A 72089-nucleotide genomic window follows, 5' to 3' on the forward strand; every position below is an offset into this window, starting at 1 on the left:
CAGCCTCATTTGTGGAAGAGACATCTGTGTCCTAGTTCAATGGATTTGGGAGCCTTGTCAAAATTCAGTTGACCAAAATTCTGGGTGTCTATTTCTCATTTCAAGATTTTATTCCATTATCAGTATGTCTATCTTTGTACCACTTCCATGCTCTTTTGTTTTTAAATTCATTTAATTGAGATATATTTACATACCATGCAATCATACAAAACAAATTCTACATTCAATTGTTCAAGTACCATTACATAGTTGTGTATTCATCACCATAATCAATCACTGATATCTTCATTACCACACACACACAAATAACAAGAATAATAATTAAAGTGAAAAAGAGCAATTAAAGTGAAAAAGAACACTGGGTGCCTTTTTTTTTTTTTTTTTTTTTTTGCTTCCCCATTTTTCTACTCACCCATCCATAAACTAGACAAAGGGGAATGTGGTACATATGGCTTTCCCAATCACATTGTCGCCGCTTATAAGCTACGTTTTTATACAATCATCTTCAATATCCATGGGTTCTCAGATGTAGTTTGGTAGTTTCATGTATTCACTGCTAGCTCCTCCAATTCACTAGAATCTAAAAAGGGTTGTCTATATCGTGTGTCAGAGTGCCCACCAGAGTGAACTCTTATCTCCTTTTGGAATCTCTCGGCCACTATAGCTTATTTCATTTCCTTTCACATCCCCCTTTTGGTCAAGTAGATGCTCTCCAACCCAGGATGTAGGGTATACTTTCCTCCCCTGGAGTCATATTCCACATTGCCAGGCAGATTCACTCCCATGGGTGTCTGATCCCACATAGGAGGAGGAAGGTGATTTCACCTGCCAAGTTGGCTTAGCTAGAGAGAGAGGGCCACATATGAGCAACAAAGAGGTAATTGGGAGGAGGCTCTTAGGCACAATTATAGGGAAGCCTAGCCTGTCCTTTGCAGCAACAGTCTTCACAATGGCAAGTCCTGTGGTAGAGGGCTCAACCCATCAAACCACCAGCACCCTATGTCAGTGAGCACATTAGCAACCATCAAGGTGGGAAAGCCCAATACCCCTGCATTCTCCACAAGCTCCTCAAGGGGGCTCTACATACTTTTTCATTGTTTTCTTAATTAACTCTTTTTTGAAAATCAACTATATAAAAAATTTTAAAAAAATTAAAAATTAAAAAAAAACATACAATAAAAAACATTTCAAACAGACCATAACAAGGAAGTAAGAAAAAGACAACTACCCCAAGATAACTACTTTACTTGCAACATGTTCCTACTCTACCCCAAGAAAGTAACCTAATATAGCAACATTTCTGTGAACTTGTTCCTACTATACCCATCAGAAATTAACACACCATAGTAATGCCTGGGCATTCCCAGAACATTAAATTTACCCATGATAGCTTCTGTTCTTATTGAGTTAACTTTTCCCCTTCCTTAATTGTTCTATATCACTAGTTCCCCTACATTATACAATAAAACCACTTGTTTTACATTTCTAAATGTTCACATTAGTGGTAGCATATAATATTTCTCTTCTTGTGCCTGGCTTATTTTGCTCAGCATTATCTCTTCAAGATTCATCCATGTTGTCGAATGTTTCATGACATTATTTCTTCTTACTGCTGTGTAGTATTCCATCATGTGGATACACCACATTTTATTTACCCACTTATCTGTTGAAGGACATTTGGGTTGTTTCCATCTCTTGACAATTGTGAATAATGCTGCTGTGAACATCGACATGCAGACATTTGTTCATGTCACTGCTTTCAAATCTTCTGGGTATATACAAAGAAGTGCAATTGCCGGATCGAAAGGTAACTCTATATCTAGTTTTCTAGAGAACTGCCAGGCTGACTTCCAGAGTGGCTGAACCATTATACAGTCCCACCAACAAAGAATAAGAGTTCCAATTTCTCCACATCCTCTCCAGCATTTGTAGTTTCCTGTTTCTTTAACGGCATTCTAATTGGTGTGAGATGGTATCTCATTGTGGTCTTAATTTGCATCTCTCTAATAGCTGGTGAAGGTGAACATATTTTCATATGTTTTTTGGCCATTTGTATATGCTCTTCAGAAAACTGCCTTTTCATACCTTTTGCCCATTTTATATTTGGGCTGTCTGTACTATTGTTATTGGGTTGCAGGATTTCTTTATATATGCAAGATATCAGTCTTTTGTCAGATACATGGTTTCCAAAAATTTTTTCCCATTGAGTTGGCTGCCTCTTTACCTTTTTGACAAATTCCTTTGAGGTACAGAAACTTCTAAGCTGGAGGAGTTCCCATTTATCTATTTTTTCTTTTGTTGCTTGTGCTTTGGGTATAAAGTCTAAGAAGTGGCTGCCTAGTACAAGGTCTTGAAGATGTTTCCCTATATTATCTTCTAAGAGTTTTATGGTACTGTCTTTTATATCAAGATCTTTGATCCACTTTGAGTTAATTTTCATGTAGAGTGTGAGGTAGGGGTTCTCCTTCATTTTTTGGATATGGATATCCAACTCTCCCAGCCCCATTTGTTGAAAAGACTGTTATGTCCCAGTTCAGTGACTTTGGGGGCCTTATGAAAGAACAGCTGACCATAGATCTGGGGGTCTATCTCCAAGTTCTCAATTTAATTCCTTTGATCAATATGTCTATCTTTGTGCCAGTACCATACTGTTTTGACAACTGTGGCTTTGTAATAAGCTTCAAAGTCAGGGAGTGTAAGTCCTCCCACTACATTTTTCTTATTTAGAGTGTCTTTAGCAATTCGAGGCATCTTCCTTTTCCAAATAAATTTGATAACTAGCTTTTCCAAGTCTGCAAAGTAGGTTGTTGGAATTTTGATTGCAATTGTATTGAATCAATAGATGAGTTTGGGTAGAATTGACATCTTAATGACATTTAGCCTTTCTATCCATGAATGTGGAATAGTTTTCCAACTTTTAAGGTCCTCTTCTATTTCTTTTAGTAGAGTTATGTAGTTTTCTTTGTATAGGTCTTTTACATCTTTGGTCAAGTTTATTCCTTGGTACTTAGTTTTTTTTTAGTTGCTATTGAAAATGGTATCTTTTTCTTGAGTGTCTCTTCAGTTTGTTCATTTCTGGCAAATAGAAACATTACTGACTTATGTGCATTAATTTTGTATTCCACTACTTTGCTAAATTTGTTTATTAGCTCTAGTAGTTGTATTGTTGATTTCTCAGGGTTTTCCAGATATAAGATCATATCATCTGCAAACAATGACTGTTTTAGTTCTTCCTTTCCAATTTGGATGCCTTTTATTTCTTTGTCTTGCTAGATTGCCCTGGCTAGCACTTCCAGCACAATGTTGAATCACAGTGGTGACAGTGGGCATCCTTGTCTTGTTCCTGATCTTAGAGGGAAGGCTTTCAGCCTCTCATGATTGAATACTCTGCTGGCTGTGGGTTTTTCATATATGCTCTTTATCATATTGAAGAAGTTTTGTTCAATTCCTACCTTTTGAAGTGTTTTATCAAAAAGGGATGTTGGGTTTCTCAAATGCTTTTCAGCATCTATTGAGATGATCATTTGATTTTTTTACCTTTTCATTTGTTAATGTGTTGCAATACATTGATTTTCTTATGTTGAACCATCCTTGCATCCCTGTTATGAACTCCACTTAGTCATGGGGTATGATTTTTTTAATGTGTCTTTGGATTTGATTTGCAAGTATTTTCTTGAGAATTTTTGCAACTGTATTCATTGGGGAGACAGGACTGCAGTTTTCCTTTTCTGTAACATCTTTGCCTGGTTTTGGTATTAGATTGATGTTAGCTTCATAAAATGAGTTTGGTAGGGTTCCATTTTCTTCAATGTTTTGAAAGAGTTTAAGTAAGATTGTTGTCAATTCTTTTTGGAAAGTTTGATAGAATTCCCCTGTGAAGCCATCTGGCCCTGGGAATTTATTTGTGGGAAGCTTTGGATGACTGACTGGATATCTTTGCTTGTGATAGGTTGGTTGTGGTCTTCTGTTTCTTCTCTGGTCATTCTAGGTTGTTCATATGTTTCCAGGAAATGGTCCATTTCATCTGCATTATCCTGTTGTTGGCACATAGTTGTTCATAGTAGCCTCTTATTATTTTTTTAAATTTTCTTTGGGATCTGCAGTAATGTCACCTTTCTCATTCATTATTTTTTTATATGGGTCTTCTCTCTTTTTGATTTTTTCAGTCTAGCTAGGGCCTTGTCTATCTTGTTGATCTTCTCAGAGAAACAACTTTTGGTGTTATTTATCCTCTCTGTTGTTTTTTTGTTCTCTATGTCATTTATTTCTGCTTTAATCCTTGTTATTTCTTTTCTTCTACTTGGTTTAGGATTGGATTGTTCTTCATTTTCCAGCTTCTTCAGTTGATCCATTAGTTCTTTGATTTTGGCTCTTTCTTTCTTTTTAATATACACATTTAGTGCTATAAATTTCCACCTCAGTACTGCTTTTGCTGCATTCCATAGATTTTCATGTGTTGTGTTCTCATTTTCATTCATCTCTATATATTTAGCAATTTCTGTTGCTATTTCTTCTTTAACCCACTGATTGTTTAGGAGCATGTTGTTTAACCTCCAAGTATTTGTGAATTTTCTAAGTCTCTGATGGTTATTGATTTCTAATTGTATTCCACTGTGATCAGAGAATATGCTTTAAATAATATTATTTTTTTAAATTTATTGAGACTTGTTTTATGTCTCAGCATATATCTATTCTGGAGAAAGTTCCACCAGCACTAGAGAAGAATGTGTATTCTGGTGATTGGGGATGCAATGTTCTATATATGTCTGTTAAATTCAATTTATTTATTAGATTGTTTAGCTTCTCAACTTCCTTATTGGTCTTCTGTCTGGTTGATATCTCTATAGGAGAGAGTAAGGTGTTGAAGTCTCCCACAATTATTGTGGAAACATCAATTGTTTCCTTTAGTTTTGCTAGTGTTTCTTTCATGTATTTGTGGCACCTTGATTGGGTGCATAAACATTTATGGCTGTTCTTTCTTCCTGTTTAATTATCCCTTTTATTAGTATGTAGTGGCCTTCTTTGCCTCTCATAACATTCTTGCATTTAAAGTCTATTTTATCTGAGATTAATATTGCTAGTCCTGCTTTCTTTTGGCTGCAGCTTCCATGAAATATTTTTTCCATACTTTCAGTTTCAATTTCTTTGTGTCCCTGTGTCTAAGATGAGTCTCTTGTATGCAACATATTGATGGTTCATTTTTTTTGATCCATCCTGTGAATCTATATCTTTTAATTGGGGAATTAAATCCATTTACATTCAATGTTCTTAATGTGAAGGCATTTCTTGAATCAGCCATCTTATCCTTTGGTTTATGTTTGTCATATATATTTTTTTCCCTTTCTCTATTAATGTCCTTTAATGTATCCATACTGAACCTCTCTAGTACTGAACCTTTCTCCACATCTCTCTCTCCTTTCTTTGATTCTCTGCTGGTAGGGCTGCCTTTAGTATGTCAAATAGTGCAGGTCTCTTGTTAGCAAATTCTCTCAGCATTTGCCTATGAAAAATTTAAGGTCTCCCTTAAATTTGAAGGAAAGCTTCACTGGATAAAGAATTCTTGGTTGGTAATTTTTCTTTCTCAGAATTTTAAATATGTCAAGCCATTGCCTTCTCACCTCCATGGTGGCTGCTGTGTAGTCATTACTTAGTCTTATGCTGTTTCCTTTGTATGTGGTGAATTGCTTTTCTCTCGCTGCTTTCAGAACTTACTCCTCTTCTTCTGTATTTGACACTGTGATCAGAATATGTCTCAGAGTGTGTTTATTTGGATTTATTCTATTTGGAGTTCACTGGGCATTTATGATTTGTGTGTTTATGGTGTTTAGAAGATTTGGGAAGTTTTCCCCAACAATTTCTTTTAATACTCTTCCTAGAACTTTACCCTTCTCTTCCTCTTCTAGAACACCAATGAGTCATATTTAGACATACATTTTGTATTATCTACCATATCTCTGAGGTCCATTTCAATTTTTTTCAATTTTTCCCCATTCTTTCTTTTGTTCTTTCATTTTCCCTTTTGTCATCTTCCAAGTCACTGATTAATTGTTCAGCTCCCTCTAGTCTTATACTATGAGTATCCAGAATCTTTTTAATTTGGTCAACAGTTTCTTTAATTTCCATAAGATCATCTATTCTTTTACTTACTCTTGCAATGTCTTCTTCATGCTCTTCTAGGGTCTTCTTGATGTCCTTTATATCCTGTGTCATGCTCTTCTTCACATCTTTTATATCCTGTGCCATGCTTTCTTTGTTTGTCTTTAGTCCTTTGATTAATTGCTCCAATTACTGTGTCTCCTCTGATCTTTTGATTTGGGTACTTGGGCTTGGGTTATCCATATCATCTGGTTTTTTTACATGCTTTAAAATTTTCTGTTTTTGGCCTCTTGACATTTACTTAACTTAATAGGGTTGTTTTAGGATTTGTAGACCAATTAACATCCTTATCTCTAATTTGTCAGATCTACAGCTTCATGGAGTACACTTTAACTAACCAGTAGGTGGTGTCTGTGAGCCACCTATTCCCCTCAAGTGAGTTCTTCCATGCTTTATCTTTGTGGTGACTGGGGGTGTGAGTCTTGTTGGGTCCAATTGGTTTGCCAAGCTTGCATGTGCAGTTGGTGTTGCCCACCCTGTTTATGGGACATGTGTCTGGGTGGTTAGGGAGGGGGTGGCTCTAACAGTCAAATCTCCCTTGTGTTCCTGGAGATTTAAAGCTGCTGCAATCATCTATTCCTTCAGTTCATTCCTGCCACAGTTTTTCTCTACCACTGACCCACAAGTTTTTGGTATTGGTGTATGGCCACTGAAACTTGTGAGTGGGTCCCTCTTCCAGGCCATGCACTCCCAGGTCCTCTGTTGCAGGATGACTGTGTTGTGTCACAGGTGAGCACTGTCCCTCCAGGGTGGTTCTGGGCTGCAGGGCTGTGTAGGGACACTACCAGTCTGCTGAAAGGATGGTTGAATGGGGCATGTTAATTTACACTGCTCTGCCTTGCCAACTTGGGGACAAGCTGAGGGTGCAGGGAAGGCTTATGTCCATGCCCAATTTTGTGGTATGTAAGTGTGTTGTTGGAGACACTTTCCATCACACTGCATTGTCTGAGGAAGCTCTGCACTGTGTGCCTGGTGACTGGCAGAAGTGTTCCCTGCCAGTCACCAGAAGAGTGTTTCCTGTCAGTCACCAGTAGAATGAGTTTCCAATAAGGGCCACAACTGCAGTTCTCCCTCCTCATTCCCAGCACTGATGGCCCCTCCTCCATGGGACTGATCCTGGCAGGGAGGGGTGTGGGTCCCCTGGCTGCAAAATCTTTCATAGTTTGCTGGTCTCAGCTGTTCCACTTGTTCATGAGTGTTGTATGAATTGTGCCCAAAGTAAAATTGCTTTGCAGTTTCTGGTCCACACAGTTCCTGGCTTTCTACCTATTGCCCTGTAGGAGTAACTAAAACATGCACCTCACCACTCCATCTTGCCCCACCCTCTCTCCATGCTCTTTTGACTACTGTGGCTTTCAGTTCAGGAAATATAAGTCCTCCCACTTCATTCTTCTTTTTTATGTTTCTTTTTTGCAATTCAAGTTCCCTCTCTCTTCCAAATTAATTTGATAACTAGTTTTCCAAGTCTGCAAAGTAGGTTGTTTGAATTTTTATTGGATTGTGTTGAATCAGTAAATCAATTTGTGTGGAATTGACATCTTAATGATGTTTAGCCTTCCTATCCATGAACATGGGATACCTTCTCACCTATATAGGCCCTCTTTGATCTCTTTTAATAAAGTTTTGTAATTTTCTCTGTTAGGTTCTTCACATACTTGGTAAGTTTCTTCCCAGGTACTTGATTTTTCTGTGAATGGAATTTTTTTGTTGATTGTCTATTCAGTTAGATCATTACTAGTATAAAGGAACATTACTGATTTTTGCACATTAATCTTGTATCCCTCACATTTTGCTGAATTTATTAGCTCAAGTATCTATGCTGTCAATTTCTCAGAATTCTCTAAAAATACATCCATGTCATCTAAAATTAATGAAAGTTTTACTTCCTTCTCTCCAATTTGGATGCATTTATTTCTTTTACTTGCCGGATTGTTCTGGCTGGAACTTGTAGCACAATGTTGAATAGTAGTGGTGACATTGTGCATCCTTATCTCATTCCCAATCTTAAGGGAAAGATTTCATTCTCTCACCATTGAGGACCATGTTGCCTTTGGGTTTTTCACATATGCCCTTTATCATGTTGAAGAAATTTCCTTCAATTCTGACATGTTGAATAGTTTTTTATCAAAAAATGATGCTGAATTTTGTCAAATGCTTTTGCAGCATCTATCAACTTACCATTTGTTTTATCCCTTTCAGTTTGTTTATGTGTTGAATTTCTTTGACTGATTTTCTTATGTTGAACCACCTTTGTGTGCCTGGAATGAGCCCCACTTGGTTGTGGTGTATAATTCCTTTAATGTGCCTTTGGATTCAACTTGCAATATTTTGTTGAGAATTTTTACATCTATATTCATTAGGGAGCTTGGCCAGTAGTTTTCTTTTCTTGTAGTATCTTTATCTGGTTTTGGTGATAGAGTGATGTTAACTTCATAAAATTAATTAGGTACCAAACTTTCTTCAATATTTTGAAAGAATTTGAGCATGAATGGTGCCAGTCCTTTTTTGTGTGTTTTGTAAAATTCCCCTTTAAACACATCTGACCCTTGGTTTATATTTGTAAGAAGATGCTTGATGACTGATTGGATCTCTTGTGATTTGTTTATTGAGGTCTCCTATTTCTTCTCAGGTCAGTCTAGGTTTGTTTCCAGGAAATTGTCCATCTCTTCTAAGTTGTCTATATTGTGGGCATACAGTTGGTCATAGTACCCCCTTATGAATTTAAAAAAGTTCTTTGAGGTCCATAATAATGACTGCTCTCTCATTTATGATTTTGTTTATTTGGATCTTCTTTCTTTTGTCTTTGAGAGTCCTGTAAGTGTTTGTCAATCTTATTGATCTCAAAGAACCAGCTTTTAGTTTTATTTATTCCTTCTATTGTTTTTTGTTCTCCAGATCATTTATTTCTGCTTTATTATCTTTGTTATTTCTTTTCTTCTACTTGCATTAGTGTTAAGTTGCTCTTAATTCCCTAGTTTATTCATTTGTTCAGTTAGGCCTTTGGTTTTGGCTCCATATTCCTTTTTTATGTATGCATTTGGAGTTATAAATATCTCACTTGGGACCACCTTCACTGCATCCATAGGTTCCATATGTTGTGTTCTCATTTGCATTTTTCTAGTTATTTACTAATTTCTTTTTTTACCCACTGATTGTTCAAGAGTGTTTTGTTTAACCCCCAATATATATTTTTACTTGCAATTTTATTGAGCTATGATCACATATAATAATATCATCCAAAGTGTACAATCAATTGTTCACAGTATCATCATATAGTTGAGTATTCATCACCAGCATCAATTTTTGAACATTTTCCTTACTCCAAAAAATGGTAAAAATTAAAATTAATATAAGAATAAAAATAAAAGTAAAAAGGGCATCCAAAACAACCCATGACCCCCAGACTCCTCTATTATTCATTTACTTTTGGTTCCCATTTTTCTACTCATCTGTCCATACAATGTATAAAGGGAGTGTGAGCCACAAGGATTTCTACAATCACACAAACTATATAAGCTATAAAGTTAAACAATTTTCTTCAAGAAACAAGGCTACTGGGTTGTAGTTCAACAGTTTCAGGTATTTCCCTCCAGCTATTCTAACACACTAAAAACTATAAAGGCATATCTCTATAATGCATAAGAATAATCCCCAGTATGACCTCTTGACACCATTTGATATCTTTCAGCCCTGGAAACTATGTTGTTTCATTTATCTTCCCCTTTTAGGTCAAGAAAGCATTTTCAATCCCATGATCCCTCATATTTGAAGGATCTTGCCAGATATAGGATTCTTGCTTGGTAGCTTTTCTCTTTCAGTATATTAAATATATCACCCCACTTCCTTCTTGCATCCATGGTTTCTATTGAGAAATTCACACAGTCTTATCAAGCTTCTTTTGTATGTGATGTATCGCTTTTCTTTTAGTGTTCTCAGGATTCTTTCTTTGTCTTTGACATTTCATAATCTGATTATTAAGTGTCTTGACATAGGCCTATTCAGATCTATTCTGTTTGGGGTATGATGCCCTTCTTGGATCCATAATTTTATGTATTTCATCAGAGATGGGAAATTTTCATTATTTCCTGTATTATTGCTTCTGCTTCTCTTCCCTTTTCTTCTTCTGGGACACCCATGACATGTATATTCCTGCAGTTTTGTGTTGTCATTCAATTCCCAGAGATGTGGCTCATATTTTTCCATTATTTTCTCTGTCTCTTTTTTGGTGTGTAGGTTTTCAGGTCTCTGGTTCTCCAGTTCCTGAATGTTTTCTTCTGCCTCTTGAAATCTGCTTTTGTATGTCTCTATTGTGTCTTTCATCTCTTGTGTTGTGTCTGTCATTTCCATAGATTCTGCCAGTTGTTTTTTTGAACTTTCAATTTCTACCTTATGTATATCCAGTGTTTTCATTATATGCTTCATCTCTTTTGTCAGATCCAGACTTATCTCTAGGAGTCATGTCCCATGTTGCATGGGAGATTTACACCTTACCTCTATCTATTTTTGAAAGTTCTTGTTCTTTGGTGGTTATTGATTTCAAGCTGCATTCCATTATGGTAAAAGAATGTGGTTTGAATGATTTCAGTCATTTTAAATTGACAGAAATGTGCCCCAACTTTTGATCTTTCCTGGAGAACATTCCATGAGAACTAGAGAAAATGTATATACTGTTATTTTGAATGCAATCATATATTTCTTTATATATATACATATATATTAAGTGTAATTAATTTATCATATTGATTTTGAATTTAAAACCTATTTCATCTGATGTTTCTATGGGTACCCCTGTTTTTGTTTGTTACAGTGTCTGTGGAATATTTTTTCCATCCTTTCACTTTCAATCTCTTTGTGCCACTAGGTCTAGGATGAGTCTCTTGTAATCAGCACAGCAATGGATCATACTTTTTAATCCATTTAGTCAGTCTATATCTTTTAATTGGAGAGTTTAATCCATTCCCATTCAAATTCATTACTGTGAATGCAGTTCTTGAGCTTTACCCTTTTTTTTAGTTCTGTTTTTCCCTTCTCTCTCTTTTTTTTCCTTTAAGATATGTTTTCTAATACTCTTATGTTGTGTACCTTTCTCCAGATCTCTCTCTCCTGACTTTTTTCTCAGTAAGCGGAACTCCATTTAGTATTTCTTGCATGACAGATCTCTTGTCAACCTATTCTCTCAGCATGTATTTGTGAAAATTTTAAACTCTCCCTCACTTTTAAAGTACAGTTTTGCTAGATAATGCAGTCTTTGCTGGCAACTTTTGCTCTTTTAGCATTTTAAATATGTCATACCTCTGCCTTTTCACCTCCATGGTGCCTGTTCAGTAGCAGTACTTAGTTTTACATGGTTTCTCTTTTATGTGGTGAATCACTTCTGTCTTGCTTTCAGGACCTTCTCCTTCTCTTCAACATTTGACAATCTGATTAGTATATGCCTCAGAGTGGTTCTATTTGGATTTATTGTATTTGGAGATTGTTGGGCTTCTTCTTTGTATATTTATGTCTTTTGTAAGGTGGGAAGAGTTCCCAATTTTATCCTCAAATCCTCCTCCAAGCATTTTACTTTTCTCTTCTCCTTCTGGGACAACAATTATTGTATTTGTGGACTCCATTTCTGTCCAAGCATATTTTTCTGGGGTTAACCATATGTTACTGGGGTCATGGGGGCTTCTAAGGGTGGAGATCCTGGAGGAATGGTGTCAGGAATCTCAGGAAATGAGGTGACTGTGGTACTCAGCAAAGTCCCAGGGGTTACTCCAGAGGTGGCCTCTTCCATAGTGGTTGGAGTCAAGTCCCCAAGTGGATAATCACCTCCTGGGGAGGCAGAATCTATAGGAGAGTAAACCATCACAGTCAGTAACCTCCAAAGGGGTGTTTTTACTACTTGGTTTTGGCAAAGATTTTCACATATCTTTATGTCATCAGCAAGCTTGTCAAGGGTTGGAAACTTTGTGAAGTGCAGCAAGAGTGGGATATGTGTGACAGTAACCACCTTGTGATGAGAGCAATTTTCTGTTCTTTACTGTAATTTGTCAGACTCTTACTCCTGCTCTTCCCTGGATGGTGTACAGTATTTCTCTCATTTTTGGAGATTCAAAATAGCTGTTTCAGACAGGTTCTACTTGTATAATATTTGTTATGCTGGAAGAACTGAGTCTTAGTGCTTGCTCTTCTGCTTCTCACTACCCACTTTTCACATGCATCTATTTTTGATCCAGAAATTTATCTCTTACATGCTCAAGAAAAATGAGTGTCTAGGTCCACCAACTCAAGTATAGCAATTTTAAAGGAAATTTGTTTTTCACAATAGCTAAAACATGGTAATAAACACAATGTCAAATACTAGGGGATTGAATATCTACAATATGGGCAATAAATCTGGTGGAACACTCCTAGCAAAACAAATCACCCCCAGCCAAAAATTATATATATATATATATATATATATATATATATGTCAACTACAAAAGAATACATACTATATGATTCTATTTATATGGACATTGAGTAGTCATAATAGTCAGTGTCTGACATCAAAAATGGATATGTATGAAAGTATTAAACAAAGAAATATATATTCAGACAAACTAAAGCAGAGAAAGTTCATGGAAAACAGCTGGATGGTACAAAAATGTTAACAGATGGTTTGCAGGCTGAGGGAAATCATTCCAGATGGATACACTGGATGCAGCAAGGAATGAAGAACAAAGTGTAAATATGTGGGTTCAGGAAGTCAAGAAAATATAACTTACTAAAGTGAACACAACCCTTAAGTTGTAGATCCTGCCTAGAAACATAGGCTGTTTGGCTCTAGAGGCAGCCAGATTAACCACAATTATTTGCCATCCTCTGTATGGGGGTGCTGAGGGAAGGGAAGTCCTCTGTGGGAAAGTTTGAATAGAATGAAACAAAATTATTCTTAAGTACTCAGAACTGTGACAGTGACAGCAATCATGACATTTATTTTTATATAAATAATCTAAATGCATATTTAAAAACAATCACCCTTAAAATAAATCTAGGGCCACGTGGAACAAAATCTGGTTATTTATTTGGATAATTGTTCATATGAGTGATCTGTCAATTAATGATGGAAACAAGATAGAATGTAATAAGTTGAAGATCAATTTTGAAATCTCTAGGGTAATATCTAAAATTATTGAGATAAGATTTTATAACTGAAAATCTAATACAAGGTAAAAAAGGAAAAATACACTTTATCAACTCAATAGAAGAAATATTGAACACAGAAAAGGTGGGACAAATAGCAAACCAAAAGCATGAGAGTAGACAGAAATTCAACATGTGCCACTAATGACACTAAATTTAAATGAATGGAATGACCTAATTATAACACAAAATTTGTCAATTGGAATGAGAAAGTAAAATAAGGAACTGTAAGCTCTTGATAAGTAATAATACTTAAAATAAGCAGAAAAATATATATCAAAAATAAAATTTTAAAGAAGATGGCAAAATATATAATGTAAAACAAGCCACCCCCCAAAAACAGTCATTAAAGCAAATGGCTGAATTCTAGTAAAAAAATGTAGACCAGATGCAGGGAGTATATCTCCATAAAAAGAGATTTTTCTTCATGATAAGAAAGTTGATTTAATAGGAAGATTTAACAATAACAAATTTGTATGCACTTATGACATAACTGGAAATATACTGCAAGAAATGACATATCATGGAGGAGAATTCTTAAAATTCCAATATCATAGTTGGGGATATGAATAAAATCTAATTATTATACACAACACTTGAATAACACAATGGGATAATTTGTCTTAAATAGGACATACAGATTACTACTCTGTGAGTACAAAATTTTTTTCAAGTACATTTTTGGCATATATCCAAATAGTCCATTTACTAAGCCAAAAATCAACATGCTCCAGTTAAAATCATAATGACTATGTTGTCTGAGCATAGCTAAACTAAATTAGAAATCAATAACAGAAATGTAATTGGATTTCTAAGAATCATGGAAGATATTTGCTTTCCTAGAGCCATCTCAAGGGAATTAGCTATTTGAAATTACAACAGTGCTCTATTTTTATGCCAAGGTTTACATACCAAGGGTTTTTCTCTAGTGCCATTTCTTCCCTACATTGTAAACTAAAACTGAACAAAGATGGCCTGGTTATAAAACAGAATGATTACTGCTATGGTCTTAATCATCTCAGATTCCCACTTGCCCATGCCTGCACCTAAAACATCACTGGATCCTTACCAGAAACCCTGCCTTTCCTCTCCGGTGTAAGAGAAGACAGTATTAACTTGTGTTTGATGTTACTGTTTTCTTCTTTTCCTCCTCTTTACCCCCTCCATGAATCACTCCAACTGTCTCCTGCTCTGCTATTTTTTAATAAAATTGGAATAGAAAATACTGATAGGGATGTTACTTACACAATGAGACCAAGCCAATGTATTATTATATTATTCATTGAATTGAAATACTCAGTCTCAGCAGTTTTAAGCAGAATTGATAATTGTTAATGAAAGTTCAGAGTGATTGGATTACAGTACCTAGTGGAACTGATGTCAGCAAAACTGGGGGGCTCCTCTTGCTGCCCAAAGTTTCAATATGAAGAATACTAATTTAAATATTTAAATACATTTAATTTTGTTTGGCTCCATTTATCTTAAAAATTGCATATTTTATTGTCATTGCTATTTAATTAATAATACCACAAATATTTGCCTGTTATCTTCTCTTTGCTAACCTCTATGTTACATATTCAGGAAGTACAAAGTAAATAAGTGAATCCTTGTCATTAAAATAAGATATATACATAAGCCCCTTATACTTCAGGTGTAATTCTAGGGATTTCTCATAGCATGTTTTGAAAGAAAATATAAGCATTTTTCTGCAATTCATACACACAGCTTCTAGCCCATTCTGTGCATAATTCAACCCTAAATATTTTGAAATATTGCCTTAACTTTAAGCATACTGTTTTAAATGGATATGTGGATTAAAAACATAAATGGAAAATTATGCCAAAAATTCTTTATATTGAAAAATCATTCTTTACCTATGTATTAAAATAAATGATATTTTCTTTTATATTTTTGGGATGGGATCACCTGTGCAGTATTCTAGTTACCCCTGGAAAACTTTGCTGTGCAGAGATCCTCCTGCCACTTGGCAATCTGCAAGTAAAGAAATGATCTAAGTTTTAAAATCTGTATACAAATCATTTCAGAACACTTTATAATATCATAATCTTTTTAAAAGAAAATACCATTATCAAATGCAGTGCCCTGGATTTTCCTCTCACATCTTTTGTGTGTTTAAAAACAATAGTACTATGGGTTTAGGATGGAAGAAATTAAGTGCTGAAGGTATCACATAATTGCTTTTGTCTGTGATTGCTTTTTTCCTACAGATTTATTTTTCCTCAACAGACACCTGTGCCAATTTGAATTTATTACGTCCCCCCAAATGTCATTATCTTTGATGTAAACTTGTGTGGACAGACCTATCAGTGTTAATTAGGTTGTAATTCTTTGAGTGTTTCCATGGAGATGTGCCCCACCCATCTGTGGGTGATGACTGTGATTGGATAAATTTCATGGAGGTGTGGGCCTACCCATTCAGGGTGGGTGTGAATTAAATTACTGGAGCATGATTTAAGATCAGACAGAACGAGCAAGCTAGTACCACCAAGAGGGACACTGAAAAATGCACAGAAGCTGAGCAAGTAGCTGCAGATTAGAGACAATTTGAAGACAGCCATTGAAAGCAGACTTCTGCTCCAGAGAAGCTAAGAAGACAAACACCCCAGGTGCAACTGAGAGTGGTATTTTTGAGGAACTGCAGCCTAGAGAGGAACATCCTGGGAGAAAGCCATTTTGAAACCAGAACTTTGGAGCAGGTGCCAGTCACATGCCTTTCCAGCTAACAAGGTTTTCTGGGCACCATTGGCCATCCTCCAGTGAAGGTACCCGATTGTTGATGACTTACCTTGGACACTTTATGGCCTTAAGGCTGTAAGATTGTAACCAAATAAACCCCCATTAGAAAAGCCAATCCATTTCTGGTGTTTTGCATTCCAGCAGAATTAGCAAACTAGAACAGATTTTGGTACCAGGAGTAGGGTGCTGGTGCTGCTGTGTTTGAAAATACTAGACATGTTGGAACAGACTTTTAAATGGATAAGGGGAAGATTCTGGAAGAATTATGAGAAGCTTGATAGAAAAGGCCTAAATGGCTTTGAAGAGATTGTGGAAATATGGACTCTAAAGGCACTTCTGAGGAGGCCTTGAACAGAAACAATGAATGTGTTTTTGCAAACTGGAAGAAAGGTGTTTTAAAGTGGCAGAGAATTTGGCAAAATAGAGTGCTGGTGTCATATGGAAGGAATAATTTGAAAGCAACAACCTGGAACACTTAGCTGAGATCTCCAGACTGCATGTGGAGGACTGTACCCTGGCTTCTCCTTGCACCTTATAGTAAAATGCAAGTGGAGAGAGATAAACTTAGAACTGAACTCTTGGGTTCAAAGAAACCAGAAGCTGATGGCTTAGAAAATTACATGCCTCCAGGGGGTGGAATCCCAGAAGCTACAGCCCAATGTGAGGATGTAACCAAACATGGAATCCAGCCACCATTTAAGTACAAGCCAAGATTGGAGATGGAATTATCCAGAAAGGATTTGTGGAAAGTCCTATTGTCTGATGGCTTTGACCCTTGTGTGCTTCATGTGAAGCCAATAGAATTTTTGCAAGGTCTTTATAGACAGAGACATTGCTGGTCTGGACTGGAGGAGACAGACAAGGAACATATTGAAGGAAGAATTTCTTCAAAGTCAGAGCCATGGAGTTTGAGGTCTGGAGTCAAGAGATCTTGGGCTGGGATAGTGGAGTGGCCCACATGCATGGAAAGAGTGAGTTTGCCCTGGAGGTCAAGGGTGGGCATTCAGCCTCAATGCTCTGGAAGAGTTTTGTCACCCAGGTCCCAAAGAGGGTAGAGCACATTCCCAGGGAATTGGGGAGAGCCTGGCTGCCACCTGACTGTTCTGAAGGGGTGGAGTTTGTGCCCTGGAAATGGAAGGGTGTCTGAGTGCTGCCCTGATGTTTGAAGGTGGGGCCAAGAAGGTGGTCTCCCCAATGTGTGGATATGTTGAATGTGTGGATATTTGGAGAACCCACCCCAGCATTTGGAGAGGAAAGGGCTGTCAAAAGGCCCTTAGGAATCCCACTGTCTCAAACCCCAAGGATGCAACATTGTTCTGTTAATGATTCTTAGACTTTGAAATCCAATGGGGTTTGTCCTGGGGCTTTGGGAACTGTTTTGGTCCCTTAAACCCTGTTTTCCCTACTATTTCTCCTTATGGTAATGGGAACATTTATCCTATGAATGTCCCTCCTTTGTATATTGGGAGCACATAACTTGTTCTAAGTTCATAGATCCACAGCTGAAGGAGAATTAAGCCTTAGGACTGACCATGCCTATAATTGATTTTGTTGGTACCTTATTGTTAACTGAAATGATTTAAGTTTTTGTGATATTGCTGTGGGATGAATTATTTTGTGTATGGAAAGATAATGTAATTTTGGGGTCCAGGGGGTGGAATGTGCCTGTTTGAATGTACTATGTCCCCCAAAATGCCATTATCTTTGATGAAATCTTGTGTGGGCAGACCTATGGGTGTTAATTATATTGTAATTCTTTGAGTGTTTCCATGGAGATGTGCCCTACTCAACTGTGGGTGATGAATATAAATGGATAATTTCCATGGAGGTGTTGGCCTGCCAATTCAGGGTGGGTCTTAATTAAATTACTGAAGAACTATATAAGATCAGACATAAGTAGCAAGCTAGTACAGCCAAGAGGGACACTTTGAAGAATGCACAGAAGCTGAGAGAGTAGCTGCAGATGAGAGACAGTTTGAAGACAGCCATTGAAAGCAGATTCTTGCTCTAGAGAAGTTAAGACAGGACAAACACCCCAAAAGCAACTGAGAGTGACATTTTTGAGGAACTGCAGCCTAGAGAGGAACATCCTGGGAGGAAGCCATTTTGAAACCAGAACTTTGGAGCAGATGCCAGCCAAGTGCCTTACCAGCTAACAGAGGTTTTCCAGACACTTCCAGTGAAGGTACCTGATTGATGATGACTTACCTTGGACACTTCATGGCCTTAAGACTGTAACTTTGTAACCAAATAAATCCACTTTATAAGAGCCAATCCATTTCTGGTATTTGAATTCTGGCAGCATTGGTGAACCAGAACAGACCCCATGGCTGGGAAATGTCATTGGGCAAGTCATGCCCAGAACTGCCCAAACACCCATCATTTCAGCCCCCTTAGAAAGTGTCCCTTCATTGCCATTGCCTGACCCACCCCCCTGAAGATAATGGCATCACAGTTTTAATGCATGGCATGAGCAAATGCCTGATCAGGATTGTGGGGATTTTCCATTCCCATATCCCCAAATACCCCAGGACTTACAACCTTATTAATCTAAGATTTAATTTTACTTACATTTTAAGTTGAAAGACCAGTAAAAACATTTAAAAGGGAACATGTATTACCAGAAATGAATCCCAAGTTATCTGTTATTTATCTATGTTGTTTATTATTGCTCTGTACATACTTGTTAACAGTACATAAGAATTATGACAGATCATCTTTGGTTGTACATTTGTCAGTTAACATTTAAAGATATTTTGTGATTTAACCTAGTCATCATAATTATGTTTAGAGTTGTATCAAAAAATAGAAGTTGAAAATTAGAATTTTCAGCCAGTTTTTACCTCATAAATATGTGCATGTGCTAATCTGTTGAAAAGAACTCTGATTTCCCTGCCTACAACTCATTACAAAAGTCTGCATGCAGCAGTTCCAGACCACCTCACAGTCCTGCATTTTAATTTATTTTTCATTAATATGTCAAAAGGAAAAACTCTGAATTCATGTCTGAATTTTGTTGTAAAGCATTCTTGATAGTTATTTTTCCCATTCTGATATTCCTGGTATGAACTCTAGCTGAACACTTTTTCACCTTGATTTTAGTGTTGACATTTCCTCAGTATGAAAAATTTAACATTGATGGATAAATTGAAAACACCAAAGAATTTTCTTCATTCTATATCTACATAGAATGTATTATACAATGTGAAACTTCACATGTATTCTACACATTGCTTTGTAATTTCTCACATTTTTTCATTGAGTAGCCATGCCATCAAATATTATATCTTGTTCTCCTAGAATATTCTCCTCCTAGTAAGGATATTTTTGTCCATTTTTATGGTTTAGGGGTTATTCCTACTCTGAGCTATACTTGTATCCTGAAGGATGGAGCTAAGCTGAAATTTAATATAGGAAATCACAGACTTTGAGTTCATACTAAAATAGTAAAATCATGTTATTATTTGCATTTACACATTTATTACATTGAGAGATATTTATTAAACTCCTGTGTGAAATATTTTATTTTAAATGTTAGAGCTGTGGCTAAGGACTCTTCCATAAGCAAAACATATTTAATGAGTTCTCTGACGTCCAATAGCAGAATAATGTCTAAAGGTTTTCCTACTTAGATGGGAGAAATGTTTTCTCCCCAGTGTTAATTACCTTATGTCATCTGAGACAATCAGTGAAGCATTTCCCATATACTAGTTTCTTCTCACTGTGAGTTCATGTAACCTAAGTTTACCACATAAATGGAAGGGTTTCCCACATGTCAGCCTTATAGTTTCTCCCCAGTGTGAGTTCTCTCATGTTGCCTCAGTTTTCCATGTGGATGGAAGCATTTCCCACATGGATGGCCAACTTATGGTTTCTCCCCAGTGTGAGTTTTCTCATGTTGCCTAAGTTTATCATATACATAGAAGGATTTCCTGCATAGATGGTGGACATGTAGTTGCTCTGCAGTGTGAATTCTTTCATGTCGCCTAAGGCTACCACATTGACTGAAGGATTTACCACATAGATTGCAGACATTGGGTTTCTCCCCAGTGTGAATTCTTTCATGTCGCCTAAGGTTACCACCATGACTGAAGGATTTCCCACATATATTGCAGATATTGGGTTTCTCTCCAGTGTGAATTCTTTCATGTTGCCTAAGGGTACCACAACGACTGAAGGATTTCCCACATATATGGCAGATATTCGGTTTCTCTCCAGTGTGAATTCTTTCATGTTGTCTAAGGGTACCACAATGCCTGAAAGATTTCCCACATGTATTGCAGACATTGGGTTTCTCCCCAGTATGAATTCTTTCATGTTGCCTAAGGTTACCACAATGACTGAAGGATTTCCCACATATTTTGCAGATATTGGGATTCTCTCCAGTGTGAATTCTTTCATGTTCTCTAAGGGTACCACATTGACTGAAGAATTTTCCACACACACTGCAGACATATGGTTTCTCCCCAGTGTGAATTCTTTCATGTCGCCTAAGGTTACCACAACGATTGAAGGATTTCCCACATACATTGCAGATATTGGGTTTTTCCCCAGTGTGAATTCTTTCATGTTGTCTGAGGGTAGAACTACCAGTGGAGTCTTTCCCACGTAGATGGTAGCCATATGGCTCTTCTCCAGTGTGTATTTTCTCAAGTTTTCTAAGGCCAGAACTACTTTTGAAGACTTTTCCACATAGATGACAGTTATATGACTTACATCCAGTTTGAATTTTCTTACTTTGACCAGTGAATGAATGACAATTGAGAACTCTTTGAAATTGTTTGTTTACATTGGGTTTCTTTCCCATGTCAGTCATTGTGGAGTGAGTGAAATATTCTCCCAAATCATTACTTTCAAGGGGATCCTCTTCAGTGTGAAAAATCTGCTGGTATAAATGAAAAAAGACACTGTTAATGATGTGTCCACATATATTTATTAACATAATTCTCTAGTCTAATCATTCAGAGTCTCCAGCTATCCTTCATTATAATAGTTCCATGTACACAGGGTACTACATTCTTATATGCACAGATTTTCTCTTTTGTATCATCTCAACTGCAGAGATATCTAATTAATTTTGAAAACTTCATTATGTTTCAAAGAATAGGTATATGAACTATGTTTATGCAATTGTCCTTTTATAAGACTACAGGTTATGGTTTTTAGCTCAGGTTAATTTTTTGCTTAACTGAAACTATCCACAACTTTTTGATGGGAGAGTAAATAATACCATCTGTAATTACTCAGGTGATTGTGATGATCTCCTAAATTATTCAATCCTATCTCTCTAATTGGGAGACAAATGCTCACAATCATGAAACTTACCTTTGTCTGGTTGGTAGATGTGTTCTTCTTAGAGATATGATGCATGGTTATCATTTCTTCTTTTTTATGGCCATTTTCCCTGCCTGCAACAATTTTGAAAGCATTATAGAGTGGCATAAGCAGAATGAAATATTTGAAAACCCTCAATTATCATGTGATTATTTTTCAAATATTGTCATTTAGATTGGATAACAATGTAAAATTAAGGTGTACTTTAGGAGGTAGAAACACTTCTGGAAATTGACAAAAAATTTTCAGCATTAAAGTAAAGGAAAATAAGAAGATAAGAAGATGGGATATTCAGTGGTAAAGAGAGGGAAAATCCTCAAACAGGAGGACCAGAACACAGGCCATTATGTGAAAGTTTAACTCCTGTAAGTACACAAATATCCTTTCCCTAAGCAAAAAACAATCACAGATGGATTCTTGAATTGAAAAAATCACAAATTTGAGGAGATTTTCCCCCAAATTCATAGCATATATTTCAGAGATACAACTTCATTCAGGAAATCTTCTGTTGATACTTCTAAGGACCTGCTCATTCAGTGACAATGACCCTCCTCATAGTGAAGTACAGAGTCTTGGAGCTCACCTGGACTCTGTACTTGGAGATATCTTAATCCTTCTCTCCACAGTTCTCCTTGTTCTGACTGTGAAAACACTTCTGATATGCAGACCTGACACCCTATTTATGAGAAATAGAAGCATAGATTTTGAGATTTATAGTGATATAAGTTCATGATCATCAAGTCCAGGACAGACTATGAGGAACAGAAGGTAAGATCTTATGAACAGCACAAGGAAGTATAACTTAAATACAGTAGATTGAAAATCCTTTTCCTGCAAATGATGATTCTTGACCTTCAGTCAAAAACACTAAGGACATATTGATGCCCATGCCTAAATTCCTGGACTACAGTATCTTCAATATTTTCATACCAGGAGAAATTAGGATTACAAAATGGTTGAAGTATATTTTATAAAATCATCCAATAAACATAAGCTCAACCAAAACAATCTATGTTCTATGTGGAAAATAGTATGCCTTCCATGTGCCAGAACTTCACTACAGTCCCTAGTGGATAATAATTATCTAGAGAATACTTATTTTGTCCATAGAAATAAAATTATTGCATTCTATTAATGTTGGAGATTGAACAGCAAGAAAGACCTGAAATTTTAGAGTGGAAAATCACATGCCACTGGTGGGACACATAAGACATAGGGAATAAACAAAAACACCAAGTTTCTTTTAAGTACCCATAAGAGCTATGAAAGAATCACAGTAGAGATCAGTGTGGCACATGGGGCCATTGTTTAGATACTTGAACAACTTAATGCTAGATTAAATAGATGGATGGATGGATGAATAGATAGAAAGCTGTATATAGATAGAATATTTTGAGAAACTCACCCATGAACACCAGATGATTGATATTCTCCAGCATAACATCTCTGAACATCTTTCTCTGGTTCATGTCCAGCATGGCCCACTCTTCCTTGGTAAAGCTGATAGCTACATCACTGAAGGTCACTGATTCCTAAAATGACATAGGTATTTTGCTTCAGTCAATGCCATCCCTATCAATAACCAGAGTACATTGGGTGAAATGAGAGCCATGAAGAAGGGTAGTGGTTGTGTACAAAATGCTCAAACTGTGTTTGGGATTCCAGTTAGATCATTCTTACTGCTTACCCAGCATCTATCAGATACACTCACAGAGACATATACACTCTGAATACATAAAACTTCACCATAAGGCAATATTGCATAACAGGTGGAATGATATAACCTGAAAATTTGCCAAAAAATCTGAAAATAATAACTTCCAGATGGTGATCATAAAATTTTCTCTCAAGAATTCATAACTAAATCTCTTTCATCAAATACAAGTAAATCCACAGACTCATCATAAGGTATATTTTGTGTTATGCCTCAGAATCCCTTCTCATTTTGGCCAAGACACTTGCCTCAACACTAACCTTTGGGCTAGCTAAGAATTTTCCATCCTTGAAGACATAACTCCCCAGGTTTCAAACCTAAATCTTTGGGTCCCTTTTGCTCAGCTATGTGCTGCCCACACAGAACCTGGGCTGTTCATGTTTCTTACTGGCTTCACATGGCAACCCTCTCTCCCTAGGGTTTTGGAGAAATGAACTACTTTTTCATGTATTATTCTTGCACTCCCCGATTATGTAATATCTGATGTGCACTAAGATATAAATTTAAAATCCAACTCCACCAACTTGAGGCATCTACAATGACCTCAGTTTCTCTGTCTAGGAAATGGTTTAGCAAAATCCAACAAGTTTTGAAAAGTCCAATGAGCTGATAATACATATGTAACCAATACCTGTTAAGTAAAAGTGATAAATCTATTATTCATTAAAATGGAAGATATAACTGAAGAGCATACATAATTCTGCAGAATTGTACAGTCTTTATATAGAACTTCAGAACAGTATTATTCCTCTTTCAGTATTCCTTTTTCACCTCTAAAAACTCAGGATTTTATTATGAGATGTGAGGGTAAGCTGTTTAGTAGGAAAAACCAGGGCCCCCGGAGACTACTATTCTAAAGGACAGTCCTAGGGTGACTCTTCCTATGGTAGGAGTCCTCCCATACTCAATAATTACCTGGACCTCCAAACTGGAGCTTACATTGTGTCTCTTGTATACTCATCTTGATTCTATTCAGTGACAAACAGACTAGTTATTTGTTTTGTTCTCTTGATAGTTCTTCAAATATTTTCACTGGTCCTAAAATTTTACTATACATACAATACTCCTCCTGTGTGTACAGCTTAAAATAAGGAAACAATATTACCTGTCCATTGCTTCCACTTACAAAGTTGTACACGTTTTTTAAAAGAGAGAAAATGGTTAACTGGGGACAAGATGGTAATGAGAATTTCAAACATCTTTTCAAAATGTGAAAATATTCTCTCAAAACTGTAAGAAGTATTGGACAAAATAAATACATTCCTTTTCATTGTCTTTACTGTCCTCTTTCTTGTGCTTTCCTGAACATGGCATAGACCTGACCCCAGCATTCAAAACACTGGACTCACTGAGCTCACCTGATGAAACATCTGCCTCCCTATTGGACTAAGTTGTGCAATTTCTCATCTCTATCCCTTATGTTCACCAAAATCCTAAGCACAGCACTACCACTAAAATAGTGAATGAGTGAATTACTTCCACACTGAGGCCATAGGATGCATGAAGAAAATAAATCCTCTCATATCTCTTCTGTGAATATGCAGCTTTAATAGAGGCTGGACAAATTAGTGTAGATGGTGTAGAGAAGATTATTTCTTACCCACTCCCTCACCCACCATAATTATAGCAGAGTCCTGGGTATACACAAGTGGATCTCAAATATGTGAGTATCCCATGAGTGTACTTAGAATGTGACAGACCAGTACAGGAAATCTGCATATCTTAGAAAGAGTTAAATCTAAGTAGAAATAGTGATTCCCTACTCACCACTGGTTCCATTGTCAGTAGTTCTGTCACCAACTATCTTCCTTTGGGTTTTCACTCTCAGACAGTCCAAGCACTAAACATCCAAGCTGAGGACAGAGCAAGAATCCATGAGAATCAAAACTTGTCTTATCACATATACCCAGTCCTTCACCTGGAAATAACCCCTCCAGTTCAACAAGAGAAACATGAAGTCTACTCTAAGAGAAAGAGGGGAAGGCCCTCATCTCCTAAACTCACATATAAGAAGGCTATGGATTATGTTGCTAATAATGAAAATGTGACTATAGATATCTTATAAATAACATAAAAATCATTGTGTTTCATGTGTTATTTATCCCATGGTGCTCAAAGCCTTTCAATCTCTCCATGATTCAAAAATAGGTACCTCACTTGAAGAGTTAGGCTGCTTTGCATCTACCCAGCATCTAGAACCAATTACAGCTTCTTAACTCAGCTACAAATGAACTCCCTTAGGCATTTGGTAGCCATGCAGCCAGTAGTTCAAGACTAGGAATCCCTGAAGTGGGTAAAAGTGCAGACTGTCATCTGGAGGTGTAAGCATACATTTTGGAGGGAGAGTGCATCTCATTCTGGGCACTGGGAGGCACATTTAAGAAATCCCAAATGAAAATAGTGTCATCATGGCAGCTGCTGATGATTTGAAACTCATCAAACAGAAGCTGAAACACAAGACCAGAATGTTCCACCAACATGCACAAATACAAAGTGCTTGCTGGTCTGCAGGGGTTGAGAGCGGCTTGCAAGTTCCAAACTTTAATTTCCCCATCATAGGCCCTGCTGACAATCTTCTTGTTATCATAGTGGATGTAGTGGACCAATTCTTCATGTCCCTCTAGAACTCTTAAACAGGTGCCACATTCAATATCCCATAACCTAATGGTATTATCTGATGATCCACTAACAACTAGCTGATCCCTGTACAGGAGGTAGGCAATGCCTCACTTGTGCCCATTCAGAGTACAAATTTACAGGTACTCAAGCCTCACAGTTTGATGGTTCTGTCACCAGAGGAACACATGATTTACTTATCATTAAAGACTACCACATTGACAGTAGTGCAGTGGCCAACCAGGACATGGCATAAAGTGGTATCAGTGGCAGAAGCCATGTCCCACCTGGTGATGGAGTTGTCCTTGGAACAAGTCACCATGAGTCCATTGCTAAAGTGTAGCTGCAATACAGCCTCATTGTGGTGGGTCAGTGTATTCAGAACTTCACCTGTGTTCACATCCCAGATTCTTTAGAGACTGAAGAGCCAGTTACAATGACATGTTCATCATACTGGAGACAAAGGACAGTGTCACATTAACACTTTCAAACATTCCAAGCTGGTTTTATCCCAAATCTTAATAGAATTATCTCATAGGCCACTGATAATTTTTCATCACCATACTATAAACAGTAGACAGCTTTACTATTTTCAGAGTGGCACTGAATCCTCTGCAAGTTGTGCCATCCACACCACCAATTAGATTTTATAGTCTCTATATCCTGGGTAATCTTTGGGTATAATGACCTACAAAATGAATTGGTAGGGCCATCTGTGAGTCTGTTTTTAAACAGGTACTGATTCCACCTTCTTTTATTTGAAAGTCCCTTCCATAGAGGATCTGTGAATAAAATTCATTCAATCATCTTCTTCCAAAGCATTCCTTCTGAGATCACTCATTGCCATTCTTTACAAACAAGCTCTGCTGCACACAGAGACTTGGAATTTAGGTAGGAAAGAATGTTTTCTGCTATGTGATCTAAGCCCTGCTCTGGTAAAGCAGTAATAAAGTATTGCTGCAACATGGGCTTCAGGTAAGAGTTAATATGCCCATGCTGACAGTGACATATTCATGAATTAAAATGTTCCACAAATTCCACTTGATCTGATTCAGAGCACTGGTCAAAATTTTTAACAAACAAATCTCTTTTCTTTTTGATAGTTTCCATCTGATGACCTCTTTCTGGAGATGATCACAGATGATGTTCCATTAATTATCTGGAAAATATTTTGTACTTCAGATCCACTAATCCAGAATGAATGGGTATATTCCCTTTCAGACTAGTCTGAGAAAAGACAGCAGTCAAGCATCTTCCAAGATTCTGTTTATGGTATCCAGCTTTGTTCAACAAAATGCCAAAAATACACTTTGGCAACATGAGCTCAATTGTCTTGTCCTCATTCACTGAGTCAGGCTCAATGGTGCTCCCAGCAGCCCTGCCTCACTCTCCCCACACAGCAGTGAATGGCTCTGGTGGATGAGGTGATAGCAGAGGCAGCAGAGCCTAAAGTTTTCTTTAAAATCAATGAGGGAAAAAATGATAATCTGTAACAGAAAAATGGGGTAATGATATAAAAAAAGAATGGAAAAAATACAAATGGAAATAAATGTTTTATTAATGAAATAAATGCAAATTAAAATAGTAAAAAAATAGGTATCTAACGCATACTGCATGTGGATTTTGGTCTTCTCATGCACATAAATATTGTGCAAATTCTCAGATTTATGTATTTTTCATTTATGCTCTAGCATAGGTCCTCCAAGACCTATCCATGCCCTCTGGACCCTCACTCCATTCCTGTTCTATCCTTACCTGGCCTTTTGTATGCACTTGCTGTAAGTAACCTTGGTTCAACTCCTTGGGGTTCTGGAAAGACCACTCTCTCAACTCCCTTGACACTGATTTTCAGAGCTTTCCCTAGTGGCTTTGTATACTGTGCAAGATTGAAACTGTTTTGGACCCCAGAATAGCCACAGTCTTTAATCCAGTCTTGTTGGGTGAGATTTTTTATTGTTTTTTTTCCCCTGGAGGTGTGACCACATCCATTCAGGGTAGGTCTTAATTAGATCGCCAGAGTCCTTCAGATAGCTGAGATCCCACACAGACCCAGAAACTTGAGTTGTTCAAGAAGCAAATAAATGTGTATTTGAAGATGCTAAAATGAGAGATGAAGCATAGAGTTTGTACCAAAGATGCTACAATGGCTATGCAGTTGTAGACAGGGTAACTTGTGAAGTGAAAGAAGGTAGCCAATTGCCCAATAAGTGGTCAGCTCAAACTTGTGAGTTGTATGTACTAAATCAAGCCCTCAAATTATTAGAGGGAAAAGATGGTACAATCTACACCAACTCTAAGTATGCCTGTGGGGTAGTTCACAACTTTGGAAAGATCTGGGAAGACAGGGGATTAATCAACAGCAAAGGAAAAGAAATGGTTCATGGGGAGTTGGTGAAATAAGTATTAACCAATATACTCTTACCTATAGAAATGTCAGTGGTGCATATAAACAGACATTAGAAGGGCCCTACTTTTGAGGCAGAAGGCAATAGGTTAGCTGAAGAGAAGGCTAAGGAGGCCTCTTTCTGTCTCCCTTTAAAACTAATGGTCCTGATACCCTCTATCCCTGAAGAGTTTGGGGTCCCTACTTTCTCTGCCAAAGAAGCAAAAGAGCTGGAACAGTTAAGAGCAACCTTAAGTGATCAGGGGAAATGGTTCCTCCCAGATGGTAGGCAAATGTTGAATAAACAAATAATGAGGGAGGTATTAGCAGTCTTACACCAGGGGAGTCATTGCGGGGTACAAGCTATGTGTGATTTAGTACTTAGACAATTTGGATGTGTAGGCCTTCATACATTTGCTAAACAAATATGTGAATGGTGCATAATTTGTCAGAAGATTAATAAAAACATCTTGAGAAAACAGGTACACGAGGGAAGAGAGCTGGGCCTCTGACCATTCCAGAGAATTCATGTTGATTACACTGAAATGCCACAATACATCATTTAAAGTATATTTTGGTAATTGTAGACCACCTCATCAGATGGGTGGAAGCCTACCTTTTATCCTCAACTACAGAATTGGGAACTTCTAAAGTTATCCTTGAACAAATCATTCTCCATTATGGGTAAGAGTTACCCTGGATCAAGTGCTTACCTATAGCTCTACTAAGAATCAGGACTGACCCAAGAAAAGAACTGGGAATTTCCCCTTATGAAATGCTTTTTGGTTTGCCTTTCCACAGGACTGGAGAGCTCCCCTCCCTAGACATGAAGGATCATTTCCTTAAGAATTTTATACTGGCCTTGTCTTCTACTCTATCATCTCTCAGACACTGTGGATTGCTGGCTCAGACCCCACCTCTTGAATTTGCTGCCCATCAATGTCAGCCCAGCAGCTGGGTTCTGATCCAGTCATGGAGAGAATCCAAACCTCAACCAATCTGGGAGGGACTCTATCAAGACTTGCTGATGACTGAGATGGCAGTCCAAACAGCAGAAAGAGGCTGGACTCATTGAACATGAGTAAAGGGAACAGTGCCTAAACCAGATGATAAGTATCCGGCAACTCAACCCAAATCCTGGAGAGTGACTCCCACCTCAGATCCCCTAAGAATCACTCTAAAAAGACAATAGTTGAAAGAACATACTAGAAGGGAGGAAGGGCTGGATTAATCCTTGTGTTTTCATTGTGCTCTCTGTATAGTTTAATCATTGAATTGCTTGTACTGATCATAATGTTCCATATTCAAGGAGTAACAGGTTCTGCTAAAGTGGTTATAAGTATAGTCAAAGGCATAGAGTCCCAAACTGTACAATTTGACATCTGTCAAGTAATTAGCTGTAGAAATCTAAAACATCAGTGACAACTGATGGAGGAATGTAAGCATTTATGTAAGCAGACTGTTCAAATAGAGAGCAAGATTGTTGGGGGGGGGCACATTTGAGAGTATAATTTATGAGTCACCTGACCCCTGTTACTTTTGGAACACTATCTGGTGGACAACACAGTATAAGGGATGGGTCTCATCCAGGTTGGAGGGAAAACCATTAAGGGAAACTTGGCTGGAGTCTAACTCTCCAGTTCAAATTGGTCCCAAGATCATTAGAATACTTAAGGCCAGAGACTTAAAGCAGACCATAAAAATAGAGACAGGCTATGGAAATACAAATGCCTGCACAGAATGGGTCAAATATATCATCCAGAGTCCAAACAGAAGTTACTGTTATGCTTGTACAAGCAGCCAACCCACTGCTCAGATTGTGCCCTTACCCTTGGGGATGAAAAACCATGAAAAGGAGTTTAAATGTATAACACTCCTCTTTCAAAATGCTACTTCTGGTGAAAGTTGCAGCATGTTGCCCTCCCTTTTCCCTCCAGTCCAGAAGGGAAGTGTCAAGGCCATACCAGCTTCTCACCTTGGTCCCAGAAACCACTCTGCCTGTCTCTACAGATGGGAAGAAGGGCTCCAGGATCTTGGTATCATGGCTTTGTGTACACAAGTGTGGAATGTGAGCAAGGATAGTACTGGCAACTTCTCCAGCCTAACTACACCCTGAGCAAACCTCTGGTGGTACTGCAGGAAGGGTGTCCTCCAGCCAACACTACCTGAAAAGTGGGGAGGAACCTGTGCTCTGGTTCAACTGGCTGTCTCATTCACCCTGGCATATGAAAGTAAAGAAAAAGTACCAACCCAAGGCAAAGGAGAAAAGACAAATGTACAAAATATTTCGGGCTCCTTCAATGAAAGAACTTATGTAGATAGTATAGGGGTTCCCTGGGAAGTTCCTAATGAATTTAAAGCTAGAAATCAAGTAGCTGCAGGATTTGAATTGTTCTTATTCTGGTGAGTTATCATTAAAAAAAATGTGGATCAGCTAAGGTTTATCAACTATACCAGGGATGTCATTAAGGGAACAGCAGAACAGTTAAATGCCACAGCCAAATGGCATGGGAAAATAGAATGGCCCTAGACATGATGCTAGCTGAGAAAAAGAGGTGTCTGTGCTATAGTTGGGGGAAGTTGTTGCACATTCATCCCCAATAATACAGCAGCCAATGGAACTATCACCAAAGCTGTACAAGGCTTAACAGCCTTATTTCAGGAACTAGCAAAAAATTCTGGCATTAACAACCCACTCACAGAATGGTAGACAAATTGGTTCAGGAAATGGAAAGGAATTGCTATGTCTATTTTAACTTTCTGTATCATGTAAGCTGGAATATTTGCAGCAGCTGGTGCTACATCATCCTATGTGCCTAGAGGCTACTTCAGAGACACATCAAAAACACCCTAATCAAGAATATCAGCAGAATAATCTGTACCTCCCTTAAGAAGAAAGATTCCTATGATGAGGAATGTGAAAAAGCTCTTAGCAAATTTTAGAAACTAAAATGTGAAAATTAAAAAGGTTAAAAAAAAAAAATGAGGAGGGAATCTGCAAGAAAGGGTTAAGTTTAGTTTTTCACATAAAGGCAGCATGGAATAGGGGAAATGGTGGCAGAACCAGCTTAAACAGGCCTTGTGGTAAATGGAAGAGAGAGAGAGCCATGATATAAGCCTAGAATCTGCACCAACTCCTTATACGGAAAAATAACAAGGGTTTCTGGAATGTAAAGGGATTAGTTAATGAAGTCAATATGTCTAATATATAAATTAAGAGTAAACAAAAGGAAGTAAATCCTTGTCCCTTAAAATGAGGATGAAAAACCCCAACACTCAAAGACTTGAGAAAGTAAGCCTTATGATGGCTAATTCAACAGCAACAATATCTAAACTTTCTGACTTAAATGAGTATCTGTTTCTTGATGGATTACATATAATAAATGACCATGTGGTGACTCTCTTGGAAACCAACACGAAGGACACTCAGCATATAGATGAATTAACTACAGCCATGTTGATACTATCTTATACACAAAATTTCAGAATACCCTCCACAGAAGGGAGAATTGACTGAAGAATATTAAGTGGAACATGGATTAATGAAGGTCTTAATATTCCTCATCATGGCATGCAAATAGATAAGTGAATGTCATGCAACAATATATATGATATAAAGAAAACTTACACATCTCCAGTTAAAAGTATCTTGGAAATAGGGATTTTATCAAATAATTCTACCTAACAAAGTGTTCTATACTAACTGGCAAGTATTAAACACTGGACATTTAGTAAAAACAGGAACTCAGCTTACTTTAACAAAGACACATAAACTTTATAAACATGTTAGTCAATAATATTTTGAGTTACATTCTTTAGAGCCTAAAAGATGTGAACAAAGAGATAAGCTTATTTGTGAAGAAATTAATCCACATCAAACTTGTGGCAATAAAACTGGAAGAAAATGTCCAATAATTGGAAAAGCAGTTTCATCTCCTTACTTAGAATTTATTCCTTTAAAGAATGGCAGTTATGTAGTCCTGTCATATGCTGTAGACTGTAATATACCTCCATATCAATCCTCAATTTTCACTATCAATGATACAGTAACATGCTTTGAAAAAATATTAAAGAAACATTTGCCTAAAGAACAAACTGTTGTTTTGGGTAACTTTCATATACCAAAAATACAACTGAGGTTACCACACCTGGTTGGAATCTTAGCTAAGCTGAAGAAGATTGAAGTCAAAGCAAGTGATACATGGGCTAGCATTGAAGAGCAGACAGAAGATACAAAGTCTGACCTTCTCAGACTGGAAATACATAAAGGGGACACTCCAGAGTGTATCAGGCAATGAGGAGAAGCACTGGAGGATGTCTGGCCTGCTGCTGCCTCAGCTACTAAAACAATTGCCAACTTTGTGAGTTCTGCTACCAAAGGCTTCTTTGGTGGAATAATTGATGCATTAACTTATACTAAGCCCATAGTCATCCTAATAATTATTACCATACTTATAGTATTGATTTTCAAGATTCTGAAATGGCTTCCAAATTCTGAGAAAAAGAAGGAACAGTAAGTGACAATGGAGAGAGACAAGGCAAAACTGCTGTTTTACAGCATCTTCATAAAATCTTACTACAAGGCATTTGTAGTGAAGGTAAGTAGAAACTTCAATCTGCTCTATTAACTCTGTACACTCTCATACTGCTAGGAATGTAATGGATAATTTTGACATTATCTTTCTGTAGCTAAGACTAACAAACTTAGCCTGAAATATATGTGTAAAATATGTGCAGAAAAGTTCCTGTATAGAAAATACTAATTTTATGATACTGATCCAAATTCTGAGTGCTTTCTTCCAATAGAAACAGAATATAGCATCCATATTACAATTCAAGAGTTAATGTACACTTTGCCTTACCATCACCTTTTCCTTCTAGTAAGAGCCATAGGAGATAAAAGAACAGCCACCTTCTCTCTCCAGCTAAGCCAACTTGAAAGGTGAAATCACTGCCCTCCCCTCTATGTGGGATCAGACACCCAGGGAAGTGAATCTCCCTAGCAACATGGAATATGACTTCCAGGGAGGAATGTAGTCCCAGCATCGTGGGATGGAGAACATCTTCTTGACCAAAAGGGGGATGTGAAAGGAAATGAAATAAGCTTCAATGGCAGAGAGATTCCAAAAGGAGTCAAGAGGTCACTTCTGGTGGGCACTCTCACGCACAATATAGACAACCCTTTTTAGGTTCTAATGAATTGGGATAGCTGGTGGTAGATATCTGAAACTATCAAATTACAACCCAGAACCCATGAATCTTGAAGACAATTGTATAAAAATGTAGCTTATGAGGGGTGATAATGGGATTGGGAAAGCCATAAGAACCACACTCCCCTTTGTCTAGTTTATGGATGGATGAGTAGAAAAATGGGGGAAGGAAACAAACAAAAGCAGCCAGTGTTCTTTTTTACTTTAATTGCTCTTTTTCACTTTAATTATTATTCTTGCTATTTTTGTGCGTGTGGTAATGAAGGTGTCAGGGATTGTTTTTGCTGATGAATGTACAACTATGTAATGGCACTGTGAACAATTGAATGTATGATTTGTTTTGCATGACTGCGTGGTATGTGAATATATTTCAATAAAATGAATAGTAGAAAAATACATGTGGTTACTAAAGTAACTCAGGAAATACAGTATCAACAGGACCAAAAGATTTCAGTCCTGTCCTTTTAGAAGCTGTTACATTTCCCAGTGCATTCACAGTGCAACTATTTTGACTAAAGCCTCAAAAAAAATAAAAATAAAAATAAATAGTAATGATAAATCATGGTTTTGAACTCATAATGTATAAACATGTAATTTGTGACAAGAACTAATTAAAGGTGGGGGGACAGAGGCTTATAAGATCTTGGTTTATGTGTACTATTGAAGTTAGGTTGGCATCAGAGCAAATGACATTGTTATAGATATAGGATGTTAAATTCAAGCACCATAGTAATTAAAAGGAAAATACCAGAGAATATACAAGCTCAGAGACAGAAATTAGAGTACAAGTCACCAGAGGTAGGGGACACAGGGATTGGGAAGTTAAATGCATAATGGGTGCAGGGTTTCTGTTTGGAGAGATGGGGAAGTTTAGCAATGTAAGGTGATGAGGGTACAGCAATATTGTGAATGTCATTAATCCCATGCTTGGGAGTGGATCTACATATACTCTTTATAGGTATGATTTAATTCACTAAAAACAAAACCTTCTAAATGCAAGGTGATATCGAGGATTGGATCCTGGAACAGGAAAAGGGCATTAATGAGAAGACTGGTAAAAACTGAATGAAGTCTGGGGTTTAATAATAATATACTAATGTTTATCTCTTAGTTTTGACAAATGTTCCATAGTTTTATGTAAGATGTTAAAATCAAGGGAAATGGAATTATGGGTAAATGAAAACTGTTTATCTTTGCAATGTTTCTGTAAATATAAAATTATTCCAAAATAAAAAGTTTATTAAAAGCATAAAAAAAAAAAAAGAACAGCCAACCAGGCACAGAGCTTTGCAAATGAGCATGACTGGCACCTGATATCGAGCATATATATTCCAGCAACAACTCTGTTTTCACTGATGAGCAAGGTGCCATGTCTGCTGAGCATTCTTATCTGCCAGAACACCCATGCAGCCAGGAAGGAGATCCTGTACCCATCACCATGGAGAAGATCTTCCATGATGATGATCACAATAACCTTCAACTCATCAGGACTTGGGGATGTGGTTATGATTTTGAGTCCACATGGAACTCTGATTTATCTTTGCTGTAAAAACACCACTTGGTGTGGTGGAAAGCTTAAATGTAATCCTAAACAATGTTTTGCTCTATACTATAATTACTGGTTTTGGGACTTCCCCAAAGAGGGTAACAAAGTAATTATATGACATTTAGACTTTAATTAAATTTGAATTAAACAAGCCAGTAATAGAATACTGTAAATATCCTTTAGATTTTAATCCAGGTATAAGAATTCTACTGTCAGAACATATGGATAATGCATGTAAGCCTATAGTTTGAATAAATGAACTACTGACCCTAATTGAATACATCCTACCCATGGGTATGGCCAATTTCTGAAAGGGCAAGAATTTCAGAAAGCAATGTTGATTGGCACTTATGGAATGAACACTGGAGAATGAGGAAAGCCAGATGTTAATGAAAATAATGATGGAATGAGTTATATAGAATTTGGAGAGAGAAATCAGTGGGAGAGGGTATCACAGGATCTAAGAAATTTGATAATAAGAATGCTGATTCCTTCTATCCATGCTGCTCTCATATGTTACCTGATATTTTCTGTCCTGATAGTAAAGAACCAGTTATTACTCATGATATAGAAGCATATTTAACAGAACTATTACCTAAGAACACTCAAGTACAATTTCCAAATGACAAAAAGTGGAAAGGTCTTCCTACATTAACTGGGACAGATGATTCATATCCTTCAAGTCCCATATTAGAACTTGAAGGAGAAGCTAAATAGTTAAAAAACCTGTGAATATTTTCAAGAAAGCAGAAAGGCCATCTCAACCTTCTTACATATAGATAACATGTAATCACCTAGTCCTCTGTGAACACAGGATGCAGCTGAATCTGTTACTTTAACATAAATAAGTCATAAATAATGTAGCAAGGTTAAGTACAGTCCTAATCAAATATATTTTTCTCAGTATGATGAAATGGCTAAATAATCATAGAAGGAAATGAAAAAACTATATTAATAAGTTAGAAACAAGTAACAGTAATCTCTTTTCCAATTTTTAGTTTTTATGCAAATAAAAGTATATTATATTGTGCTTACAGAAATCATAGCTTAAATAGTAAAATTATTATCAGTAGAGGTTTATAGGCATTCAAGGCTAAGTCTCTGATAATGTGGATACCCCCCTTTGATCTTGATACTCATGGATCAAGATGCTTCAAATGAGATATTCATGTTCTTGAAGCATCATTTAATGTAAAAATAGAATATAACTTAAAGTTACTCTAAATCAAGATGCTATAAATTGTAACTCAAACAAAAAGGAGCTCTCTCTACTCTCAAAACCAGCTGTGTCTGGAGGAGTGGGGCTCCCTCTCTTGGTAATGTATCAATTAATTTTTACATTGTAATTTTTTTTCTTTTAGCTTAAGTACCCCTTTAGTAAAAATGTGTTAAAGGTGAATTCTTTTCTTAAGTGCTCTTTATTTTTAAACTATTGCCTGTCCCTATACACTTAATTGAGTGGGAGGTAACTTGATGAAACCCAAACCTATTAAATCAGGACCTCATTAGGCTCAGGCCTTTTCTAATGGAGATCATAGGCATGAGGTGAAAAGAAATGAACCCCTGACACTAGACAGAGACACAGATTACTGAGCAGAATTAGAAGCCAGAGGTAGAGACACAGGAGGACAGATTGCCATGTGACATGGTTCAGGGGCTGAGTTATATCTGTGAGTCATCACCAGGACTCTACAGACATCAGAGAAGGCAAGGCCTGCCAATATCTTGCTTTTGGACTGCTAGCTTCCAAAGCTGCCAAAAAAATTGTTGGTGAAGCCAACCAGTCTGTGGTATTTATTATAGCAGCTTGGCAAACTAACACAGCATTTATTACTCTGTATGGTAGCATTTTTATATGAACTCAACTTCTTCAATGGATTAATGAGTTTAGGGACCCTTGTTCAGTGAGGCATTGTCCTCAGAGTATAAGGTATAATGAAGAGCACTGTGCAGTGAATAAAATAGGCAATGAAATACTTCTGAAGAAATGTCTGAAATGTAATCATAAGATGCTTTCTAAAACAGTGATAGACAGGGAATTAGTGAGATTTTAGATGCATTAATATTCCAGTATCAAATTTTTACCTGAGCTTCTTCTCCCACTAGAAATCCCTTCTTTACATGTCAGAAATTCCAAAGTTGTAAACATATATTTTCTAGAGTCCAGTATACTTATTACGTGGTTTGATGCACATCAGTATCATACTTATGGGAATAACAACAGTCAAAGCTTAAGCTTAACCTAAAACACAGAAGAAAGTGTGAGACATTACATTCTTATATTTTTCTCCTATTTCCAGTTATTCCCCAAACATTGAAACATTGAATCCACAACCTGTGCCTATTCTCCCATCTTTAGCCAATCCTGGTTGGAATATGATTGCACTGAATTCTTCCTTACCTTTAGGCGAATTTATGAACCTCCTTTAACATCAGTTTCCTCATCTATCTAATAAGATTATTAAAAAAATAAATTATATTTTCTATGTAAACACAGCAGAGTGACTGGAATATAAAAAGAATCCAAGGAACATAAGCTAAACCACAAAATAGGACCACTTAGCTGTGGATACACAGTAATTATTTATTTTCTCCTATTTATTCTCTGAATCATCCCCTTAAATCTTTTTTCTCCTTTTTTATCTGAATCCTATTACTTTTTCATTTGTTTTATGAGAGAAATAGTAGATTTACAGAAAAGCTCATGCATACAGTTGTTCCCACATACCACCTATTATTTAAATTACACATTACTGAGGTATATCTATTACAATTCATGAAAGAACCTTTTATAATTGTACTATTAACAATTGTCTATCATTTGTATTAAGGTTCACTGTGCTGTATTGTCCTCTTTATTTTTAAATGTTTGTTCTAGTAACACATATAAACCTAAACATCCCCCTTTTAACCACATCCAACTGTAACATTCATTGCTGTTGATAGTATTCTCTATGTGCTATCACAACCACCATCCATTACTAAACCTTTCCATCAACCCAAATAGAGACTAGTTCCAATAAGTCACCTCCTGTCTCTTCCTCCTAATCTCTCTCTCTAGTTTTCTCTCTCTACTTCTAATGAATACACTTGCCTGCTTTACTCTGAAGCAAAATTTTCATAAACTCTGGGAAAATGGCTGGAGTTTGGGAGGAGCCTGGGATTTACATCTATAAAAACAAAACTGGTGATGCTTTAGTACTTGGAGCATCATAAAACTGTTAAATGCTACAAATATTCTAGTTTGTGTCCATCTGTTAAATGAACAAATAAATGAAAATTAAAAATCAATATTCATATTTATAATGACATTTAGAAACTACAAAATCAGTAGCCTATTTCCCAGAATCTAACTTAAAGATCAAAAATTATAAAAACAAGGGGGAAAATCATAGTTTATGCCCACATGGAAACATATTTAAAGATTGCATTGAGGATATAATATTAAAAGAACTGGATTAAGTGAGAGTTGTGGCACATGTAAAGGAAAAGATAGTAAAATAACAAGAAAAAACTGAGAAAACAATAGCAAGGAAATAATGAGACCATGACATTAGGATATTGTTTACAAAACTGATATATACTTGATAAATCTACATAAAATAAAATTCTTTAAATAGAACAAAGATGTAGATCCATTTAATTTCTTTAAATAATCAATGTACTCCAATGTACATCAAGAGAGAAAGAGAAGAAAGAAACGCATATGTAGTACATTATGAATGATGCATAACCTCAGATTCAGAAGAGATTAAGAAAAGTATAGTGAATGTGAGACCAATAAACTAAATGGATGTTAGATCTACAAGAAACAATTTGTAAGCAAAACTTCTGGTAAGACAACAGGCTAATGCTGCTGCTTCTTTCTGGTTAACTGTCCTTTTTTTCTATTTGATTATTCTACAATGAGTAAATTTTGATTGAACAACCAAGAGGTAAGACAAAACATTCTAATTGAGTAGAAAACCTTGATATTATCAGAGTTCTGTAAATGCACATCTTTGCAAACCTCATCCAAACATATATGAAGATAGTTATCCCCTCCTTGGAGGGAGTTTATGATATTTGCATGAACTCAAAAAATTTCATGTATTTTGGACTGGCCTATTTGGATTTAATAAAATTATACCATTAAATTGTTTGCATATTCAAGACTAAATTAGATTTTCTATATGTGTGTATGAATGTGTATATATTCACATTTCTCAGGGGTCCACCTGAGAAAAGGTAAGGGTGAGGGGTGACATAAATATACAGATAAATATAATATGTATATTTATAAATACTTAAACTATATACTTGTACATATACATTTATATATATATATCTATATATTTTTATATATACTAAACTATCCAGATATATTTCTGAATTGATAAATCCCCAGGAAGATGAAACTTATGCATACATGAAATGATAAAAAATAAAGATAAGTATCTTGCTTATACTCCATAGTCATCACTGCATTGTATGATGTTTACTTTCATTATAGTGTCTATGCTAGATGATCAGACAGAATAGGATAGCAATAACAAATTTGAATGTTTGGGGCATGTTCAAGACTACATCTCTAAAATATGGAGTTCAAAGTTTAATTATATCATATTGTAGCCAACAAAGTATGTTAGAAAAGAGCACTTTTAGAAAAGAACAAAGTTAATTTTTTCTTAATTTTCCAACATAGATTCAAATTCTCTATAAATATTTTGGAATTACTTGATATTATAAATCCAAGTCCTTTCTGCTTCAACAAGAAAGCTACTTAAAACAGTTTTAACTGCACGGTGAATTAACTTTTTTCATCTAAGGAATATTTTTAAAGTGGTTTTCATTCTAACAGTATGGTTTGTTGATATTTTGAGTACTAATTAAAATATGTGCATTCTGGAAAATTGCTGAAATATGTTTTCTGAGATCACTAAATCAGCAATATCAGTTTTTGCATCCAATGTGTCAAATGGTCATTTCAGAGTGGAGAGTAGGGAGATCAGAGTTAAAGCCTTCAAGAGTTGTTCAGGGCCTAGGCCTTCTCAAGTTGGAGAGTAGAATTGTAAAGTGATCATCAGCATTCCAGGGACTAAACCAAGGTGTAGGGCCCCATTCCCAGCAAGGAAATGAGAGCAAAGCAGGAAATTATGGATATCATCTGCCATGATCCTCAAGAGATGTCTTTTCAAAATCCCTTTTACATATGAAGCTTGAATTGCATCAGGTTTTTAATTTATCTTTTCTTTTCTTTGATAGAAAGTATGCTATTTTTATGTTCTCAATACATTGAATTTATGAATGTTTCTAAGCAATGTTTCTAATAAGCACTTCAAAGATGCTTTTAAAAGAGCATAATGTACCTCAAATAAATATTTTTAAATGGATAAGAATATATTTTGTTTCATCTTAACATTATTTTCCTCAATAAAATTCAATATTTCACAACTAAATTATAAGTAAGAGGAGGCTTCCTGGTTAAAACATTTAAAAACTTCAAAATTTTGAGACTCAATTTTCAAATAAGGATATCAAAACCTTTTAAAATGCATATCTTTCTTTGTATGCCTTCTTATCCTTCAGAGTATGCTGATTACTGACCTCTAAAAAATTATTTTGAGTTTAGAATGAAGGTACCCTCCTGGAAAGAGGATTTCAATTGTTTCTGCCTTCAGGAAGGTACCAGTTCCTCTCTGAAGGGCTTTTACCTGATTAACTCTGGTTAACCCAGTGCAATCTCACTTTTGAGTAAAGCAAATTACTGATCTGGGACCTTAATTTCATCTGCAAAATTACTTCACCTTTGCCATATTCTATGGGCTACAAGTCACAGGTTCCACCTAAAAACTAGTGGAGGGAATAAAAAGGTCATGAAAAGCATTAGGGAATCATTCCAGCCTCCTGCAGTCTGTCCCCCAAACTAGCTCACCATCCTCCTCATATCCACAGTGCAAATCTGCACAGAACACATATGCCTTGGTTCTCAATAGTAGTCTATTTTTCTTGTTCTCCCTTCTGCTGTTCTCACAGCCAAAGCAGCTTTTACTCTAGTCTGCTGGTGTTGATGTGAGGGGAGATGGGCTTACTAAATGACTACTGAATCATTATACAGATATTTCTTTTTTAGTTTCTAGTGTATTAGAACAGCCAGAAGGAAATATCTGAATTGTGGAACTGTAACCCATACTATACTTTGAAATTTGCTCTATAACTACCTGTTAAACTATATTTTGAAATTTATCACTTTTCTTGTATATATATTTCACAATAAGAAGTGTTTTAAAACAGATTTGAGGAAGGTATACAGGCATACACCATATAACCTGCACTACTTCAGCATCACCTGGGCCAGCAGCCCTCAGTAAACCCCACACTTACTTATGTCACAAAACATCTAAGTGGGTAAACAGAGACCATCAATAGCATCACACCAGCACAAGTCAAGTTTGCTGCCAAGTGAAGACAGGGCCTTGGGACCTGGGATGAGCTACCTAGACACATTGCCGACCCTTTGGCCTGCACTGAGGGCAGCTCTGCTCCCCCCTCTGCCTTCCCCCATCCAGCCCAGGTCTACCTCTAGGAGCTTGCAAGCAGCCTGGGGCTGCTCCTTCCAGGCCAGCATGCATGTGAACACTGGCAAAATGTCCACTGCCCCCCAGGTGCAGGCAGGTTCAGCTCTCCAGCAGAGCCTCCACCAAGGCTCCACCTTGACCAGGTCACCCTGCAGGTCCCAGCACAACCTTCCTACAAGTGCCACTAGCTCCAGGGCTGGTGGGCAGGTATCTCTGCTCTCCCACAGCAGTGCCAGGTAGCTCTGCAACACATCTCAGGCCAGGGTCCCATGCTGCCAACATGGGGAACAGTCTCAGCATCACCAGCCAGATCACCACACCATGCACATGGCACCAGCCACACCCTCCCCATCCTCAGACCATTTCCACATGTTGCCTTAGAGTCACTGGGATCCACCTGAGAAAAGGTAAGGGTGAGGGGTGACAGATGCCCTGGAGAATTTTCTCCCAATGCTCTAAAGAATGTAGTCCTCTAGGAACTCTACATGAGCACAACACAGGTGACTGGGGCCACCTTCCACAGCTTGCCTCTGTCTCTGAACCTCTCCTCTGCCCCTGTTGGCCATGCTGACCCTGGTGCCCTAACCATACAGCTCCACCTGGACACTATTTGCACTTCTTGTCCTCCACCCTCATCCTACAGTTTGCAATTGGGTTTCTCTCTGACTCCTGCTCTGGGCTCTCAGCTTGATGGGGGCTGCTGTCTGCTTCACCAGGATCTTCCTGGCATCTGCCACAGAAGTCACATGACTTCCCATGTACTTAGGAAGCACCCTGGCTAGGGTTGGCAGATTCCATTTCCATTTCAGTAAAGAAACAATTAAAGCTGCAAGACTACTGTCACCAACTGCATACAAGCATTTTGATTTTGTAAAAGGAAACAAAATTTTACTTGACAAATACTGGAAAACATGAAGAAGTAAATTTGCCCTGGCCCAACCACTGAAAAAGGCCTCTTGCCCCAGTTAGCAGTGCTGCTTGTGGATCCTGGTAGGGACAGGTCCTGCATGGGAGCTTTAACCCAGTTTCCTTCACAGGAGCATGTGAGGTGACTCCTAGAGCTTCCCCCACTTGGCAGGTGAGGACATCTAGCTCAGAGAGTCATGGAAACATCCAAAGGCTGCAAGGTGGTAACCACAGCAGGCTGGCCTCCATGCCTGAGCACAGAACTCATCTAAACCCAGAAGGCTATTCTGCCACCTGGGGAGTCATGTGTTCTCCCCCATGGACCCTTTACTTGGCTCCTTCAGAGCTAAGCCCTGGTTGGTTGGACTCTCAGGATTTCTGAATTTTTCCTCAGTTTGTACAAATCCAAGTATGTGCACATACACCCATTTTAACCTCAGAGACAGGCCATTGCCTGTGCCACCCCCAGTCTGCCTGCCAATGGCACACAAGACTTTGCCCACAAATACAGTCCCACCATATGTTCCAACAATGGAGGACTAGAAGTGGTTGAAGCAGGTCCCCCCCATGGACACAGGTGGCATCCTGGTGCCTGCCTTTTCAAACACACCTCTGTTCACAACTGAACTATTTCTACAGAAGACCTGCAGAACTGAAATTACAGTGGAGAATTAACAAAATTAATATGGACATCAACAGTTTTCAATGAAAATGCCAAACTGCATTTCAAAAGGCAGCAAGAACCTAGTGTCCAAAGAGGGCAGGTGGCAGGTCCTGTCTATTCTGCTGCCACAGGTGGTCTGCTCTTTCTCATTCTCTCCAACCTGGCTGTCCCTGGACACTGCCCTTGGAATTCCCAGGCTGGTTCTTTCCAGGGCCTGCTGCTGCTCCCCCTTCCCTCTCCATCTCATCCCCATGAGGGAGACTCACTAGTCTCTGGATCCCCCACTTCCCAGACTTTACTGGTCCAACAGTTCCCAGATCCTGACTCAGGGCTTTTAGCAGCCACCATGGTCCACACATTGTAACTGAGAAGTTACAATTTAAGGACTGATGATGATTACTGAATCATTACATAGATATTGCTTTTTACTTTCTGGTATATTAGAGTAGACAGAGGGAAATACCTGAAACCTGAATTGTAATCCAGCTGCCTTGATCTCTGATAATGATTGTATAGCCTTTATCTTGTGCCCTTATGATTGTAAAAACCTCATGACTAACTTTCACTTGCACCCATTTGTACAGTTTTTTTTTTTTTCACTCCAAAGTCTTATGACCACAAAAGACAGCCCCTAGTGTTTATTAATGAAGGGTCTTGGGTCAGCAAGAACTAACCCACCACAAGTCTAAAGTTACCTTGGTAATGGAAGCTGGATCTAACCAAAATGGGCCTGCCTGACATGTACAGTACCTTAGACTTTAACCTACAAGTCATCTATACCTCATTATAATACTAAAAATCATACCCATCAGCATGTAAGAAAAAAGCCTGCCATTTTCTTAACATATGTTCTGTGACTAAGCATGTAATCAATTCTGTGCAAGCTCAATAATTAGATCACCTCTAATTACATAATCTGGGGATCACTGTACTCATTATCCTAAAACCTGCCCATCTTTTGATGCTTTAAAACTATCAGAATTACTGCAGTTTGGGGATAAAGATTTTGGACCGACAGGCCATCTATTCTCCTGCTTCCTGCCTAGCAATGAAAGCCTTTCTCTCTTTGAAACCTCAGTGTCTCAGAAATTGGTCATTTGAGCACATAGGGTAAAAGAATCTATTGCCTTCATCTAGTAACAGTATCCCACTGAGTGCAGGAGGCTCTGGACTTCAGATAAGGGGCCAAAGACCTCAGGTCCCCTCCTCAAAGGAGCAAAGCTTCCAGGGCCTTCCACTGCAGGGAGGGCTCCTCAGGACTCTGCTTCCTTCAGCACAGACTCCTCCCCACCAGACATCTGGGAGAAGTTAGAAGGGAGATGAACAGACAAAGCTGGAGGCCAGGCCTACACTGCACGTGGGCAGTCTCACCATGAACCCGGAATTTAAGATCAGAAATGGATTCATCTGGGGTTGCCTTGGTTTTGACTTGGGTATTTATTTCAGAGATAGAGTAGAGGAAATTTGCTGTGCGTGTACAGGGAGAGGACACCCCCACCGGCCCGGCACCAATACCTGTCAGGGCATGCCCGCAGCTCAGCAGACCTGTGCACTCTCTGCTGCACCCGGCCTGCGCGCTCCTACCTCTGGATGCTGCGATGGCCACCACCACCCCACACGCACACACAGCCCCCCGGCGTCCGGACTCACAGAGGTCTCCAGGGATTGGCTACTCCCCGCCGCCATTTCTGCAGCCTAGGGGCCTTTGCCGGCAGTCCGCGGAGGCCTGAGCTCCAAGATGGTGCCGGGGCGGGGCCGCGGGGTTGCAGGCCGTACAGTGTGGGCTGCGCCTGCGCTCCAAGCCCGCGGGAGCGGCCGGCCCCGCCCCTCGGCTCGGCACCCAGGGCTTCCGGTGCTGGGAGGGGCGGGGGAGCGAGGGGCGGGCTTGGCAGTTTGCGGAGCTGGTGAAGTTGGGCTCGGGTCTGGAAGGGGTCGGCCGCTTCCTACCGGAGCCCATGGACCCTGCGCCCTTTCTGCATCGCCACCCTGCGAACCCGTGTCCTCCGAGGTCAGGATCCTGCGGGTGGAAGCTATGTTCTTACCGCCTTCAGTGAGCAGAAGTGCCCATATCCTAGCCAGCGGTAAGGAGGGCAGGGAGCGCTGGAACTCGCCCCGCTCCCGGGAGCCAGTGGGTGGAGGAAGTGATGAGCCTTTGACAACCCGCACTCCCTTGGCCCCAAGTTACTTTGGGAGCTGAGCCTGGCTCTGGAAACTCTGGTTGCAGAGGGGGCTGGGGTAGGTAATCGTCTGACGTTAGCCACTGACACCCACTCCTCTCTGCCCCCGCCCCTATCTCTGGCTTCCAGGACCTGGTTGGGAGGGGGGGCGACACCTCGTAAACCCAGACCCCAAGGATGGGGCGGGACGGGTCTGAGGAGAGGCCCTTCTGGGGATGCTTGCTCTTCCACCCCAGAGGTCCCTGACCAAGGATTTGGAGGACGCCAGGTGGGGGAGACTTCCTGATCGGGAGAACTGCAGGGCCATCCTTAGAGCTTTTGGCCTTTGCTCCGACCCCCTGCGGGCCTGACCTCACTGTGACCCTGAGTCTGCGGGCACAACTGCGCAGTTCAGAGAAAGGGATTGAGGCTTGAAGAGCCTGTAGGTGCGTTAGCGGTTCTCCATGACCAGGGTTAAATAATTCTTAAGCAGTTACCAAACTGCTCAAATCCTGGATTGAGACACTTCTAGTGAATACCTGAATGGTGAGCCTTGTAGTAAATCCAGCCTCTCTTGTGGAACTTGCAATTTGGGGGAGCAAATCAAAGGCTAGTTGTTAGCCATAGGAAGCAGGGAAGAAGTTCCCAAGGTGAGAGATGGAGACTTTGCTTTGACTTCTAAAGGGTGGGCAAGGGCTACCTGGAAAGAAAGAATTCTGGCTTGATGGCTTTATTTATTGCAAAGAATTAGGTGGGAAGATGAACATTTCATTAGTTCAAGGAAAATCTCCATGGGGCCGGCGGAAGATTGGCCAAATAAACCACAACTTTGGGAAGAGTGGATTGGATGCTCATTCACAGGCCTGAAGGATGTCCCTGATACATTGTACAATAGAATGGGCACTGCAAGACACTTTCCAAGATAGGCGCCCTCCTGAAGTGCTAAAGGTAAAATGATAGATGCCACATTACTCAACCCTGGTTGCTCCTGGAAGGATAGATAAAATAATAAGGCATATTAATTTTCTCCTTTGTGTTTATCCATATTTTCTAATTTTTATAAAGTGGTAATCTCCTGGTTTTCTATTTCTGAAGAGTGGAAATACAAAACAGAGGTGTTAATAGTATTGGGTTGGTGAGATTGTGACCAAGCCTATTAAGGCTGGAGCAATTGGGATGAGGGTGGGAAACAGAAGGAAGTTAGAGAATTTAAGTCTGCATTTGAGCATCTCTTTTGCTGCAGCAAATCTCCCACTTACAGTGAAATATTTTTGGGAATCAGCCATGGGTCCTTTCTCTATGACTCACTGGATGCCCAGTGAATATATTCCTGATTACCCACAAAACACTAATAAACTATAACATGCAATGTAACCTGTCAAAAATATCAAGTAAAGTCTGATGTACTATTAATCTTAAAGTAATTGAACAAATTCGATGATTCTGAATTTTTGTTATTTTAAATCAGTTGCTTTTTTCTGTTGCTGTACATTCAGTAAGTCCCAGGTAAGATGTTTCATTTTACAAACAGTGCCTTAGTTGTCTCTTTGAACTGGGCTTGCTGTTGCCTTTCTACAATCAGGAAACAGGTCCAGTGAATTCTAAAACACTTCCAAAAGACCCCTGCCAGTAAGTGGCAACTCAGATTTTGAACTCATGGCTGTCAGACTCTAAAGTCCACACTCTTAACCTCAGCACTTCACTCTTTAAATAGTAAATATATTTTTATTGTAGAATATGACATATTTACATAGAAGTGATTACTTTTCAAGTGCAATTTCTCAAGTAGTTAGAAAGCAAATTTCCAAGAATGTTTGTTTGGGTTATGGTTCTGTAATTTCAGCTATTTACTTATTGTGAAATATAACTATGCAAAAAGGTGAAAACTTTCAAAATGCAATTTAACAAGTATAAATTGCAATTTAACAAGTATAAATATAGGAAATTTCCAAGAATGTTATGGGTTACAGAACCATAGTTTCAGTTATTTCCTTATTGTGAAATATTACATATATACAAAAAGGTGATAACTTTCAAATTATAATTTAACAAGTAGCTATATAGCAAATTTCAAAAATGTCATAGGTTATAGTTACACCATTTCAGTTTTTCCTTCTAGCTATTCTAATGCACTAGAAACTAAGAAAAAGAAAATTATATATTCAATATTCATAATCCTCTGTTAAATTCCCTGTTCTCTATTTCTACCTCTTCCTCTAGTTTAATCATTTCCCCACTCTTTAAGGATGTCTAGGCACTGAACACCCTAACTTGTTCATGTTGAAATGGGTGTTGGCATTATGGGAAAAGGGGACACAACTGGTTGATGTTCTTGAAGAGACTGTTGTCTCTAGGTTTGAAGAATTAGCTGGAACAGGAGCTGTCTGAATGATTTAAGTTTCTGAAGAATAAACTTAGTGAGTGAAACTTTTATAGTCTCAGATAGGGACCCAGGTATTCTTTAGGGTTTTGGGGTCTACTGTTGACTTGGGCTTACCATACTGTGGCCACTTGGGATATCTAGCTGAATCTTGCATAGGAGTAAGATTCCTTACTTGACTATATTTGAAATCTCTTAGCCACTGAAACCTTATTTGTTGCCTTTCTTTTCCCCATTTTGATAAAAAAGGCATTCTCAAGCCCTTGATGCCAGGGTCAGGATCATTTCCAGAATCTGTGTCCCATATCTCCAGGGAGACTCACACACCTGGGGCATCCTGTCCCATGTTAGGGGGAGGGTGGTGAATTTATTTGCAGAGTTGGGCTTAGAGAGAGAATGTCTACATTTAAGCAACAAAAGAGGTTCTCTGGAGGTGGCTCATAGGCATAATTATAGGTAGGCTTAGCCTCCTCTTTATAACCATTAGTTTCAGAAGAGCAAGCCTCAAAATAGAGGGCTTGACTTATAAAGTAGGGGTTCCTCATTTCACATGGCATATGTTCTGCCCATGATAATCCATCAGTATCTCACATTATCATCCCTTATTTGTGCAGTCCTCATCACTCACCATTTTGAACAATTCTCATTACCCAAAACATCCCATATATCTTTTAGCCCTTAGTTATTTGTCCCTAGTATTTCTGTGGTACTGGTATGGTATTCCAATTAATTAGAGTTCCTAGAGTGCAATTGGTACATTTTTCCCATATACCACTCATTGTCAACTCTCTGTACCTGTGTCATAGCTTAGAAGTATATTATGCAAGCATCTATCTATATTTGTAGTGCTAATCTGTGGGATACATTCCTTCAAACAATCCCTTTCAATACTGTTCACCTTTAATGCAGTTCTGATACTTATAATCCCATTAACAAACAATTATCATCCCTATGCATTCCCATATCTTTAAATTTACCCTCACTAACATATCTGAACCTATTAAGTTATTATTCCCACTTTACTAGCTTCTGTCTCTCTCTAGGTCCCCAATATTCTACCTTATAAGGCCTTGATTTGACATTGTTCAGGGAGTTCATAGTAGTGGTAACTTACAATATCTCTCCTTTTGTATCTGACTTATTTCACTCACCATTATATCTTTAAGGTTTATACATGTTGCCATCTGTTTCAGGACCTTGTTCCTTACTGCTGCATAGTTTTCCATCATATGCATATACCATATTTTGTTTATCCACTCATCTGTTCATGGACACTTGGATAGTTTCCACCTCTTTGCAATTGTGAACAATGCTGCCATGAACATTGGTATGCTAATGTCTGTTTATGTCACTGCTTTCAGATCCTCTGGATGTATATCAAGAAGTGGAATTGCTGGATTGTAGGGTAAATCAATATCTAGCTTTCTGAGAAACTGTCAAACTGACTTCCACAGTGGCTGTACCACTATACACTCCCACCAGCAATTAATAAGAGTTCCAATTTCTCCACATCCTCGCCAGCATTTGTTGTTTCCTATTTATTTAATGGCAGCCATTCTTACTGGTTTGAGTTGGTATGTCATGGTGGTTTTGATTTGCATTTCCCTAATAGCTAGTGAAGATGAAAATTTTTCATGTGTTTTTTAGTCATTTGTATTTCCTCTTCAGAAAAATATATTTTCATACCTTTTGCCCATGTTAAAATTGGGTTGTTTGTACTATTGTTGAATTTTAGGGTTTCTTTATATATGCAGTGTATCAGTCTCTTAACAGATACATGGCTTCCGAATATTTGCTCCCATTGAGTTGGTTGCCTCTTCACCTTTTTGGTAAAGTCTATTGAGGCACACAAGCTTTTGATTTTGAGGAGTTCCCGTGTATCTGTTGTTTCTTTAGTTGTTTGTGCTTTGGGTATAAGGTCTAACAAGCTACCTCCTATTACTAGGTCTTGAAAATGTTTCCTTATTTCATCTTCTATGGATTTTATTGTGCTGTAACTTATATTGAGGTCTTTGATCCACTTTGACTTAATTTTTATATAGGGTTGAGGTAGGGGTCCTCTTTCTTTCTTTTGGATATGGATTTCCAGTTATTCCAGCCCCATTTGTTAAAGAGACCTTTCTGTCCCAGTTCAAATGTGCCCCCCTCCCTACCTGCTGTGTGCCTGTGTGCCTCTGGAGTATGGGAAGGGCTCCTGAAGCTTCTGTATGGCACCCTTTCCTGTGCCTGCTTCTTGCCTGTGCACCCCCTGAATTTTGTGTGGGAGACAGTAAATGAGGTCAATACTCATCTGCTGCTTCCCTGGGGGCCCTCATGGGAGCTCCTGGCCATGTGACTGTGGAGGATTATCTCACCTGTTAATTGCTAATGTGGGTACATGGGAGTGGAGAGCCACTGCTCATTCCCTTGTCTGGTGGCTCTCTCACCACTGCTGGCCCTGGAGGCAGTCCTGGCTGAACAAATTCTCCCTATCCCTTGAGGCACAGTTTCTCTGCATTTTTGTCCATGTCTGTACCATGCACTATAAGGTTCTCTCTATGGCTGGTCACACCCTGAATCCCTGGTCCCAGGCATCCTCTGGCCCCTTTCTAGTTTTCTTCAATGAGGAGAAGCCTACTCGGCCTCACCCAATCTCCCATTTTCTCAGAAGTCTAATTTTAAGTATTTTAAAGCAAGCAGGACATGCTGTATAACCTTTGTATCTAATGGAGCTTGGTATACCAGCAAAAGGGAGTGCCCACATGTGTTTAACCAATACCCATTGTAAACATAGGCTCTTCCTTCTTCTCTTCCAGGCTCTTTAAGGTGAAAGGCCATTTTTAGCACATCTTAAGCATACTTGCACCTACTTCTGAATTTTCTATTCTCAACTGAAGCAACTAGGTCTGGGGTTGACTCTCATGTCAATTGCTTAATAGCTGTGTGTCCTTGGGCAATTTACTGATCCTCTTTGTACTTTCTGTCTTCTGCAAACTGGGGAAAATGATAGGATCTGTCTCACTGGTTTGAGACATTTGAGGTGATGGTGATTATCATTTTATTAATACATTCTCATCTGGTAGGGGGAGTGCCACTGTATTCCTTTTCTTCTATAGAAACTATATTGCAATTGCTGCACTTTCCTCCATATTTAGCAGAACACAGTTTTTTAAAACTCCTGATCTGCAGGAGGCTGCAAGACCATCTAGACTTGCCTTCTAATGATCCCCCTCTCTACTCCACAGAATTCATTTCACAGGGGCTCCCCTGAGGAAGCCCCTCACCCAGCTGCCCACCACAGGGGCTTCTCAATGGCCCCCAGGGTGGTCCCTCTTAGGGAGATTTCTCTAATATCTATTTACATATTCGGAGAGTTCAGGTGTTGGGCACCAGTCCTCCTGGACCCTTTGCTGGAAAAGGATTCCTGGGAGCCAGGCTTTGGGTGTGTGCTGGTTTGAATGTATTATGTCCCCCAGAAAAAGCCATATTCTTTGATGTAATCTTGTGTGGGCAGATGTTATCAGTGTTGATTAGATTATAATTTTTTGAGTGTTTCTTTGGAATGCACCCCACCCAGCTGTGAGTGATGACTCTGATTGGATAATTTCCATGAAGGTGTTGCTCCACCCATTCAGGGTGGGTCTAAGTTGATCAGTGGAGCCATATAGATGAGCTGACATAACAGAAGGAACTCAGTGCAGCTGTGAGTGATGCTTTGAAGAGGTGCTACAGCCAAGAGGGATACTTTGAAGAAAGCACAGGAGCTGCAGATGAGAGACAGTTTGAAGACAGCCATTGAAAGCAGACTCTTGCTCCAGAGAAGCTGAGGGAGGACAAATATCCCAAGTGCAACTAAGAGTGACATTTTTGAGGAACTGCAGCCTAGAGAGGAACATCCTGGGAGAAAGCCATTTTGAAACCAGAACTTGGAGCAAATGCCAGCCACGTGGCTTCCCACATAACAGAGGTTTTCTGAACACCATTGCCCATCCTCCAGTGAAGGTTCCCGATTGTTGATGTGTTACTTTGGACACTTATGGCCTTAAGACTGTAACTGTGTAACCAAATAAACCCCCTTTATAAAAGCCAATCCATCTCTGGTGTTTTGCATTCTGGTAGCATTAGCAAACTAGAAGAGGGTAGCTCTAGGTGAAGCAGAAACCTCACAGGAAAGGAGTGCCTAATGTCCTGGGTAGTATTCCATGAAGGACAAAGGAGACATAAATGGGAGCTTGCAAGAGTTGTTCAGTCAGTCCTTTCTTCAGGACCAGAGAGTGTCCATAGAAGGCAGAGGGGTGTTGGAGCAGGGAATAGAAAAAGAGTACCCCCAACACACTGAAACAAAGGTAGTTAGGAATGGCCCTTTTTCTTGCTGTAGCAGAAGTAATTCATAATTACAGCCCTGCTCAGAGTGTCAGATGGGTCTGTGCCTCCAGTTGAAGACAGATTCTTTGGAGGAGACCAGGGCCCACAATGCCTCTCCCTTGGGTTAGGGTCCAGGCTTCCCTAGAAATTCCTCCTCCAAAACCCTGGGCTTCAGCCTCACCCCTCAGAGAAATGGCACAGCAGGTCGGAGCCCACACTCCTTGCAGCCTGTGTCCCTAGGGCTCAGACCAGGTTTCCCTGGATGATTTTCTCCCTAACAGGGCTGGGACTAGGATGAGGTGAGAGAGGCATTAAAAACTCAGTAACCAAGATAAGTAATATTTTGATTCAGCATTTAAAAAACTGAACTTAATGCTAAAAATCCATGATAAAAAATATCAAAATGCTAACTATAAACAGGATCAGCACTTCTGATTTTTCATTTTGGCTCAGGCTCCAAGGGGGCAGAGCAGCAGTGTTGAACCCAAACCCTCTGTCCTTCATGTAATACTACCCCTTCACTGGCTGTAATCCCTCTTTCCCTCTGGTCTTAAGTCAAATGTGGGGCAGAAAACAGGACATAGAGTCCAGGTTCTGCTTATAAGGCATTTGTGCCAGATGCTGTGTTCAGGCCACCCAATCTGCATATTGACCCTGCCCATTTACTGCTATTTAATTTTTCATTTTATAGTGGCTACCTGAGGATTCACAATACTGTATCAATCCTTGTGTAGTGTAAGAGCCTTGCAAACAGTATGCATCCAAGTTCTCACTCCCATCCTTTGTGCTTATTGTTATATTTTTGACTTTTACTTATGCCAAAATGCACAATGCACTGCCATGGTTTTCTTTAGACAATTGATTATCTTTTAGAGTGGTTAAAAAGGATTAAGTGTGAGTTGTATGTTCACCTTCATTTTCATCATTTCCTGTGCTCTTCATTTCTTTTGTGTATCCAGTTTTTGGACTGGTGTAATTCCTTTGCCTGTATAATTACTTCAACATGTCTTGTGTGAATCTGCCGGGTTTTATCTAACCTTTCTTTATTGAAAGGTTTTGTTTTCCTGAAAAGTCTTCATTTTTCCTATATTTTTTAAAGATTTTTTGCTAGGTTAAAGTGGTTTTCCTTTAATCACTTGAAAAAGTGTCCTTTAAATTACATAGTTTCTGACAAGAGTCTACTGTAATCCTTACTCTTGTTCCCCTGAATGTCATGTTGTCAACAGTTTGAAAGCATGTTTAGGTGTGTATAGGTGTGTGTGTGTGTGTGTGTGTGCATTTGATGTTTATCCTGCTTGGTGAGTCTTAGTTTCTTTAATCTGTAGTTTGATGTATTTTGTTACATTTGGAAATTTCTAAGCCTTCTCCAAATATTGATTCTGCTCTGTTCTTGCTCTTCAACCTGTGGGATCCTAATTGCACATTTGTTGGGACATTTGATCTTATCTCACAGCTCTTGGAATTCCTGTTCTGTTTCATTTTACTTTTTCTCTTTGTATTTCAGTTTGGGTAACTTCTATTGACCTATATTCACTTATTCTTTCCATGGCTGAGTTGAAGTTCCAGATGAGCCCGTAGAAGGCATCTTTCATCTCTGGCATGTTGAGGGAGAGTGAAGAAGTTGTTTGCTTTTCCTACATTTCTACTTTCTTGTTGCTGTTTACATCTTTCCCACTAAAGCCTTTAACATAATTTATAGTTATTTTAATTTCCCTGCTGGATGGTTCTAAAATTTGGGTTTGGGATCTGAGTTTAGTTTTGATGATCACTTTCCTGATGATGTTTATTTTTCTCTTTTTTTTTTTTGGTGGTAATATTTGGTCAAAAACCAGACATATTCTTTAGGATGGTAAAAAGTGAGATGAATAGTATTTATGTTTCACATGTTGCACTTCTCTTCTGCTAGGCCTTTGACATGGGAGCTGGACTCAATCTTATTAGTTGAGCTGGGTTTGGATTTTGTTTTATTGTTTAGTTTCAAAATTTCTAAAATTAATGAAAACTGTACCCACCAAATAACAAACATGCCTTACTGCATCTCCTCATCTCTGAGTAGCCTCTAATCTACTTTCTGTTTCTATAAACTTGCTACTTTTAGATATATAACTGGAATCATATATTATGTTTCCTTATGTGTCATGCTTATTTCACAAAATAATGATTTCAAGCATCATCCATGTTGTAGCTTATATCAGAACTTATAGCTTCTTATGGATGAAAGATAGTCCATGGGATGTGTATACACTACCTCAATTATCCATTCACTGTTAATGGACACTTGGGTTGTTTTCACCTCTCACTGTTGTGAATAATACTACTGTGAACAATGGTGCAAAAGTGTCTGAGTCCCTGTTTTCACTTCATCTGAGTATATACCTGTGAATGGAATTGCTGAGTCATATGATCATTCTATGTTTTACTTTTTGTGGAATGCCATATTGTTTTATACATTGGCCACACCATTTTACATTCCCATCAGTAATGCATGTGGATTCTAATTTCTCCATATCCTCACCAACACATTATTTTCCATTAAAGAGAAATTTATCATAGTGAGGAAGAAGTGCTGTCTCATTTTGGTTTTCATTTCCCTTTCCCTAATAGTTGATGATGTTGAGCATCTTTTCATAAGCCTTTTGACCATTTATGCCCTCTCTGGAGAAACACCTTGTTCAAGCCATTTGTGCAGCATTTTTTCCCAATTAAATTGTATTGATATATAGTCAAATACCCTACAGTCATTCACAGTGTACAATCAGTTGTTCAGTGTACCATCCTATAGTTGTGCAATCATCACCTAAATCAATTTTTGAACATGTTCATTACTCCAAAAAAATTAAAATAAGAATAAAAATACAAGTAAAGGAGAACACCCAAAACATCCCATCCCCCTTTATTATTCATTTAATTTTCATTCCCATTTTTCTAATCATTTTTCCATACACTGGATAAAGGGAGTGTGAGCCACAATATTTTTATAATCACACAGTCACACCTTGTAAGCTACATAGTTCTGCAATCACCCTCAAGAATCAAGGCTACTGGGTTGCAGTTCAACAGTTCCAGGTATTTCCTTTTAGCTATTCCAATACACTAAAAATTAAAAAGGGATCTCTATATAATGCATAAGAATACCCTCTAATTTTTATTGAGACTTTATATTGCTTCATTTTTCTTCCCTCTTTTGCACAAAAAGACTTTCTCAATACCATGATGCTGGGTCCAGGCTCATCCCCAGGATTCATGTCCCATGTTGCCAGGTAGATTTACACCCCTGGGAGTCATGGGCCACATAGGGAGGAAGGCTGTAAGTTTACCTGCTGAGTGTTTGCCCAATATTTAATTGGCTAGTTTTTAGTTTTTATGTTATTGAATTGTAGGTGTTATTTATATATTCCAGATGTTAAGCCCTTATCAGATATATGATTTCCAACTATTTTCTCCCATTCTGTGGGTTGTCTTTTTGCTTTCTTGAAAATGTGTCTTGAAGAAAATGTTCATTTTGATAATGGCCCATTTAACTTTTTAGTTTTATTTCTTGTGCTTTTGGTGTCATATCTCAGGATCCATTCCAAATATAGGGCCATGTAGATTTTCACCTATGTTATCTTCTAAGAGTTTGTGGTTTTAACTCTTATATTTAGGGCCTTGATCCATTTTGAATTAATTTTTTTTAAATTCAGTTTTATTGAAATATATTCACATACCATACAATCATCCATAGTATACAATCAACTGTTCACAGTATGATCATATAGTTATGCATTCATCACCACAATTGATTTCTGAACATTTTCCTTACATCAGAAAAAATCAGAATAAGAATAAAAAATCAAAATGAAAAAAGAACACCCAAACCATCCCCCATCCCACCCTATTTGTCATTTAGTTTTTATCCCCATTTTTCTACTCATCCATCCATACACTAGATAAAGAGGGTGTGATCTACAAGATTTTCACAATCACACTGTCACCCCTTGTAATCTACATTGTTATATAATTGTCTTCAGGAGTCCAGACTGCTGGGTTGGAGTTTGGTAGTTTCAGGTATTTACTTCTAGCTATTCCAATAGATTAAAACCTAAGAGGTGTTATCTATATAGAGCATAAGTCTGTCCACCAGAGTGACCTCTTGACTCCATTTAAAATCTCTCAGCCACTGAAACTATTTCATTTCAGTTTGCATCCCCCTTTTGGTCAAGAAGATACTCTCAGTCCCATGATGTTGGGTCCAGATTCATCCCTGGGAGTCATATCCTGCATTGCCAGGGAGATTTACACCCCTGGGAGTCGGGTCCCACATAGGGGGGAGGGCAGTGAGTTCACCTGTCAAGGTGGCTTAGTTAGAAAGAGAGAGGGCCACATCTGAGCAACAAAGAGGTACTCATGGGGAGACTCTTAGGCATAATTATATGCAAGTTTAGCCTCTCCTTTGCAGTAACGAGCTTCATAAGGGCAAATCCCATGATCAAGGTCTCAGCACATCAAACCGCCAGTCCTAATGTTTGCGACAACATCAACACCAGTCCAGGTGAGGAAGTCCAACACTTCTGCACCTTCCCCCAGCTCCTTGGGGCTGGGGGCTGGGGGAGGCTGTAAATATATTTTTTATTGTCTGCCCAAATTACTTTGGGATATGTCACTGTTTCACTCTAGCCCATACTAACCTACCGTATCTCACTTCCTATACAAAGTTCCATGTAATTATGGTGTTTGAACAAACCAACTGTCGAGTTGTACTGTTTAGAAAATATAGATCCTGTACCAAATAGATATCTCTTCCCTTGGTCTCATATGGAAGTTGAAGTTTTAAAACAGTTTTGACCTTTACCCTTTGGCCCAGTTTGCCCTAGTCTTAATCAGATCTGCTCCATTCATATCACTAATTTAAGTCTGTGCTCTTCTTCAGTTTTTTTTTTTTTAACAGTGGCTGTATGCACTGATACTGACATTCATATCTGCCAAGCTCTAGCTCTGAGTTTCAGGTGTCTCAGAGATATGCATTGTTCCAGAGACCAATCAGGTTATACACTAAGGGGTCAGCATCTCAAAGTTTAGAGATAGGCATTACAATTCAGGGATAGAGTTAACTGCTGTAACAGCTTACATTCTAGGGGTTATTACAATAATTATGTCCACAACAGAGACCAATCAGGTTATACACTGTGGGATCAGCATCTCAAAGTTTAGAGATAGGCCTTACAATTCAGGGATAGAGTTAACTGCTGTAAGAGCTTACCTTCTAGGGACTATTACAATAATTATGTCCACATTAGACTATGTTCTAAGTTTGAATTGATTTTTGTGTATGATATAAGATAGGGGTTCAGTTTCATTCTTTTGCATGTGTATATCTAGTTATCACAGCATGATTCTTCATGAGCTTATTCTTTCCAGATTGCATGTATTTGGAATCCTTGTTGAAAATCAATTGGCCATATATGTGAAAATTATATGGGACTATTATATGGGACTATTTTTGGCTTTCAGTTCTATTCTATTGATCTATATGTGTATCCATATGCCAGTAATACACTGTTTTGATTACTGTAGTTTTGTAGTGAGTTTTTAAATTGGATAGTGTGAGTCTTCCAGCTTCATTCTTCATTTAAAAAATTCTTTTGTCTATTTGGAGCCACTTGCAATATTGTATGAACCTGAGGATCACATATTTTTCTGCAAAATAAGTCTACTGGAATTTTGATAGGGATGTGCACTGAATCTACAGATAACTTTGGGTAGTATTAACAGTTTAACATGTATTAAGTCTTCCAATCCACATATGCAGGAAATCTTGCCATTTATTTAGGTCTTCTTTCATTTCTTTCTGCAATGTTTTATAGTTTTCAGTATACAAGTCTTTCATCTTCTGGGTTAAATTCATTTTTAGATATTTTATTCTTTTAGATGCTATCATATATGGAATTAATTTCTAACTTTGCATTTTAGATTGTTCATTGCTAGGGTACAGAGACACAATAGAGTCTTATGTTGATCTTTTACCTGGAAACTTTACTGAATTCATTTGTTACCCCTAGTAGCTTTCTGTGAATGCCTTGGGATTTCCATATATAGGATCATGTCATCTGGGAATAGAGATGGTTTTACTTCTTCCTTTCCAACTTAGATGACTTTTCTTTTTCTTCCCTAATTGCTCTGGCTAGAATTTCTGGTACAATGTTAAATAGCAGTGAGGAAAGTGGGCACCCTTGTGTTGTTTGTGATCTTATGGGGAAAGCTTTCAGTCTTTTACCATTGAGTATGATAGATGTGAGCTTTTCATAAATGGCCTTTATCATGTTGATGGTGTTTCCTTCTCTTCCTAGAGTTATAAGGTTTTCCACATGAAGCTGTTTTGAATTTTGACAAATCCTTTTCTGTTTATTGAGATGATATGTGTTCTGGGTTTTTTTGTTATTGTATTAATGTGGTGGAGATGATCATGTATTGTTTGAATTTGTTGTTATTCTATTAATGTGTATTACATTTATTTTCTTATGTTGAACCTCTGTAGCATCCCTAGGATAAACTCTACTTAGTCTTTGTATATAATCCTTTTAGTATGCTTTTGGATATGGCTTGCTAATATTTTCCTGAGGAATTTTGGATCTCTGTCCATGAGAGAAATTGGTAGAAAATTTTCTTCTACTGTGCTTTGTCTGGTTTAGTTTGAGGGAGATGTTGTCCACATAGAATGAGTTAGTGAGGGTTCCCTCCTTTTCAAATTTTTGGAAGAGTTTGAGAAGAGTTTGTGTTAATTCTTCTTTAACTGCTTGTTAGAATTCAACAGTGAAATCATCTGGTTCATAACTTCTTTGTTGTGAGTTTTTTTGGTTACTGATTCAATCTCTATAATTGTTACAAGAGTTTAATTACTTTTTGGGTCAATTTAGGTAATTTGTGTTTCTAGGAATTTGTCCATTTCATCTTGATTATCTGTCTTGTTGGCATACAATTGTTCATTTTATTCTTTTTTGTATTTTTGTATTTTTTATTTTTTTGTTGTGAGCTTTAACATATACACATAACAGTGATAACATTCAAAGTATGATTTCACAAGTAGTTGGAGAACAAATTTGAAAGAATGTCATGTGTCACAGTTCCACAACTTCAGCCATTTCCATTATTGTAAACTATAACATACATATATACAGAAAGTTATCAACTCTTGATGTACAGCTCAACATGAAATTATATAGGTAATTTCCAATATTGTTATGGATTACAGTTCCACAATCTCAGTCCCATCCCTCCCTATTGTGCAATAGAACATATATACAGAAATGTGAAGACATTCAAGGCAAATTTCAATGAGCAGACTAACAAAGCCACTTTGGCAGATGATCTCACTGCCCTCCCTCCTATGTGGGACCTGACTCTCAGGAATGTAAATATCCCTGGCAATGCAGGATATGACTCCCAGGGATGAATCTGGACCCAGCATCATGGGATTGAGAACAACTTCTTGACCAAAAGGGGGGTGTGAAATGAAACAAAATAAAGCTTCAGTGGCTGAGAGATTTCAAATGGAGTCAAGAGTTCACTCTGGTGGACATTCTTATTCACTGTATAGAAAACACTTTTTAGGTTTTATTGTATTGGAATAGCTAGAACTAAATACTTGCAACTACCAAACTCCAAACCAGTATACTTGACTCTTGAAGACAATGGCATAACAATGTAGATTACAAGGGGTTACAGTGTGATTGTGAAAACCTTGTGGGTTGCACTCCCTTTATCCAGCATGTGGATGGATGAGTAGAAAAGTGGGGACAAAACCTAAATGAAAAATAGGGTGGGATAGGGGGTTGATTTGGGTGTCTTTTTACTTTCTTTTAATCTTATTCTGATTCTTTCTGGTATAAGGAAAATATTCAAAAAAATTGATGAATGCACAACTTTATGATGGTACTGTGAACAGTTGATTCTACACCATGGATGGTTGTATGGTATGTGAATATATCACAATAAAACTGAATTTAAAATTAAAAAAGGATATTGGGACATAAAAAATTGTAATAAAGAATAAAGCTTTATATGTGTTAAAATTATTGAACTTGATAACTGCACTTAAGGTGATTACATAAATGAATATCCTTGTTTTTGGGAAATGTACATCAAAGTATTATGTGTTCAAGGAGTATGATGTGTGTATCTGGCTCTCAACTGTCAGAAAGTAGATGGGGCATGGAGAGAGGGAGAGGGAGAGAAGGGGGAGATAGAATAATACAGGGGGATAGATATGAAGAATGTTAAAATTTGTGGATCTTGGGGAATGGGGGGATGTTGGGGTTCTCTGAATGGGGTTTGTATTATTTTTGCAACTGTTCTGTATGTTTGAAATTATTTCAGAATAAAAAGTTTGCAAAAAAAGCCAGTAATTCAGTAGTAGAGAATTGTGCTGTATGTTGTGGAAAATGAAATGGGAAACACTGTAACCTTGCTCTTACATTAGAATTGCACTGAGTCTCTCCTGAAGGTTTATAATTATAAATCCAAAGGATCATTATAATGCATTAAACTGGATAATTACTGACACGATTTAAATCAAGGTGAATTCAGTTTCTTTTCATCAAAGTGTAATTATTCTTTATCCAAGCCATTTTGAGATCTACATTCCCTTTGATAAGAGGGGAAGGAATGCATTTTTCTAAAATAGTATGTATATTTATTAAGTATCCCAGATCCTTAATTGTAAACTGAATTTTCACTTTCCTGGGATCACTGGAGGTTTGCACTGTGTAATTGAACAATGCCTTAATGAATGTAATTTGGTGGCTCCACTTGCTAATGTGACTAGTTCCTACTGTTTATTTCATTTCAAAATTGGACAGCATCAGATATGGAAACATAATTACACTGTGTAGAAATAAGCCCCCAAGATTTCCAGACCTGACAGAAGAAAGTTGGTGGTCATGTAATTAAGAGAAAGGGGGAAAGTTGACCTACATTTTTTGAGTTTCAGGGATCAACCTGTATATCTGACTGTGGATCAATTCATCTCCTTGTGCTCTAGTTTGCTAATGCTGCCAGAATGCAAAACACCAGAAATGGATTTGCTCCTATAAAAGGGGTTTACTTGGTTACAAAGTTACAATCTTAAGGCCTTAAAGTGTCCAATGTAAGTCATAAACAATCAGGTGCCCCCACTGGAGGATGGCCAAAGGTGTCTGGAAAACCTCCATCAGCTGGGAAGTCTGGTGTCTGCTCCAGAGCTCTGGCCCCAAAATGGCTTTCTCCCAGGATATTCCTCTCTGGGCTACAGTTCCTCAAAAATGTCACTCTTAGTTGCTCTTGGGGCATTTTTCCTCCCTTAGCTTCTCTGGAGTAGAAGTCTGCTTTCAATGGCCATCTTCAAACTGTCTCTCATCTGCAGCTACTCTCTCAGCTTCTGTGCATTCTTCAAAGTGTCCCTCTTGGCTGTAGCTACTCTTCAAAATGACACTCTCAGTTGCTCTCCAAAATGTCACCCACAGCTGCACTGAGTTCCTTCTGTTTGACAGCTCATTTATATGGCTCCAGTGATTTAATTTAGACCCACCCTGAATGAGTGGGGCAAAAACTCCATGGAAACCATTCAGCCAGAGTCACCACCCACAGCTGGGTTGGGCATATCTCCATGGAAACACCCAAAGGATTTCAATCCAATCAGCACTAAAATGTCTGTCCCACAAGACTGCATCAAAGAACATTGCTTTTTCTGTTCTGGGGGATACAATACATTCAAATTGACACATCTTGTCTATTCTTCTCCTAATAATCCTGACCTCATTTTCTACTGTTTGCATTAATGAATTAATTTGTAGTTTAATTCTGTTGATTTAGAACTCCAAATAAATGAGAAATTTGGAAGTGTCAGTTAAAAATAATACAGATCTAAGAAGTGCAGCATATCCCAAACAGAATATATCTGAATAGGCTTATGCCAAGACATCTAATAATCAGATTATCAAACATCAAAGACAAATAATCCTGAAAGCAGCAAGAGAAAAGCAATCCATCACATACAAAGTAAGTTTAATAAGACTGTGCAGATTTCTCAGCAGAAACCATGGAGGCAAGAAGGATGTGGTGTGATATATTTAAGACACTGGAAGAGAAAATCTGCCAAGCAAGAATCCTATATATGGCAAAACTGTCCTTCATATATGAGGGAGAGTCCAAAATATTCTCTGACAAACAGACAATGAGAGTTTGTGAACAAGATAACTGGAAATACTGAAAGAAGCACTACAGACATATAGGAAAAGACAGGAGTGAGAGGTTTGGAACACAATTTTGGGTGATGGTAGCACAGCAATGTAAGTATACTGAAAAAAGATAACTATGAATATGGTTGAAAGAGGAAGGTTAGGATCATGTGGGACACCGGATGGAAAGAAGAAAGATAAAGACTGGAACTACATAACTAAGTGAAACCTAGGGTGCTCAATAATTGTAATAAAAGGTTAAAATATGTTTTTCTATGAGGGAGAACAAATGCATGTCAACCTTGCAAGGTGTTAAAAATAGGGAGGTATTGGGGAAAACTACAATCAATGTAAACTAGAGACTATAATTAACAGAAACCTTGTATTATGCTTCCTTTCACAAAGACAATATATCAAGATAAATGCATATAAGAGGGGCCATAAAGGAGGGGTATGGGACTTGGCATTTGCAAGTTATCTGACTCTTTTTCTGCTTTAGTTTAATACTATCTTTGTTTTTCTGCTTCCTAGCTGTCATTTTTCTCTCTTTCTTTTTTCTTTTTCTTTTACCTCTTTACCTTCTTTGACTCTTCTTCCTGCTTTGTGGAAGAAATGGAGATGTCCTTATATAGATAGTGGTGAGGGTGGTGAATACACAAATAAGTGACTATACAGGGAACCATCGATTGTTTACTTAGGATGGAAGCTATGGTGTGTGAACAAAACCATCTTAAAAACGTGTGGAGAAGAAACCTTTAGGGCAATACACTGAGTAAAATAAGTCAGACACATAAGGACAAATATTGCAGGGTCTCACTGATAGGAACTAATTATAATATGTAAACTAATAGGGATGAAATATAAGTTACCAGGCTATAGAATGGGGAGTGGTTGCTTATTATGAGCAGAATGTTCCACTGGGTTGAACTTAAATGTTTGGAAATGAACAGAGGTGACAGTAGCACATTTTAAGAATAACTAACAGTGCTGAATGGTGTGTGAATGTGGTGGAAAGGGGAAGCTCAGAGTCATGTATACCACCAGAAGTAAAGTTGGAGATTAAAAGATGGGAATTTATAAAACAGTGAAACTTGTGGTGGGCAATGTTTGTGATTAACTGTACAAATATTAGAAATCTCTTTCATGAACCAGAACAAATGTATGACACTATAACTAGAAGTGAACAATAGAGGGTCATATAGGGAAAAATATATACCTATTGCAAATTATACACTGCAGCTCATAGTATTTTAACATTCTTTCATAAACAGTAACAAATATACTATGCCAATACTATGAGTCACCAATCAAGAGAAGTGGTTAGGGATATGGAAGGATTTGAGTTTCATTTTTTTTCTCTTTATTTCTTTTCTGGAGTAATGAAAATTCTAAAAATTGAAAAATTAATTGTGGTGAATGCACAGCTTTTTGATGGTATGGAGGGCAATTGATTGTACACTTTGGATCTTTGGATAATTGTATAGTATGTGAACAATCACAATTAAAAAATGTGATAAAAAAATTCAATGAGCAGCTATAGAGCAAATTGCAAAAGATGCTATAGGCTACAGTTCCACCATGTCATTTACCTCTTTCCAGCCTGTTTTCTTCCATAATCCTTTCATTTCTGTAAGGTCAGAATGTAAATCAGTTTTCATTTTGTATTTTAGTTATTGGGGTCTTTTCCCATTTTGGGGGATGGGGGTTGTGTAACTATTGGCTTCTTAATTTTAATGATCTTTTGAAAAACTAAATTCTAATTTCACACTTCTCTTAATTGCTTTTCTATTCTGTATTTCCTTTATCTATGTTCTAATCTTATATCCTTCCTCCTGGTAACTTTGGATTTAGTCTTCTTTTCTTGATAAACCTCCCCAAATTGTGAAACTGCATTATTGATTTGAGACCTTTGAACTTTATTAACTTATCTAGCTGTGATGTGTGCACTTCTGTGACATCCTGGGGGCCCTGAGGATGCACCTCCCACCTGGCCTTGGTCTGCATAAGGGTGTGCAGTGGGAGGGCTCAGAGGGGGGCATGAGGTTGTGTCGCACAGCAGGGAGTGACTGCCCATGTGCCTTCACCTCAGAATCAGGGGAATCCCTTGGGACTGGCCCAATCCCTTCTAGTTAGAAATGCAACTCCACCAAGCTTGGTAAACTGCCAGATGCCTCCCTCCAACACCACCACCACCACCCACCCACACCTCTGCACAGAAAGCTCTGGAGATCCAGACCAAATGTCAGAGGTGTTGCTCCAGGGCAGGATTGTAGCATGGGTATGGCCCTGACCCTTTCACCTGGGCCTGTCCAACTGCAGCTGTGAGGGCAGATGTGCCTGGAGCATGTGCTTAGGTCAACAGATTGCAGCAGGAAGCAGTGAGTCCAGAAGCCCAGGGTGAGTCCCTGTGGAGGTGTGAGTGTGTGCTGACAAGTATTGGGGTGCTGGGCAAGTGGGTTCCCACTCAGTGTGCATGCCCAGCAGGTTTTCTCCACTCTGTTCTCCTCCCTAAACACAGATCTGGAAAGGCCAGGGTCCAAATCAAAGCCAGGTGGACCACAGATGAATCTGTTTCAGATCTTAAATTCTGGGTTCCTGGTCAGACTGCCCATGTGCAGTGTTGGCCTCCCAACTTTGCCTCCCCAGGCTCACTCCAGCCTCTCCCTAGTCTGGTGGGTAGGCATCACTGCTGGAGGAAACAGGGGTCCTGAGGACCCCTCCCCACAGTGGAAATTCTGGAAGCTTCACTCCTTGGAGAAGGGGAGGCTGGTTTTCAGCCCCTTATCTGAAATTCAGAGCCTCCTTCAGTCAATGGGCTGCAGGGACCAGCACAGTGGCCCTGGGCCTGCACTGAAGGATCAGAGTCAGGGTCTGGAGAAAGGTAGACCAGTAAAATCTGGGAGGTGGTGATCTGGAGATTAGAGTGAGCCTCTCTGGTGAGGGCAGCTTGGAAAGGCAAAGAAAAGCAGCAACTGGGCCTGGCAAAGAACAGTTCAGGAATTCCAAGGGCAATGTACAGGGACAGCCAGAATGGAGAGAAAGTCAGAGCAGACCTGTGGATCAGCAGGACAGATGGGGTCATCCATTTGCCTTATTTGGAAACATATATTCTTGCAGAACTTTGGAATGCAATTTGGTGGTATGGATGAAAAATGTTATGTTCATATCCCACACCAATTTAATTACAGTTCTAGAAGACCGTCTTGTGGAAATAATAGTTCAATTGTGAAAAGAGGTGTTCTTTTTTGAAAAGACAGGTGCTAGGATGCCACCTAAATGTCTGTGGTGGGACCCACAACTACCTCTAGTCTTCTGTTGAAACATGTGGCAGGAGGACCAAGTTCATGGGCAAGGACTCATGTGTTGTGACAGGCAGACGGGATGTGGCCCAGGCAATGGACCTGTATGTGTCTGATGTTAAAATGGGTGTATGTGCACAGAGTTAGATTTGTATAAACTGAGGAAAAATTCAAAAATCCTGAGAGTCCAGCTAGCTGGGACTTAGCTGTAAAAGAACCAAGTAGAGGGACTTGTGTGGCATAATCCATGACTCCTCAGGTGGTGGAGTGGCCTTCTGCATGTAGTTGAGGTTGGTGCTTGAGCACAGAGGCCATCCTGCTGGGGTCACCACCCTGTGACCTGTGGAAGTTGTGCAGCTCTCTGAGCTGGATGTCTCACTTGGCAAGTGGGGAAGCCCTAGGGCTGCTTCACACATTCCTGTGAAGGAAAGTGAGCCAAGTTGCGCACACACAGTGCCTGTCCATGCCAGGGTCCACAAACAGAGCTCTTAAACGAGGCTTTCTTCCCTTGGCCTAGTTTTTGTTGGTTGGATCAGGGCAGATTTTACTTTTTTGTGTTTCCCAGTATTTTTCAAGCAAAAGTTTGTTGTTTCTTTTTCCAAAATCAAAATGCTTAAAACAGGCACTGATATTAGACCTACTGCTTTAGCTGTTTTTTTTGTTTGTTTGTTTGTTTGTTTGTTTGCTGAAATAGAAAGGGCACCTGCCACCCCTGGTCAGGACACATCCTAAGTGCTCTGGAAGGCATGTGACTTCTGTGGCAGATGCTGGGGAAGTCCTGGTGATGCAGACAGTGGCCCCCATTGAGCTGAGAGCCCAGAGAAGGAGTCAGACCAAAGCCTAATTGCAAATTGGAGGACAAGTGGAATGATGTGAAGTGCTAGAAGAGAGTGACCTGGTAGAGCCATGTGGACAGGGTGCCCAGGATGGGCCCCTAAGTCACTGGGGCCAGTGTGGCCAAAGGGGGCAGAAGAGAGGTTCAGAGATGGAGGAAAGCTGTGAAAGGTAGCCCTGGACACCTGTGTGGTGCCCAGCCAAAGTTCCTGGAAGAAAACATTCTTTGGGGAATTGGGAAGAAATTCTCTAGGACATCTGATGCCCCCTGCCCTCATCTTTTCTCTGGTGGGCTCCTTTCACTCCTAGGCACAATGTAGAGCTGGTCTGAGGATGGGAATGGTGTGGGCAGTGCCATGCACACTGTGCAGTGACCTAGCTGCTGCTGTTGTGACTGTTCTCTCTATTGATAGTTTGGGTTCCTGGCCCAAAACATGATGTAGAGCTTCCTGGCACTGCTGCAGGAGAGCAGAGATGCCTGCCCACCAGTGCTGGGACTGGTGGCCCTCAAAAGAAGGCTGTGCCAGGACCTGCAGGATGATCTCATCCAGGCAGACACCTTGGTGGAGGCCCTTCTGGAGAGCGGGCTCTACCTGCATCTGCTGAAGGCTAGGACATTGTGTTGGTGTGTGTGCATGTACTGTTCCAGCAGGAGCAGCCCCAGGATGCCCACTGGCTCCTGGAGATAGGCCTGTGGTGCAGGGGTGGGAGGGTGGAGAAAGCAGCAGTGCCTAAGCACAGGTGGAAGGGCCCAGCAGATTTAGGACATCTGGGGCCCAAGACCCTGTCTTCATTTGGCAGCAAACCCAACTGTGTTGATGTGAAACTACTGATCACCTTTATTTACCCACTGTTCTGAGAATTTGTGACAAAAATAAGCGCATATTTGACTAAGGGATGCTGGGCCAGGTGATGCTGACACAGTACAGGTTATATGGTGCATCCCTTGTACATGTTCTTAAAGTCTTAAAACTCTGAATTCCAAAGTACATCTGGCCCAAAGGATTTTTTAATTCATTTTTATTAAGATATATTCACATACCATACAGTCATATAAAGAGTGCATACAGTTGTTCACAGTTCTGTTATATCCTGGAAGATCTGAAAGCAGTGACATAAATAAATATCTGCACACCAGTGTTCATAACAGCATTATTCACAATTGCCAAGAGATGGAAACATCCTAAATGTCCTTCAACAGATGAGTGGATAAATACAATGTGTTATATACACATGATGGAGTACTATGCAGCTGTAAGAAGGAATGATGTGAAACATATGACAACATGGATGAACCTTGAAGACATAATGCTGAGTTAAATAAGCCAGGCACAAAAAGAGAAACATTATATGCTACCACTAATGTGAACATTCAAAAATGTAAAACAAATCATTTATAATATAGAAAGTAGGGGAACTAGTGATAGAGAGCAATTAAGGAAGGGGGAATGATAACCCAATAAGAACAGTTATGAACAGTTAAGCTAAATCTAATGTTCTGGGAATGCCCAGGATTGACAATGATCTGTTAATTTCTGAGGGGTATGGTAGGAATAAGTTCACAGGAATGTTTCTATATTACATTATTTTCTTGGGATAGAGTAGGAACATGTTGGAAGTAAAGTAGTTATCTTAGGTTAGTTGTCTTTTTCTTACTCTCTTGTTATGGTTTGTTTGAAATGTTTTTTTCTTTTTTGGCAGACATCCTTTATTTTATTTTTTTGTTTTTAAATTTAATAAATTTTATTTTGAAATAAATTCAATCTTACAGAAAGAATAGAATAAACAGTACAAACCCCATACATGGAACTCCAACATACCCTGACCCCACTCCCCCAATACCATGATCCACCACCTTTAATATCCTGTCACACCACCATTTATTTCTTTCCTTCCCTCCCTCCCTCCCTCCCTATCATCCATCATCTATTGCTCTGTCCTCTGAACACATGACAGCAAGCTGCACATATCTTTGAACAAATAATATAATTCACATACACCTTTCCCATGGGCAAGAATATTCTTCTATGGAATCTCATTAAGCACACTAAGAAGTTCAAGAAATTCAACATTGATACGAAGCTTACATTCTATATTTCCTTTTTTGTGTGTGTGTTTGTGTCCCATCTGTGTCCCTTTGAGCCTCCTTTCCTCCACCCTCAGATCACATCTAAAGATCATCCTTGGCATTTGATTGTCATTATCTATGTAGTCTGTCCATTTTTTTTTCAATTGTGGAAACATATATATATAGCCTAAATCTTCCCATTCCACCCCCTCCCTAGCATTCCATTAGTGCTACATTCAGCCTGCTCAACTCCCTTTAGTGTTTCTTATACAACTGATCTATTGGTGATGAAATCCCTCAGCTTTGGGTTATCTGGGAATGTTTTCATCTTCCCCTCATTTTTATCCTCCAGGTGTTTGTGAATTCTCCAAGTCTCTGATGGTTATTGACTTCTATTTGTATTCCATTGTGGTCAGAGAAGTGCTTTGAACAAATTCCTTTTTTTTTCAGTTTATTGAGGTTTGTTTTTATGTCCCAGCATATGGTCCATTCTGGAGAAAGATCCATGATCACTAGAGAAGAACGTGTGTCCCAGTGACTTGGGATGTAATATTCTATATATGTCTGTTAAAATTCTCTGTATCTCTTTCTCCTTTCTTTGTCTCTCTGTTGGTAGGGCTTCCTGTAGTATCTAAAGTAGGGCAGGTCTTTTTTTAGCAAAATATCTCAGCATTTGTTTGTCTGTGAAAAATTTAAGCTCTCCCTCAAATTTGAAGGAGAGTTTTGCTGGATAAAGTATTCTTGGTGGGAAATTTTTCTCTCTCAGAGTTTTAAATATGCCATGCCACTGCCTTCTCACCGCCATGGTGGCTGCTGAGTAGTCACTACTTAGTCTTATGTTATTTCCTTGTATGTGCTGAATTGTTTTTCTCTTGCTGCTTTCAGAACTTGCTCCTTCTCTTCAGTATTTGACAGTGTGATCAGAATATGTCTTGGAGTGGGTTTATTTGTATTTTTCTATTTGGGGTTCACTGGGCATTTATGTTTTGTGTATTTATATTGTGTAGAAGCTTTGGGAAGTTTTCCCCAACAATATCTTTGAATACTCTTTCTAGACCTTTACCCTTCTCTTCCCCTTCTGGGACACCAATGAGTCTTAAATTTGAATGTTTTATTTTATCTATCATATCCCTGAGATACATTTTGATTTTTTCCCCATTCTTTCATCTTCTATTCTGTGGTCCTCGAGGAGGCTGAGTTGTTGTTCAACTTCCTCTAATCTTGTATTATGACTATCCAGAGTCTTGTAAATTTGGCCTACAGTTTCTTTAATTTCCATAAGATCTTCAATTTTTTTTATATCCTCTTGCAATATCTTCTTTATGCTCTTCTAAGGTCTTCTTTTATTTATTTTTTTAATCTTCATTTTATTGAGACATATTCACATACCACGCAGTCATACAGAACAAATCGTACATTAGATTGTTCACAGTACCATTACATAGTTGTACATTCATCACCTAAATCAATACCTGACACCTTCATTAGCACACACACAAAAATAACAAGAATAATAATTAAAGTGAAAAAGAGCAATTGAAGTAAAAAAGAACACTGGGTACCTTTGTCTGTTTGTTTGTTTGTTTCCTTCCCCTATTTTTCTACTCATCCATCCATAAACAAGACAAAATGGAGTCTGGTCCTTATGGCTTTCCCAATCCCATTGTCACCCCTGATAAGCTACATTTTAAAACAATTGTCTTCAAGATTCATGGGTTCTGGGTTGTAGTTTGATAGTTTCAGGTATCCACCACCAGCTACCCCAATTCTTTAGAACCTAAAAAGGGTTGTCTAAATTGTGCATAAGAGTGCCCACCAGAGTGACCTCTTGGCTCCTTTTGGAATCTCTCTGCTACTGAAGCTTATTTCATTTCCTTTCACATCCCCCTTTTGGTCAAGAAGGTGTTCTCCATCCCATGATGCCAGATCTACATTCCTCCCCGGGAGTCATATTCCACATTGCCAAGGAGATTCACTCCCCTGGGTGTCTGATCCCACATAGGGGGGAGAGCAGTGATTTCACCTTTCAAGTTGGCTTAGTTAGAGAGAGAGGGCCACATCTAAGCAACAAAGAGGCATTCGGAAGGAGGCGCTTAGGCACAGTTATAGACAGGCCTAGCCTCTCCTTTGCAGCAACTGTCTTCCCAAGGGTAAAACCTATGGTAGAGGGCTCAACCCATCGAACCACCAGTCCCCTATGTCTGTGGTCATGTTAGCAACCATTGAGGTGGGGTAGGCCAATACCCTTGCATTCTCCACAGGCTCCTCAAAGGGGCACTACATATTTTTTCCTTGTTTTTTTTTTTTTAATGTTTTTTTCCTTTTTAAATCAACTGTATGGAAAAAAAATTTAAAAACAACAACAACAACAACAAAAGCATACAATAAAAGAACATTTCAAGGAGACTATAACAAGGGAGTAAGAAAAAGACAACTAACATAAGATAACTGCTTTACTTCCAACCTGTTCCTACTTTACCCCAAGAAGGTTACATAATATAGCAACATTTCTGTGAACTTGCTCCTACTATATCCATCAGAAATTAACAGACCATAGTCATTCCTGGGCATCCCCAGAACGTTATATAGCATATTTGTTCTTCTTGGATTACTGTTCCCCCTTCCTTAATTGCTGTCTATTGCTAGTTCCCCTACATTCTACATTGTAAACCATTTGTTTTACATTTTTCAAAGTTCACATTAGTGATAGCATATAATATTTTTCTTTTTGTGCATGGCTTATTTCGTTCAGCATTATGTCTTCAAGGTTCATCCATGTTGTCATATGTTTCATGAGGTTGTTCCTTCTTACTGCCGTGTAGTATTCCATCGTGTGTATATACCACATTTTCTTTATCCACTCATCTGTTGAAGGACATTTTGATTGTTTCCATCTCTTGGCAATTGTGAATAATGCTGCTATGAACATTGGCATGCAGATATCTGTTCGTGTCACTGCTTTCCGATCTTCCGGGTATATACCGAGAAGTACAATCGCTTGATCGAATGGTAACTCTATATCTAGTTTTCTAAGGAACTGCCAGACTGACTTCCAGAGTGGCTGAACCATTATACAGTCCCACCAACAATGAATAAGAGTTCCAATTTCTCCACATCCCCTCCAGCATTTGTAGTTTCCTGTTTCTTTAATGGCAGCCACTCTAATAGGTGTTAGATGGAATCTCATTTTGGTCTTAATTTGCATCTCTCTAATAGCTAGTGAAGCTGAACATTTTTTCATGTGTTTCTTGGCCATTTGTATTTCCTCTTCAGAGAACTGTCTTTTCATATCTTTTGCCCATTTTATAATTGGGCTGTCTGTACTATTGTCATTGAGTTGTAGGATTTCTTTATATATGCAAGATATCAGTCTTTTGTCAGATACATGGTTTCCAGAAATTTTTTCCCATTGAGTTGGCTGCCTCTTTACCTTTTTGAGAAATTCCTTTGAGGTGCAGAAACTTCTAAGCTTGAGGAGTTCCCATTTATCTATTTTTTCTTTTGTTGCTTGTGCTTTGGGTGTAAAGTTTAGGAAGTGGCCACCTAATACAAGGTCTTGAAGATGTTTTCCTACATTATCTTCTAGGAGTTTTATGGTACTTTCTTTTATATTGAGATCTTTCATCCATTTTGAGTTAATTTTTGTGTAGGTTGTGAGGTAGGGGTCCTCTTTCATTCTTTGGGAAATGGATATCCAACTCTCTCAGCCCCATTTGTTGAAAAGACCATTATGACTCAGTTCAGTGACTTTGGGGCCTTATCGAAGATCAGTCAGCCATAGATCTGAGGGTCTATCTCTGAATTC

The 72089-nt window shown here is 38.5% G+C and overlaps 1 protein-coding gene across 1 annotated transcript; it reads right to left on the reverse strand.

Annotated features, from left to right (window-relative positions):
• Positions 1-11794: 11794 nt before the first annotated feature.
• Positions 11795-38185, reverse strand: LOC119532662 (zinc finger protein 705A-like). Its single transcript, XM_037835051.1, has 8 exons — positions 36972-38185; positions 26035-26200; positions 24899-24984; positions 22823-22949; positions 22001-22093; positions 21409-21491; positions 20440-20965; positions 11795-11985 (listed from the first exon to the last, which is right to left on the reverse strand). Exons 3-8 carry the CDS (start codon positions 24908-24910, stop codon positions 11795-11797), a joined length of 1032 nt encoding a protein of 343 aa, XP_037690979.1. The 5' UTR covers positions 24911-24984; positions 26035-26200; positions 36972-38185.
• Positions 38186-72089: the final 33904 nt, after the last annotated feature.

The sequence above is a fragment of the Choloepus didactylus genome, chromosome 4 (genome assembly GCF_015220235.1).
Source record: "Choloepus didactylus isolate mChoDid1 chromosome 4, mChoDid1.pri, whole genome shotgun sequence".
Taxonomy (NCBI): domain Eukaryota; kingdom Metazoa; phylum Chordata; class Mammalia; order Pilosa; family Megalonychidae; genus Choloepus; species Choloepus didactylus.

Excerpts from the sequence above, each read along its gene's own strand:
- LOC119532662 (XM_037835051.1), bottom strand. Across the intron at positions 22,094-22,822 it reads CAATCATCTGGTGTTCATGG|GGTGTCAGGTCTGCATATCA; the intron begins GTGAGTTTCTCA and ends TCTCATAAATAG. Across the intron at positions 11,986-20,439 it reads TCCCAATATCTGCAAAATAT|ATTCTGCCTCCCCAGGAGGT; the intron begins GTGGGAAATCCT and ends ACTCTCCTATAG.